General features: G+C 39.4%; 3 protein-coding genes and 1 pseudogene across 3 annotated transcripts; all 4 read left to right on the top strand.

Moving 5' to 3' along the window:
• Positions 1–12,393: 12,393 nt before the first annotated feature.
• On the top strand, positions 12,394–22,712 carry LOC128594716 (putative olfactory receptor 1F12P). Its single transcript, XM_053603619.1, has 2 exons — positions 12,394–13,315; positions 22,636–22,712. The coding sequence occupies exons 1-2, from the start codon at positions 12,394–12,396 to the stop codon at positions 22,710–22,712; spliced, it is 999 nt and encodes a 332-aa protein (XP_053459594.1).
• Positions 22,713–27,415: 4,703 nt separating this feature from the next.
• Positions 27,416–27,518, top strand: LOC128594967 (uncharacterized; annotated as a pseudogene).
• Positions 27,519–39,140: 11,622 nt separating this feature from the next.
• Positions 39,141–46,984, top strand: ZNF165 (zinc finger protein 165). The gene is given in 6 exon segments (XM_053603678.1): positions 39,141–39,255; positions 43,229–43,514; positions 43,516–43,714; positions 44,192–44,330; positions 45,980–46,657; positions 46,660–46,984. Coding segments are annotated over 6 exon segments (1,605 nt in total). The 5' UTR covers positions 39,141–39,185; the 3' UTR covers positions 46,893–46,984.
• Positions 46,985–62,943: 15,959 nt separating this feature from the next.
• ZSCAN16 (zinc finger and SCAN domain containing 16) lies at positions 62,944–71,563 on the top strand. Its single transcript, XM_053601905.1, is given in 3 exon segments — positions 62,944–63,341; positions 64,184–64,313; positions 70,906–71,563. Coding segments are annotated over 3 exon segments (1,038 nt in total). The 5' UTR covers positions 62,944–62,954; the 3' UTR covers positions 71,427–71,563.
• The last annotated feature ends 526 nt before the right edge of the window (positions 71,564–72,089 follow it).

Raw genomic sequence — 72,089 nt, 5'->3', positions numbered from 1 at the left:
AAGATTCCCTATTTAACAAATGGTGCTGGGTGAACTGGCTGGCAACCTGCAGAAGACTGAAATTAGACCCACACCTTTCACCATTAACTAAGATAGACTCTCACTGGATTAAAGATTTAAACTTAAGACATGAAACTATAAAAATACTAGAGGAGAATGCAGGGAAAACCCTTGAAGAAATTGGTCTGGGTGAGTATTTCATGAGGAGAACCCCCCGGGCAATTGAAGCAGCTTCAAAAATACACTACTGGGACTTGATCAAACTAAAAAGCTTCTGCACAGCTAAGAACACAGTAAGCAGAGCAAGCAGACAGCCCTCAGAATGGGAGAAGATATTTGCAGGGTATATCTCTGACAAAGGTTTAATAACCAGAATCCACAGAGAACTCAAACGCATCAGCAAGAAAAAAACAAGGGATCCCATTGCAGGCTGGGCAAGGGATTTGAAGAGAAACTTCTCTGAAGAAGACAGGCGCGTGGCCTTCAGACATATGAAAAAATGCTCATCATCTTTAATCATCAGAGAAATGCAAATCAAAACTACTTTGAGATATCATCTAACTCCAATGAGACTAGCCTATATCACAAAATCTCAAGACCAGAGATGTTGGCGTGGATGCGGAGAAAAGGGAACACTTCTGCACTGCTGGTGGGAATGCAAATTAATACATTCCTTTTGGAAAGATGTATGGAGAACACTCAGAGATCTAAAAATAGATCTGCCATTCAATCCTGTAATTCCTCTGCTGGGCATATACCCAGAAGACCAAAAATCACAACATAACAAAGATATTTGTACCAGAATGTTTATTGCAGCCCAATTCATAATACCTAAGTCATGGAAAAAGCCCAAGTGCCCATCGATCCACGAATGGATTAATAAATTGTGGTATATGTATACCATGGAATACTATGCAGCCTTAAAGAAAGATGGAGACTTTACCTCTTTCATGTTTACATGGATGGAACTGGAACATATTCTTCTTAGTAAAGTATCCCAAGAATGGAAGAAAAAATACCCAATGTACACAGCCCTACTATGAAACTAATTTGGGACTCTCACATGAAAGCTATAACCCAGCTACAACTTAACAATGGGGGAAGTGGGAAAGGGGGGGGTGGGTAGAGGGAGGGGAATCGGTGGGATCACACCTGTGGTGCATATTACAGGGGTATTTGCGAAACTTGGTAAATGTAGAATGTAAATGTTTTGGCACAGTAACTGAGATAACGCCGGAAAGGCTATGTTAACCACTGTGATAAAAATGTGTCAAATGGTCTATGAAGTGAGTGTATGATGCCCCATAATCATATCATTGTATACAGTTATGATTTAATAAAAAAAAAAAAAGAAGTAGAGGCTTATATGCACTCCTGTTTCACTTCCTCATCTTTGTGCTTAAATACAATAAACTGAGACCTCTTGGGATTATTCTGCTCATTCATTTGCAAGAACTTAGACAGCAGCTGGCACCTGCCAGCCCCAGGGTTGCCATTGACCTCATAAAGCAAATCTTGGCCAGATCTGGCCCTGTTAATTCATGGAGATGAGTATTAGATTATACAATCTGAGGTCCTTTTAATTCCTATTAGGGATTGTCTCAAATAGGTTATAATGTACACTTTTATAAGTGCAGCTAAAGTCTTTGGACCTGGTACGTATATAAAACAAACATAAGAACACTCCAAAAGTTGGAGAAAGAAAGTAGGCTGGCTAAAGATTGCAGAACAACACTATGGTGATTGCCTTGGGTTTTCTTTTTGCCTCTCATGTGACTTGACAGGATGTTGGATAAGTCAGCATGTAGGAAATGACAATAGCTGCAGATCAAAAAAACCACCAAGAAAAATTTCCTCTCTCTGGTCAAAAGGAATAGAAAGCAAAACTTTTAGACAGTAACCACTCTACTGTAGAGTGGCTCCATTCCCATCCATGCCAACTCTGTGCTGGGTAGTATCAGTGGAGATCTAAAAAGTGTTCACACATTTCACCACCATGCAGCAGTAATAAGGCCAATGCCCTCTGCTTTACTGCCTGGTGAGAGCCATGTGAAGAATAGGAAAGAGAACCCTATTCCCCTCATTGCTAGAGTAATGTTAACAGCGGCCTAGTGATGAGTCAGACTCCCACTCACACCCAACAGTAATGAGAAGTCCCTCTCCCCCTGCCTTTAACAGGGGAGGTCAAGTACAGAACCTGCACTTCCACACCTACCCAGCAGTAACAAAGTAACACCTTCCTTTTGTACTCTGGCCTGGTGTTCAAGGAGGCCTCCTAAAACAGAAGTTTGAGATAAAATTCAGAGCCTCTTTAAAAAATACCCAGAGTGTCCAGGTTTTACTTGACAGTCATTCATCATGCCAAGAACCAGTAAAATCTCAAGTTCAACTTAAAAAGACAATCAATAGACATCAATGCCAAGATGGCACAGATGTAAGACAAGAATTGTCTGACAAGATCATTATCTAAAAGGATTTTAAAGCAACTCTCATATAAATACTTCAATAAGTGTGGTGTTATATGTGGGTCACTATAAAAAATTTGAGACAGACTGTGTAGTGGTCCACTATTTCACTTCCAAGAAACACTGTCAGCAGTGTGTTTTCTGATTCACCCGTGCAAGTTTCAACTTACTCAGGTTATTGGTGTTGCTGAGAGGGCTTCACTGGTTTCCATCTGTGGAGATTCTGTATTTCTTGAATTCTGTGTATCTCAAAACTTTCATAATGACCCACATATATACTGGTTTTCATCCACAGCTCCTGGCTCATAACTACCATCATTCCTAATTCACTGTTAGGGTGCTGTAGGCCTAAGGAACAGTCCTCAGGAAACAGATTTCTCTCTCTGAACTTCTCCTGTCCTCCTTTCACCTGCTCAAGGCAGGACTCTAATATGATTGTGGATCCTAAGACCCTCATTCCAGACAGAGTCCTTCCCCATACGCTAAAACAGCAGTTCTGAACCTGTGGGTCACGACCCACAGGAACTTTATTAAAGGGTTGTGGCATTAGGAAGGTTGAGAAGCACTGCTCTAAGAGAAGGGACACTGCACAGAGAGGCCAGAAAGAATCTGGAAAGACAGGGCTTGTTGGGTTAGACCAGGTCCAACCATATTTTTACACAGTTGTCAATCATTCCTATGTAATGAAGCCTCCATGGAAACCCAAGAGGACTGGGTTCAGGGAGCTTCTCCATAACAGAGCCCATGGAGGTTCCTCAGGGGTGGTGCACCTTGGGAGGGCATGGAAGAGCTGCATGCCTATTCTTATACTTTGCCCTATGCATCTCTTTATCTCTTCCCTGAGTTCTGTGAGTCAAATCAAGGAAATTAACCAAAACCAAAGATCATAGGAACCCCAAGTTGAAACCAGTAGCCCAGAAGCTCCACAGGCCAGAATTTACCATTGGTGTGTGTTGGGAGGAACAATCTTGAAGACTGATCCCTGTGGGATATGACACTATCTCTCGCTAGACAGTATTGGAATTGAATTAGAGGGCACCCAGTTGGTGTCCACTGCTTGGTGTACGGGAGAAAACTCCACATTTGATCATAGAAGTCCTATTCTGTGTGGAGGGTGGTGGAGTTTAGAGGAAAGCAAGGTTTAAGGAATGTTTTTCCAAAGCAATAAGCAATTACAAACATTCTTTGAAAAATGAAAGAATAGAAAGTTGCAGCAAAGAAATAAAATATATAAAGAGGAACCAAATGGAAATTTTAGAACTAAAAAATGCAATAGTCGACATTAAAAAAAAAAAAACACCTTAATACATGGGTTCAACAACCTAATTATGGGAACAAAAAAGAATCTGTGAACTTGAGGATAGAAAAAATAGAAATCACCCATCTGAAAAGAGAGGTAAAATAGATTTTAAAAAACAAACAGTTTCAGGGACCTGTGGAACTATAACAAAATATCTAACATTCATGGCATCAGAGTCCCAGAAGAAAAGGAGAAAGAGGTCAGGCTAGAAAAATTATTTGAAAAAACAATGACTTAAAATTTCCCCAATTTGGCAAAAGATACAAATCTAAAAATTCAAGAAGCTGACAGAGACCTAAACAAACTCAACTCTCACAAATCCACACCAGACACATTAGAGCAAGAAATAGCACCTTCCCAACAGGTGAAAAAACAATTTGAATGACAACAGATTCCTCACCAAAAACCATGGCGAGAAGAAGGAAATAGCACAACATTTTAAAAGTGCTGAATAAAAGAAATTGTTACTTAGAATCCATACCCATCTAATATGCTTCAGGTAAAACCCCAAACAATGGGGATATGTCAGAGACATGAGAAATTTAGATACAAAATGTAAAACTATAAAACTTTTAGAAGAAAACAGGCAGAAATCTTTAGGACTGAGGAATTAGAGAAAAGTTTTTAGATATACTAAAAGTATAATTTATAAAAGAAAAAAATTAATAATTAGCATTCATCAAAATGTATAACTTATTCTGTAGAAGATATAATATAGACTAGGAGCTAATATCTGACAAGCTATCTATCTGACAAGAAACTCACATCTAGAATTGATCAAAAACTCTTAAACAATAATAAAAAGACAACCCAATTTTAAAAGATTGACAAAAGACTATACACACAGCTTAGATGTATTGTAAGAATTTTGTGCTGAATGAAAAAACCCAGTCTTAATAGGTCACATACAGTATGATTCCATTTATATGGCATTCTCTAAATGACAAAATTATAGGAGAGTAGAACAAATTAGTAGTTGGCAGGGGTCAGGGATGGTGTGCAGGAGGAGAGGAGGGAGTGTAGTAATGGGTGTGATTATAAATAGGTTTCACAAAGTAATAGATATATGTGGTGATAAATTTGTTGTGTGTCTTGATTATGGTGTTACCAGAATCCACACATGTAACAAAATGACATAGAAGTATACACACACACATTGTACCAATGTCAATTGATATTATGCTATAGTCATATAAGACGTAACCAGTGGGGAATACTGGGTGAAAGGTATCTGGGATTTCATTGTAATTATCTAATCTTATGTGTAGGAGCAATGCTAGATCTGCATGGTAACCAAGGTCAATTATCCTCCATCAATAATATAGTAACATGTTTTTTTCGCCTGCTGGTCTGCTGATAGGAGGAGCCTAGGATGGCTAGATAGTAGACACAGCTTCAAGATTGGCAAAAGTCTTACTGTGCTCCCAGTTATTAACATTCTCCTCCCTAGAATTAGGATATCAAATCTAGCAGAGGTTAAGTTTACAAGGTAAGAAGCACAAATTTCAAAAGCAGATCACCTAGCAACCTCAAACTCTTAGGTTTGAGCAATCCTTTTGCCTCAGCCTCCCAAGTAGCTGGGACTACAGGGAAGTTTCACAATGCCCAGCTAGTTTCTTCTGTTTTTAGTAGAGACAGGGGGGGTCTCACTCTTGCTTGGTCTTGAAATCCTGAGCTCAAGCAATCCACCCACCTCAGCCTCCCAGAGTGTTAGGATTGCAGGCCTGAGCCATCACACTCAGCCACCATAAAAGTTTCTAATGAAATCTCCTACTCCCATGATGTACCTGGCATGGAAACTTTCTGTTTGACCATATTTAGTCAAAAGGAGGACATCACCCTAATTCCAGGAAAACATATACTTTTTCCAAGAAATAACATGACTATTCCTCCCCTTTTCAGCCTATACTTAAGCTGTTGCTTAAAGAGAAGGATTAAAGGGACCATGGGGTCAGTTATCCTCCACAGGAAAAACTAGCCTCTACTCTTGTCTGTGGAGAGATTTTCCATATTTTCTAAATAAAAATTTCTTTCCCTTTATACTGTCAGTTGGCTCCTGAATTCTTTCTTGCAGGAAGCCAAGGACCCACTTAGACTTCAAGAGTTTCCCAGCACTGGGAGTCACTTCCCTATGTCAGAACATCCCCCACACTCCTGGGTGTTTTCCCCATGCCAACACATTAACTGAGCCTGTAAAGCATTGGTTCTCAACCTTCCTAATGCCGTAACCCTTTAATACAGTTCCTCATGTTGTGGTGACCCCCACCCCCCAATTATTTTGTTGCTAAGCAGTGAAACCCCCAACCACAAAATTATTTTCATTGCTTAGTAACAAAATAATTGTGGGTTGGGGTCACCACAATACAGGGACTATATTAAAGGGTCGTGGCATTAGGAAGGTTGAGAACTACTGCTATAAAGGATCATTCCATTGTTATAATAGGCTGATTGCTTCCAGGAGATGTAATATACAATAAAACTAGTAAAGTCTGATCCTGTGTTCCTTGTCTTATCTTCTTTGCCATAGAATGAGTTCTTTGATCACATGCAACACTGATAGATCAGGCATTTGTAAATCTGGAGATGCTGCTGCTAACAGAATGCTTTAGGCAGGGAAAGCAACCCCTATATTTAGAGAATAAGTCAATTCTATGGAAGAAATAATTCAAGTTGGAAAAGTTTGTTATTGGTGTAAGGTTGTAATGCTATTGTTTGGGAGCCTCTTAGTGGGTGGAGAGGCATGTCACAATCCTTTCTGGAAGTGTATGAACAAGTTCCAGATCACTGAAGTCCTTGAATCTCCCTGGGAGATTATTTACCAGGTACATTATCCCTACCATTGCAATTGGGAAAGCCACAAAGGGAATGAAATAATCATTACTGGAGTTGAGGGAGCTTGTCAAGATTGGATTCCCAGGGGCTGCAAAGAAGCTATGAATTTCAGTGTGAGGGAGTCCTTTGCTCATTCTGGCTGTCATGTCACCACATATACCTTGTCCAAGAATCATCCCATTCCTCATCCTGTACATCCGGGGAAAGGATAACGTTCTCCCTTTTTTATACCCACATATTTCCCATTACCTCAAAGGCTCTGATATGAACACCTGGTAAGTACAAGGGAAATGAACAAATTTGGAAAAACAGGAAGAAAGCATGTCCTTCCTTAGACAAGTTCAGGCTCCACTCAAGGTCACTGGGCATTACTAACACATAATAGGTGCCTAATAACTACTTGTGGAATAAATGAATGAATGAATTGATTAATTAATGGGAGCCTACCTGGTGAGACTGTGAAATTCTATGTGTAGTAGTGTCTTAGTGAAAGGTGGGTTAATTTAAATCAAAAAATCTTAATTCGGATTCTGGTTCTTCTAAAACTCAGTGTCTAACTAATGGAAATATGTGGTATGTATTATAGGATTATGAAGATTGACAAACTGAAATTACTTAGTGTCATATAAAGTACTTGATGTGGTAGCTCATTTTTTCTGCCTTGGTGAAAACTTTATGATTTTTTACACCATTATAGGATCTAGTCATCTCATTTTATTCATTTTTCTTTGTTTTATCATATTTCCAACAGTGAAAATGTTTGCCCTATGGAAAATTGAGAGAGATAATGTCTTTACTGTCGTCCAAACTGCTACCAAGGCATACACTGATGAGATCAATAAATATTCTTAATTCTGCAACAAAAATATTTCTACATGCCTATATTCCTTTATTTAATGTGTTCTATAAATTGTTGGAAAGCCCCTTTTCTTCCTTCCAGGACATTTGTTTGCTAAAATATTCCCTTTACAGTCTCTGTAAATGAATATTTCAATATCCAAATATGTTATTTTTTTTTCTTTTTTTTTTTTAAATTTGGCCGGGGCTGGGTTTGAACCCGCCACCTCCGGCATATGGGACCGGCGCCCTACCCGCTGAGCCACAGGTGCCGCCCCCAAATATGTTATTTAACAGAATCATACAAACAGGTTAGGATAACAGCATGGGTAAAAATAACAGAAAAAAACACTCGAAAAAATTTACCTGTAAAATGAAAAACTTGGGTAAACAAGGCCTGAAATGACAATGAGTATGAACTTGGCCCAAGCTTTGAACAAAAAAAAAAAAAAAAAAAGAAAGCTGGGTCTTCAGAACAGAGTTTATAAAGAATCCAATTTGGTAAGGCAGGAAAATTGTAGGTGCAAGGGTGAGAGGAAAAATGAGTAAAGGAAAATCAGTTTGGATGGTCACGTAGATTAAGAAATATAGGTTAGGTATAATGGCTCATGCACCTAGCAGTTTGGGAGGCCATGGCAAGAGGATTACTTGAGCACAGGAGTTTGAAGCCACAGTCATCTACCATTGTGCTACTGCACTCTAGCCTGAGCAGACAGAGTAAGACCCTGTCTCAAAAAAAGAGACTAAGAAGAGAGAGATTAAGAAATGAGCCATAATTGAAGGAGCACTCTGTGACTGTCTTATCTCTTTCTTTAAATCTACTTTACTCTTCCATTTCTGAAGGCAGATTTCCTCTATTATTCAATTCACACAGCATAAAGTGACCATAGCTCAAACCCTAAATTGTCACACTTCCTCTGTTCAAGAACAAATACCACTTTACCTGGTCATGCCCCGCCTCCCTCAAAGTCCCCTGTGTGAAAGAGCAGAGATTCTTATGAAAGAAGAGAGACTACAAGAGCTGGTTTTTTTCTTGGAAGTTTCTCTTTTAAGTATAAACAAAGGATCCACATACTAAAATTAGCTCTGTCAAGAGGAATTCTAGGAAGCACACGCAAGATGAAGAAAGGTGTTGGTACTTTGGACTCCAGAGAACACAGGGCTGCCTGTCAACAGCAGCTTGGAGATTATCAGTGCCCTGACATTACCATCACATCTGTCAAAGCAGACACTGGCAGAACAGTAGAGATAAGCAGCCTAGATCTAAAGAGGAAAAAATGGAATATTCTGTCCATCAGGCAGAGGACAGAGAACAGGTGTGGGAACTTTCTGGGGACTCTAAACAGAAATTGTAATAAGTGATAACAGCAGAGATTTCGGTTCGGCCAGCACAAGATGGGGAAGTGAAGGAAGACACAGTGAGAAGAAACCTTCCAAAAAAGACTTTTAATATTTTTACTTCTTCTGCTTCCTGCAAAGCTCATAGCTTACCCTCCCCTTCACCTATGCCCCCTTAGTATTTTATAGTGAAAAATCCTGTCTCCAGCGGTCTCCATAGCTGCTAGAGAACATTATCCCACTAACATTTTTAAGTGCATATTACCTGGCAGGAGCTGTGCCAAGAAATATGACACAGCTCTAACTTGTGTTTCCTAGAACCAGTCAGCCTGAAGACCTGATGTAAACTGGAGGCTGCTATTGTATCTACTATTATAAGTCCTGTAGCCTATGGAAAGCTGCTTTAATTATTTCTTGTAATTCCAAAAAAATTCTCACATGGGCTCTGTGTTATTAAAGTACAAAGTGCCAATGTTTTCCTCCATTTTGCATAGAAGTGTGTAGAATGTTTCTCTCTTTCATTTGGTTTCACACTTTATTATCTAATCAATGAAAAAGTTGTACCGCCAAGTCCTTCAATTTCCTTTAGTTTAGTCCTCCAGTCCTCTCCATGCCTTTGGCTAAAACAACAGGATAATGGGGCTGGATATAGAACCAATAATAGAATCATACACGGTGCTATCTTGTGTCCCCTGGCCTGCGGTTAATTCCACCAAAAAAATCTATCTGAATTCATAGGCAAATGTAAATCATTATTTATCAAACTGGATTTTTTGGCTGAGCACAGTGGCTCACACCTGCAATCCCAGCACTCTGGGAGGCCAAGGTGGGCAGATTGCCTGAGCTCAACAGTTTGAGATCAGCCTGAGCAAGAGTGAGGCCTCATCTCTACTAAAAATTTAAAAACTGAGTCAAGAGAATCACTTGAGCCAAAGAGTTTGAGGTTGCTGTGAGCTATGATGACACCATGGCACTCTACCCAAAATGACCGAATGAGACACTATCTCAAAAATAAATAAACAACAACAATAAAAACACCTGGATTTTTTTTTGGTTTTTGGCCGGGGCTAGGTTTGAACCCACCACCTCTGGCATATGGGACCGGCACCCTACTCCTTGAGCCACAGGCGCCACCAACACCTGGATTTTTTTACACAAAGATGAATAAGATTCATTCCCTGTGCTCTCCAAAAATCCTACAAGCAATGACTCATCAAAACAAAACAACTGCATATTACATGGCTCAGGATAAAAATCACTATAGAATGTACACTGAAGACAGATATTTCTATTTGATAATATCAGAAAAAGCTTCCTGACTTTTTAATAAGTATATTCATTCATTCAATCAACAAGTACATACTGAGTAGCTACTGTATGCCAGCACTATTCTATACATGCAGTAATTTAATTAAAAAAAAGACAAAGACAATTTTTCTGTTTTGATAGACTTTACATTTTACTGTTGGAGATTGGAAATATATAACAAATATGGGGAAGAGAACAAGAAAAGTTCAAATAACGGTAAGTGATGTAAAGACAAAAATGGATCAATGTTATGAGGGAAGTTTTATAATACATAGAGTGGTCAGAGAGTTCCAAAATGAGAAAAGCCATACATACATAACATTTCAGTGTATGTCAGAAAATTCTAATTGTAAGAAATTGATCATAACAAGACAAAGCTAGAGAGGTAAATTGTTCCATGAACATGCCATGTATGCAAAGTGACCCCCAAAATGCCCAAGAAGTGGAGAAACCAAAGAATGAGACAGACAAATCCAGTTTGTCAGTATGTGATGATTTATTAGGGGGGGGCTGCCAGACAGAAGCGGGGTCTCAGGCAGCTGCAAGACATCTCTGCACAGCACCCCTCTCCCCCCACCACAACCCAAGATTTGTATCTTGGGAGAAAAGTATACATGTTTTGGAAAGACTGTGTTCGTGGCTTACAAAATGCTGCTGGCATACCCTGTGATGTATGCAGCAACATTAAGGGTTGCTTTGAAGGAAAGATGAAACTTATAATGAACAGGTATTTTTACATGAAGAGCAATATATCAGCTAGATATTTTCGAGAGATTCTCAGACTCTGGGTTAGTCAGGTGGATTAGCATTTGAAAATAAAATCAGTCTTGAGCCCACAGAGGTAAAGTAGGGAAATTCTTGCTTCAGAAAGATAATTGTTTAGGAAGCACGAAAGAAGGATTGAAAGGGAGAAATCTATAGGAAGGAAGACCAATTAGAAGTTCGTTGAAATTATCCAGATGAAAGATGGTGAGCGTCTGACTTGATCATCCAGTCCATAAGTGATGGAGTCTGGTTTCAGTGTAGTCTAACTCCAGCATGCGCACTCTCCAGCACCTTTTCTCCTTTCTTCTAAAACTATCTCATCTGCCTATAAGAATGTCTTTTTTTCCATGATAATTTTTTTCCTCCACAACCTTATTCCAAGTTCCTCAGGGCAAGAATTCTGTCTTCTATTACTTTGTGTTTCATATACCTTGAAGAATATCAAGACCCAAAGTATTGAAAATTGGATATATTACTTACATACATGAACTCCTTCTGTTAGTTATTTTTAAAATATTATTAAAACATTAAAAGGGAATCTTTTAAATATGCCCTCCTGTTTTGACACACTTTTTTTTTGGTTCTCCTTTAGTATTTTATTTTTTTAGATAGATTCTCATTCTGTTGCTCTGGTTAGAATGCAGTGGCATTATCATAGCTCACAGCAATCTCAAACTCCTGCACTCAAGTGATCCTCCTGGCTCAGCCTCCCCAGAAGCTGGAAATACAGATGTGTGCCACCTTTCAGTAGAGAAGGGAGTCTTGCTCTTGCCAGGCTGGTCTCAAACTCCTGATTTCAAGCAATCCTTCTGCCTTATCCTCCCAGAGTGCTAATATTACAGGGATAATCCACCATACTTTGCCTCCTTTAGTCTTATCTACATGTATTATATAATTACATGTTATATAACTTTTAAATTATTTGCAAATATTTTCTTTTGTTCTTTGTTCATGCAAAATATTTTTGGTTATTTAACTTTTTACACTTATCAAGCAAATTAATGTATTTTTATTTTGAATCTTAAAGAATAACAATCATTTATCCATATTATATAAACTCCATATGGTAGCTGTCTGACTGGTTTTCAAGCAAGATGGTTCATAAGATGTTGGACAAATATTTGAAAAAATTTCCTCATTTAAATCACAGTGTTTGGCATGGAGCCATACAGGAGGTCAGATTCATGATTGCATTCCAAGACGCAGTAATCAGGCAACCACACACAATGCAGAACATGCAAGAGTTAGTATCAACATCACAAGTTGGAAAATAATCTCTGCCTACTAAGGGGAGATGTATACACATGCCATGGAAATCTTGGATCCAGTGAGGGTCCAGTAAGAGATGGTAGATGTAAAGACAACCAATGAAGTGGAAGGACATACCCAAGGCTCAGTGAGGCTTGAGAGGAAGCATCAGAAAGAAAGTAGAAGAGATTTTAGTAAGTGGGACTAACCCAGGTGAGTATGCAAAAAATAGCAAAGGAAAAGTTTTTTACTGGCAAAAATATTTCATTCTCTAATTCTTTGTACAGATATATTCCAGCAATGGAAAAGGAAAATCAAACCAATGTCTCTGAATTTCTCCTCCTGGGCTTCTCGAGTTGGCCAGGGCAGCAGGGTCTACTCTTTGCACTTTTCCTGTGTCTCTATCTAACAGGCATCTTTGGAAACTTACTCATCTTGCTGGCCATTGGCTCAGACCATCGCCTACACACACCCATGTATTTCTTCCTTGCCAATCTGTCTTTGGTAGACCTCTGCCTTCCTTCAGCTACAGTGCCCAAAATGCTACTGAACATCCAAACCCAGACTCAATCCATCTCCTATCCTAGTTGCCTGGCTCAGATGTATTTCTGTATGATGTTTGCCAACATGGATAATTTTCTTCTCACAGTGATGGCATATGACCGTTATGTGGCCATCTGTCACCCTTTGCATTACTCCACCATTATGACTCAGCGCCTCTGTACCTCTCTGGTGTCTGTACCTTGGGTCATTGCCTTTTTAAACCCTCTCTTGCACACTCTTATGATGGCCCGTCTGTACTTCTGCTCTGACAATATCATCCACCATTTCTTCTGTGATATCAACTCTCTCCTGCCTCTATCTTGTTCTGACACCAGTCTTAATCAGTTGATGGTTCTGGCTGTGGTAGGGCTGATTTTTGTGGTACCTTCAGTGTGTATCCTGGCATCCTATAGCCTCATTGTCTCTGCTGTTATGAAAGTCCCTTCTGCCCAAGGAAAACTTAAGACTTTCTCTACCTGTGGATCTCACCTTGCCTTGGTCATTCTTTTCTATGGAGCAATCACAGGGGTCTATATGAGCCCCTCATCTAATCACTCAACTGAAAAAGACTCAGCTGCATCAGTGATTTTCATGGTAATAGCCCCTGTGTTGAATCCCTTCATTTACAGCTTAAGGAACAATGAACTGAAGGGGGCTTTTAAAAAGATTCTAAGCCGAAGTAAAATCTTCTTCCAATGATTTATACTGGCTGAAAGGAGTTCAAGAGGCAAATCCTAATGAAATCACCATTTTCATTCTCTTGAGAGAACCAGACCGATGCCATCTTAGGGGTTCAGCCATTTTGTTCAAAACTGATGAGTCACCGGTTTCCACCTTGAGTCATTGGCTTCCAATCAGAAACCGCCTTCTGGATTGGGCCATATGGCAGGCCCAGTGGCAGCCAATCCAGAAGCAGTCCCTTTGTTTAAATTATATAGGCCCACTTTGCTGTACTACACTATAAAATACCCCTGTTACAGACCTCAGGGCTCCTGGCTTGGATCCCTTGTAGCTGAGTCACCAGGAGCCCAAGCTCGAGCTTGCAATAAAATGGCTCTTTTGCTTTTGCAGTGGAATCAGCTCCCTGGTAGTCTTTGGGGACTTCGTGATCTGGGCATAACACTCATCACAATTACAAATCTGTTTTTAGATGTCCAATTAAATTTTTTACTGACCTATGTTTGCTACAAACTCTCAGGCTAACATAGTCACAGTTCTTACACATTTGAGCTCCTTAAGATATTACTGATGTGGAAAAACTTTATGTGTGTGTGTGTGTGTATAGTCCCTGAAAACCACAATAAATATGAAACCAAAATTTGAATGTATCATTAAGACATCACATACAGCCCAGATTAATATGTGAATATGCCACAGGAAACACAAAATGGAGAATTTTCCCAGGCTTGTCTTCCTTCTAGGGTTACTTGAGTATGTAACCATATCATAGCAGCCCATATAGCCTATGGCTAGGAGTGAGAGTTATAAGAAATACCTGTATAGCTCAATAAGGGAATACCTTGGTGGAAAGTGCATGGAGAGGAATTTAGCTCTCCTAACAAGCATGAGAGCTTGCAAGATGAGAGCAGTGGTGAATTGGCAGTCTCTACACGTGTGGTGTTGGAAGGCATGAGATCAGCCTTATTTTAGGCTGAAGGAGAAGGCAGTCAGGAGCGTGCACATTCTATCACTGACCGGCTTACTCTGACTCTGTGTCCTCTTCTGCTTGCAGAACACCAGCTCGGCATCTCTCTGCTGAGGATTACTAAGCTCTGCTAAAGACTAAGATCTATCTATTCTAAGACTGCTTTACTCTCTCTAAGACACTCTCTCTCTCCAGCTAAAGTAGATAGCCCTCAGGCACCTAAGAGAAACTGTATCTGAGCAAAGTAACTTAGTGGTCCGCATCCAGAACCTAGTTAAGCTGGGCCAAGACCTGGCCAGTCTTGGGCCCTAGCAAGTGGTGTCAGGAATAAGATGTGACACCATATCCTTGTGCATGAGAAACATTAGAGAATAAAATTGCTATGTAGTAAAAGGTTCAAACCATAACTACAATGTGAGATCAAAGGAGAAGATATTGGGGAGCGCCAAAAAGGTCAAGCATAGCTTCAGGAAAAAGATGACTCTGGGTCTTGAACATGAGTGAGTTTTACAAAGGAATGATAGAATATTCAAAACACATGGTGAGGACTTGTAAGTGAGAAGGAGTATGGTGTGTTACTCAATATGAGTAAACTTTGAACAAATTAATCTGAATGTAGTAAACAAGCCATATTAGGGACTGATGAGAGTGAGAGATGGATAGTTATTTGTCACTCTGGATTTTTTGTACTTATTCACATTTTGTTATATTGTATACATTTCTTGTAACCTGTTTGTATCCTCTTGTGTAAGAAGTAAAATTTCTGTCTATGTCTATACCTATATAAACCTTCATGTTGGTCCACAAAGAATTGCCTGGAATTCTATTCATTATAATTTTAACATTAAAAACAATATATTTGTCATTTTCTATGGACTATGCATAGTTGCCTATGTGACAAGCAGACTATGCCTATACTGCAAGCTTATGCCTTCATGGCTTTTAATTTGGAGTTTATGCTACTGGTTGTTTTCAGTATCCACACTGTCCCCCAGACCCCTAAAAAATATGTTTTTCCATATGCCATATATCCATATTTTAACTCACACTATCCAAGATATCTCTCTCAACTTGGTAAAAATATGCTCAATATGTCATTTTCATGTGACATAATAATTGACAGGTAGAAAGAGATAAAAGAAATAGAGTTGGTAGTTCATAAAACTGCTGAAATGGCCAGAGAATAGGGTCCATAACAACACCACAGCCAAAACAACATACAAAACCATCTTAGGAGTCGATCAAGGTTATTGTCAATGAACACTGGGTGTTGCAATTGATGCTGTGGGCCTGGACACCGGATGCCTATGCTAGCTTGCTGCCATAGGTGCTCCATAAACCTGACATTTCTATCACTGACAATACCATCAGAGAGATTTTCCACTGCCTCTAGTTCTTCGTACCACCTATCCTGATTCAAATTACAGGAAGGCTGTATGATTAATCAAACACAGATTACAAGCCTTTGCCCTAAATACAAGGAATCCGGAGGAAGAGAATAGCTCAGATGTTCACCCATACTGAACACCATGCTATGTCTCATAGGACTGAAGGACTTATTCCCCCAGTTGCTGGGAGCACTGCTGGCTGATAGCCCTCTCTGACAGTTCTTACTCACTTGCAACGGACCGCCCTGTCGGTGGCCTTCAGTCCGAGGGGGTGCAGGGAGAAGGAACGAGGAAGGTCGAGAGATCGGCGCAGGAAAGACAGTCTGACACACTACGGGTTGGAGTATGCAGCTGTGTCTTTATTGGGTACACATGTTGGTATTTATACATTTTTACAGAGCTTACATAATGCAATTTTTTTGCTTACGTGTGCGGGTTATCTTTGCGTTTACAAGTGTGATTTATTATGCATTGTTATGTTTTAACGTTCCGCTTCCGGAGGGTGGCGGTTATTAGTCAACTCTGCCCGCTTTCTCCTATCTCAGTTTCTTATTATCTTTTTAGAACAGCTTGACATCTTCTTTATGTTAATGCTTGACTAATTTTACATTTACTATTTGATCTTATTGTTATTGATAATTATAATTTTGATTTAGAGTAAATTCCTTGACAAGTATTATTTTTCCTATTGATTTTTATTATGCGTGACAGTTGGTGAAACAAGATGTTCTGAACAGGACTTTATGGTGGGTGGATGTGTTTCAGTGACTTTGTAACTTATGTAGATAATTTGTATTTCATGTCCTTGGGCTTATCGTCTTAGCTCACTGGTGGGAAAACATCTTTATGTGTTCATTGTTGGTGCCACTGAGTTTAGCAGCTCACAAGGCTGTGCTCTATCTGGATTAGTAGTGTATTGTGCTCATTCTTAGGAAAGTACATATTGACAATTTATCAGAACAAACAGACTTCTGGTACAGGATGACAAACACATGAGTAGACGCCACAATCTTTAAACTTAAGTGGGTAACTGAGCATGCTAGGCAACATTTCTGATGCTGTGCATACTGGGGGCGCTGGGGGCAAAGCTCCGGGGAGCACAAACCACCTTCCCGTCGTTCTATAACGCAGACAGCACTGCCTCACTACGGCTATATGCCGTGGGCGCGGCACTCACTCTCAGCTCCTCTCCAGGAATTGCTCTCGGCTGTAAAGAACAGCCTGGCTTCACTAAGGCAACCTGCAACTAGAAACTGGTCTCTTGAGAGTATATAAAGGTCTAACCTTCCTCAGGACAACTCTGAAATTGGAGTAGCCAAAGTGTTTGTTGTGATTACATCACAACTGAACTTCTCCCTCCTGCCTTTGCTCTCTCACAGGTATTAATCCCAAGATCACCGGCAAACTCTGAATGTTATCTGTGTCTTAGAGCATACTTTTCTTGGAACCCAACCTGCAACGCTATCTACAATGAATTGGTTAAGACAACCTTTCTGTGAATATAATTCAATAACATTAAAAAGCCATAACACATTCAGCAATAGAGACGTTTTTAATTCTCTCTTAAGTAACTATTGATTCAGGGAGGAAATATAACCACTTGAGATTATCTGGAAAATGATGATAATCAAAACATTACAAAGGAAAGTATGAGAAGGGCCATACCAGTGTGCAAAGAAGAATTTTTAGCTATAAACACTTACACGAAATACATAAAAATCTGCTTAATTAATTAAGCATCCAACTGAGAGGTTAGGAAAATTCAACAAAATAAACTGAAGGGATGCAAAAGAAATTAAGAGAAAAGAAGAAATGAATAAATCAGAAAACAAAATTAATCTAAGAGATGAATCTTTTAAAAGATAAGAGATGAATCTTTTTTTTTTTTTTTTGTAGAGACAGAGTCTCACTGTACCGCCCTTGGGTAGAGTGCCGTGGCGTCACACGGCTCACAGCAACCTCCAACTCTTGGGCTTACGCGATTCTCTTGCCTCAGCCTCCCGAGCAGCTGGGACTACAGGCGCCCGCCACAACGCCCGGCTATTTTTTTGTTGCAGTTTGGCCGGGGCTGGGTTTGAACCCGCCACCCTCGGCATATGGGGCCAGCGCCCTACTCACTGAGCCACAGGCGCCGCCCAAGAGATGAATCTTTTAATAAAATAGAGATATAATCATCTAAACTAATTAATAAAAAGTGAGAAGAGGGCGGCGCCTGTGGCTCAGTGAGCAGGGTGCCGGCCCCATATGCCGAGGGTGGCGGGTTCAAACCCAGCCCCGGCCAAACTGCAACAAAAAAATAGCCGGGCGTTGTGGCGGGCGCCTGTAGTCCCAGCTACTTGGGAGGCTGAGGCAGGAGAATTGCCTAAGCCCAGGAGTTGGAGGTTGCTGTGAGCTGTGTGACGCCACGGCACTCTACCGAGGGCAATAAAGTGAAACACTGTCTCTACAAAAAAAAAAAAAAAGTGAGAAGAGCACAAATATACACAATAAAAAACAATTAAGTTACATGAGGAAGAAACAAGAGGAAGTATCTACAAAAGCAGAAAATTTGGAAGAACATAAAACTAGATTTAATTTAGTAAAATCTATGCAGTTTGGAAATCTACCAAACCTGACCATAGATACAAAATCTCAACAGATTGATTTCCATAGAGCTAATAAAATCCTCAAAGCATTAACATCCCAAAAGAACTAGACCTGAAGATTTCATAGGGGATTTCTACTAAACTTAAAATAATTGTCAAAACATGAAAAAACTTACAAAATGTATACAAAATGATTAATATTAATACCAAAAATTGGCAGAGATTAGACAAAATTGAGCTCAATAAATCTAATTATGATTACTGATTCAAAATATAAATAAAATATCAGTAAGAGGAATCCAGCAGCACTTCAAAAGAATAATAGATAAGAAAAATACATAATAGAAAAAAGACAAAAAATATTAGTATGCAAATGACTTCTGAGTAACACATGAGTAATTTATAACTAGCAAGGCAAATTAAAATTACATTGAAATTCCTATAAGATTGTTTTAACTTATGAATTTCATAATACTTTCTGTTAATGAGACATTTATTAACAGGGATATCATGCAATATCATCGGAGTCTAAACTGGCAATACAATCACTATTGTTGGCAAATTAGTATGTAAATAAATAAGTAGATAAAGGATAGATACTAAATAAAAATGAATATATCCTTTGATTCGGCAATTTCTCTTTTGAGAATTTACTCTTCAGCTATAATGAATATGTGTGGAATGTCACATATTCATGTATGTATTTGGAAGGTCACATATTCATGTATGTATTTGGAATAATCAAAGCAAAACCCATATGTTCATGAACAATGAAAACTATTAGGCTGGGTGCTTGTTTCTCAGTGGTTAGAGCACCAGCACTATGCATGGGGAGTGGCAGGTTTGAACTGGCCCAAGCTTACTTAAGAAAAAAATAAAAAAGAGGAAGAACCATTAATAGTTTAGAAAATTATGGTTTTACTTTTCATAGGGGATAACATATGAGATATGACAAATCCACAAACTCATCCTAGAAAAAGTGCTACATATCTCATTGCTAAATATCATTATGGTCACCTTTGAAGTATTCCTCTTAGGAAGCCATGCACCCATACCAGTGTCTGGTCCACCTTTCAAAGCAGTTTTGGAATTCTTTGTCTGTAATGACCATCAGAGCTGTTGTCATACAAGGTCTTACAATTAAGTTCTCAAACTTTCCACCTTGCACTGACATTGGCAGCACTGTACAAACAATTGGTAAGGTTTCATAACCTTGCTATATCAATGTCTTACAGCTTGTGTTGACAAGAGGCAGTATCTTGCTAAGTGACATTCATTATTATTGTTGCATGTTTTTGTGTGCTGTGGGATGTGCTGGTCATTCCAGAAAAAGAGCTACAAAATTGCTTTTAAGGGTGGGCAAGGCACTGGCATCAGTGCATAACCTCCCCAGGGAAGTACTCAAAAGTGAGCCTAGTGATATTCAGCAATGACATATGTAGCACTTTTTCTTGGATGAGTTCGTGAACTTATTATCAGACTTTGTACAATTTGTACAATGCAACTGTGCAGTTATAATGACGAATGAAGCAACTCTTTTTGTACTGACAGAAAGAAATTCAGAATATAATGAGGTGGGGGATAAGGTGAAAAACAGCATTTGCATACTATTTTTTTTTTTTTTTTGAGACAGAATCTCAAGCTGTCACCCTGGGTAGAGTGCTGTAGCGTTATAGCTCACAGCAACCTCCAACTCAGGCTCAAGTTATCCTCTTGCCTCAGTTTTTCTATTTTTAGTAGAGATGGGGTCTCGCTTTTTCTCAGGCTAGTCTGGAACCGGTGAGCTCAAGCAGTCCGCCGGCCTTGGCCTCCCAGAGTTGCTGGGATTACAGGCGTCAGCCACCAAGCCCAGCCCATTTGCATACTTTATTTGCCCTAAAACAAAAATATATCGTTAAACTTGCTTCTGTGTGCAAAAAATAACACTGGAGAGATATTTAACAAGCTAATAACAGTAACCTGGACAAAGATTGAGAATTGAGTGAAAGAAAGACAAAAAGAAAAAGAAAACATTTTAACTTCTGCCTTCTCATTTTATGAGCCATGTAAATATATTTACTTATACAATAAAAATTAATTAAAAATAAAATATCTTGTATAATAGCAACCAAAAAACAAGGTACCTAGAAATAAATATAATAAAACATTTATAAGTTTTTTTTTTAATTTTAGAGACAGAGTCTCATTTTGTCACCCTCAATAGTGTGCCTGGCGTCATAGCTCACAGCAACCTCCAGCTCTTGGGCTTAGGCGATTCTCTTGCCTCAGCCTCCCGAGTAGCTGGGACTACAGGTGCCTGCCACAACACCCGGCTATTTTTTTGTTGCAGTTCCAACCCACCACACTCGGTATATGGGGTTAATGCCCTACTCACTGAGCCACAGGCACCACCCCCATTTACAAGTTTTTAATGCTAAAGATTATAAAATTTCATCAAAGACCATGAAATAAAATACAAATAAATAAAAAGACTATACCATATTTTTTCAATTTGATACAAGAATTCAAAAACAGATTTCAAGTTTTCTGGGAAAATAATATTTTGGTGCATTTGTCACTTCGTTTTCAGTCAACATAAATGTTACCTGCCAATTTTCAAATGGAATGCACAAAGATTCAATCTAACATTTCAACTTAAAAAAGCATAGAGATTCAATCTAACATCAACTTAAAGGAGAATTTGATCATGTTTCTTTACTGGATTTTTTTAGGTCCTAACTTCCAGAGACAAATATCCCTCACTTCACAATCACACCTTATTCATATCATCACTTTTAAGAATTTCTTACATTCGCAAGCAACCATTTTTAAGAATGAAGTACATTAAGAGTAAAATTAGAACCAAAATATCTGATAAGGCCTTTGAGAACTCACTGAGTATTGCAACTACTTCCATAGAACCAAATATTGATGCATTAGTTTCTCAAATACAATGTGAAATATCTTACTAGTTTTGTTTCCCACTTTTATTTTAATAATAAAACATATCAAAAAAAGAAAGAATATACCATGTTCAAAAACAGAAAGAATCAATATTGAAAAGGTGTCCATTATTCTCAAATTAGCTCTGTGACTTCAGCATAATCCCAGCCAAAACCCACATACAGCTTTCCATTGAATTTGCAAAGCTAAATCTAAAATATAAGAGGGGTAAGCAAAAGACCAAGAATAGTTGAGGCAATGTTAAAGAAAAAACATGGAGGTAGGAGGGAGGAGCTTAGGGGTTGCTTCTTCTATTTTAGAAAGAAGTAGTATTGACTTGGTATTGACTTGAGGATAGTGGTATTGACTGTGGGATAGGCAAATTGGCCATGAAGCAAAGCAAAGACACAAACCAGACCTACATATATGTGAAATTTGATATAACTAAGGTGATTTTGTAGATAAGTAGGAAACATTGTCTATTCAATAACATGCACCTCGCCTTCATTCTACATGCAATGCACACACACACACAAATCTACTACAGACAGATTTAGGACCTAAATGTGAAAATCAAAAGGTCAACACTTTTTGTGAGAAAATACAAGAGAATATCTTTGTAAAAGCAGCCTACAGAAAGATTTATCAGACAATGCTATTTATACATAACCCATTAGGTGGCAAAAAATTAACAACACAAAATACCAACTATTGCTTAGGATATGAGGCAATTTTAACCGTTACATACGGCTAGTGGGAACATAAATTGATACAACTTTTGAAAACGGTTTGGCAATATCTAGCAAAGTTGAAGGTGTGCATACTCTAAAACCAAAAATCTAATAGCTAGGTGTGTAATCTAGAAAAATCCTCATATATAAGCACAAGGGAATATATAAGAAGCTTCAGTGCAGATGTTACCCCCAAATCAGAAACAGTTTATTGTCCTTTGTAAGTAGAAAAGGTTAATAAATGCTTGTATATAGGAATACTCTACAACAGTAAATACTGTTGTCCAACCTGTGGGCTTGCAAGCATGCAATCACATGCTGATTTTGTTGGGACTTCTTTTGCTTATTACGGTGTCCAACATCACAAAAAGTATATTGCTAATCAGTTTTTGTTAGTGTTTGTGTATTAAATGTGTGACCCAACATAGCCCTAATTCTTCCAATGCTCAACAGAGAAAAAAAAAAAAAAAAGATGGGACACCCCTGCTCTACAGATAATACTTCACAGCAGTGAAAATGATAAATTTTATAAGTGTGATGTTGACTAAGAAGTCTCTTTTCTACAAATATTCGATAGAAACATTCTCATATAAAAGCACAAGGAAACATCTGCAAAAATTGTTAAAGTATAATAAGGATAATATGAAACTTGCAAGATCTCCAAAAATTTAACTTTCATGGATTTTTTTCTTGGTAAACTTCTGTAGGATATTCTCCAGCAAAACCAGGGAAGTGGCCAGGTGTGGTGGCTCATGCTTGCAATCCTAGCATTTTGGAGGGCCCAAGCAGCAGGAGGTTCACTTGAGTCCAGAAGTTTGAGACCAGCCTAGGCAATAGAAGACCTCATATCTAAAAAAAAAAAAAAAAATTAGCCTAGTGTGTTCCTAGTAACAAGCTAGCCAGGAGGCTGAGCCAGAATAATCACTTGAGCCCAGGAGTTTGAGGCTACAGTGAGCTATGATGATACCTCTGCATTTTAGTCTGGGCAACAGAGTGAAACCCTATGTCAAAAACAAAAAACAAAACAAGACGAGAGAGAGAGAGAGAATAAACTAAGTTTATTGTCTTATTTTTAATCTTAAAAGGAAAATATCCAATTTTTCATTGTTAAGTATGAAATTAACTCTAGTTTTGTGTTCTTGTTTTTATTCTGTTGTTTTTTGCTTTTGTTCTCTACCAAGTTGAAGAAGTTCCCCTCTCTCTAGTTTGTTGTGAGTTTTTATCACAAATGCATTGTTGGATTTTATCAAATTACATAATTGTATCATTTTTCTTTTTTAGGCTATTGATGTAGTAGGATTATGTTGATTTTTCAATTTTATTTGTTTTATCGTTATTATTTTTTAAAGAGATAAGTTCTTACTCTGTGGCCCACCAGTGAGTGCAATGGTGCTATCATAACTCACTGTAGCCTTGAACTCCCAGGCTCAAATGATCCTCCCCACCTCAGCCTCTGGAGTAGCTGAGACTGCAGGCACACTGTTGATTTTTATTTTATTTTATTTTTTTGTAGAGACAGAGTCTCACTGTACCGCCCTCTGGTAGAGTGCCGTGGCGTCACACGGCTCACAGCAACCTCTAACTCTCGGGCTTACGCGATTCTCTTGCCTCAGCCTCCCGAGCAGCTGGGACTACAGGCGCCCGCCACAACGCCCGGCTATTTTTTTTGTTGCAGTTTGGCCGGAGCTGGGTTTGAACCCGCCACCCTCGGCATATGGGGCTGGCACCCTACTCACTGAGCCACAGGCGCCGCCCTGTTGATTTTTATTTCTTTATTTAAGACAGAAGTCTGACTTTGTTGCCCTCTGCAGAGTGTGGTGGCATCATAGCTCACAGCAACTTCAAACTCTTGGGCTCAAGCTAGCTTCTTACCTCAGCCTCCCAGGTAGCTGGGACAACAGGCAACTACCACAACTATTGGCTAGTTTCTCTTTCTTTCTTTTTTTTTTTAGTAGAGACAGGGTCTTGCTCTTGCTCAGACTTGTCTTGAACTCCTGCGCTCAAGCAACCCATTCTGCCTCTCAGAGTGCTAGGCTTATAAGCATGAGCCACTGCTCCCCACCTGTTTAAATGTTGAACCAATCTTGCTTATGTGGAATAAATCCCATTTGCTTCTTGTGTATAATTATTTTTATATACTCTTTGATTTGATTTGCTAATATTTTATAGATTTTTGCATCTGTGTTCATGAAAGATTTTGATCTGTTTTTTCTGTCTTGTAACATCTTTATCTAGCTTGGGTATTAGGGTATGTTAGGTGTCTTAGAGTAAGTTAGGAAGTGTTCTCTCTGCTTCTGTTTTCAGAAGGAAGCAGAAGGAGATTGTGGAGAATTGGTATTATTTCTTCCTGAAATGTTTAATACAAATAACCACTGAAACTATCTAGTGGTTCTGATACTTTCTTTTTCAGAAGGTTATTATTGTTTCAACTTCTTTAATAGACACAAGGATATTCAGTTATTTCTTATGAGTTTTGGTGGCTTGTCAAGGAATTTGCCCATATAGCTAAGTGATCAAATTTGTGAACACAGATTTGTTCATAGCCTTTATTATCTATTAAAATCTTAGATAAAAAGTGATGACCTTTTTAAAATTTCTGATTGTGCTAATGTGTGTTTGTGTGCATGTGTGCATTTTCTTGGTTAGATTGAGTAGAGATTTACCAATTTTATCAATCTTTGCAGATATCTGCTTTTCTATTTTTAGTTTTATTGATTTCTATTTTAGTTTTTATTGATTTAGTTTTATTTTGTATTACGTATTTCTTTTCTTTAGACTTAAATTGCTGCTTTTCTCTAGATTATATGCATTCTGTTTTTAACCTCTAATTTCATTCATTCATCTAAATAGCCTCTCAAACCAAGACAAAAATCAGAGATAAAAATGAGAGCGTATGGGTAAGAATCAAACCTGAGGTCATGGACATGAGCAGTAAGTGGAAAATTAAAGATGATTTTAGAGCACCTTCTTGTGGGAACTTCCCTGCTTCTAGTTTGGGGGTGATTCCAGCTCTCCTGGGCTACTGGCATAATCTGTAGGATTCCAAAGAAATGGGCTAAGAGAAAGAAGAACTGACTTGGGAGATTCTGGATGAAGGGAAGGATCTATGTGAGGCGGTTGGTGGCCTGCTTGCTTGGTGCTTGCAGACTGTCCCTGGAGTACTGAGATGACCCAAAAGCTCCAGCAGGTTTAAATAACCTGATGGAGGATTTGCAATTGAAAGCAGATAGAAAAGACGTTGGAGGACTGTGATAGGTTGGCCCAGTTGTGGGTAGACCACCTGGCAACAGAAGCTTAGCTAGAAACAGAAAGTAGGGTGCTCAAGTTGGTGGAGGAATTGACGGGAAAGAAGGGCATGGTTGTCTTTCTCTTAGTTATCCTGGAGGCTGGAAAAATGGATGGAGTGAGTTTCTGCGGAGAGGCCCTAGGGAACTCTCAAATTCATTCCTGCCTCCTGGGAATTTTTGAGCCACCCGGTGGCAGCAGTCCCACCACTGGCTGTGGAAAGACAGAGGGAAAGAAGAAAAAAACAAACAAAAAAAAAAAAGGAAAGACTGGACGCTACATTCACATTCTCAAACTCGATGGTGGCTTGGATCCCCAAGCCATTACCTCCCAGGTCCACACTGAATGCCATAGGGGAGGAATGTGTAGGACAATTGAAGTCAACAATTGCCCCTCAGAGAAAGGCAATCTGCCGAAAGGCAGGACTTAAGGTCAAAGTCATTTTGACCAAAGAGCAGGTCTGGAAGCATTTCCTAAACAGGGGTTAATCAGAAGTCAACAGGGTGGATTACAAGCCAAAATAGAGTTGCTATCGCCTCCACAGCTACATAAAAGGCTCCACAGCACCTGCAAACCAGAGGATGGACCATCAACCCTCAGAAAGTCCAGGGGCACCATAAAGTTCATGGGCACAGTCTGGTCAAGTACAACTTGGGTTTTGCCAGTAGCCATGGTTGACAAGCATAGCTGCAGCTCCAAGCAGTTAAAAAATTTCAAATCTTTTCCCCAATAATAAAAAAAAAAAATTTTTTTTTCAAATTTTGTAAGTCTGCTAGGATATTGAAGGACCTCCATTCCTGTGTTGGCTTAAAGTCTCAGGCCATTATACCACCTGATAAAGAAAAGGACACATTGGGACTGGGGATTAAAGAGAAAGTGTTTCTAAGGTCTTAGTGACAAAAGCACAAGCTTTACAAAAAAAAAAAAAAGTCACCACTGGGAAACGGTTTGAATTAGATGTTTCTGTGACTAAAGAAGAAATGGGTTGGGCGGCACCTGTGGCTCAGTGAGTAAGGCGCCGGCCCCATATGCCGAGGGTGGTGGGTTCAAGCCCAGCCCCGGCCAAACTGCAACAAAAATATAGCCGGGCGTTGTGGCGGGTGCCTGTAGTCCCAGCTGCTCGGGAGGCTGAGGCAAGAGAATCGCCTAAGCCCAAGAGTTAGAGGTTGCTGTGAGCTGTGTGATGCCACGGCACTCTACCGAGGGTGATAAAGTGAGACTCTGTCTCTACAAAAAAAAAAAATTAAAAAAAAAAAAAAAAAAAGAAGAAATGGGTTGAGCTCTCTGGCAGAGGGAGAGTAACCAACACATGCTCATTGACCTCCAGTCAGAATTGTTCAGGGAGTGAGGGGACCAGCAATGCTATAACCTGTTGGAAAAATATTTCCTTGTAGTTTACCAGGTCCTCTTTCAAACAGAGAACCTAACTGTAAATACAACAGTGGAAGTAAAATCAGCTTACCTAATTGAGGGTTGGGTAGACAGCTTATTTACCACATCCACATCAGCCGTATCACAAAACAGTACTCTGGTTAGGTGGCATTCATATCTCCAGCAGAGAAGTCACCTTATATGCAACCCTCTGTCTACAGAACTATGGTCCCTGCTGAAACCTGTACAGCATATTGTAGATTTAAAATCACCCCCAATGCAACCCCAGTGAAACCCCATCAAATAAAGGAGATGGGAACCTATCCAAGGATGGTTGGTATATAGATGGCTTGAGTGTGGGTCAGCCTTCAGGTAAACGACTATGGCTATTCAACCAGCCACCAAGCCCATATGGGTAGAATCTAGAACAAGGTATAGCAGCCAATGAGCAGAACTATGAGCTTCCTGGTTAGTGATTGTGGAAGAGCCACACTCAGTAACGTGTACTGATTCCTAAGCAGTCATGAAAGGGTTGATACTGTGGATAACTCATTGGAAAAAATATATCAATGGCCCATAAATGGAAGGCATTCTGGGAGACAGAACAATGGCAGACATTTCAGACCAATTACAACAACCAGGAGCTGTTGTTCCACATAGCACCTCACCAACAATTATTCCCTAAATATAGAAGCGGATACTCTGGCCTAAGCCTGGTTAGAAATCACCTCTGAAGAAGTGGATTGTACATTTGGTACATAGCAACAGAGGTCATACGGGGCTGCATGCTACTTGAAAACTGGCCCAACAAGCTGGTTTACCAGTGTTCAAACAAGAAATAGGAAAAAAAAAAACCCTGTACTTTCAGGGATCATTTCTATAGTTCATTACTAGAGAAATTTCTCTGAATATGTAAAATGATAACAATAACAATAATAAGAAGAAGAAGAAATGGAAAAGACAATACAAAATTATCTTGTCTGTTGCTAGACCCATCCTTGGCAAGTGCAAGGGGCCACTGAAAACATAAAAAGAGGAGAGGAAGCCACTGATACCTGGCAAAAAGAGTAAATTGGTGCACTCCCTAAGAGTAAGGATAATTAGCATAGACAGTTTTGAGTGGCCTTTTGCAAGCTTTTCCTGGTCAAAAAGAAAATCAGAGTCTGCAGCACTTGCAACTAAAGCATGGTACCAGAGGAACAATTACCAGTGATCAAGGTACACATTTCACAGGCTCCCTAATCCAAGATTTGATAGAAAAGGAGGGCATTACATGGCAATTTCATCTTCCCTATAATCCACAAGGAGCAGGACTTATAGGGAGAACAAAAATGGTCTATTAAAGAAACAAATTAAGCTCTTGAGAGGACTTCTCTCATTAAGAAATTGGGCTTTTTTTTTTATTAGATCATAACTGTGTACATTACTGCATTTATGGGGTACGATGTGCTGACCCTATATACAATCTAGAATGTTCACATCAAACTGGTCAACACACAATTCACCTCACTTATTCAATTGTTGTGTTTAGACATTTATAGTCTACTGTTAGTATATTTGACATGTACGCTTGCAATATACCCAGTAGGTAAGGTCCCACCAATTACCCTCCCTCCACCTGTCTTCCCCCTCCCCTCCTCTCTCCTTCTGGGCTATAATTGTGTTTCATCTTTTGTATGAAAATGTGGGTTGTTATATATTGATTTCATAATAGTATTGAGTACATCAGGTATTCTTTTTTCCATTCTTGAGATACTTTACTAAGAAGAATATAATCCAGCTCCATCCATGTGAACATAAAAGAGATAAAGTCTCCATCTTTTTTTTTTTTTTTTTTTTGTTGGGGATTTGTTGAGGGTACAATAAGCCAGGTTACACTGATTGCAATTGTTAGGTAAAGTCCCTCTTGCAATCATGTCTCGCCCCCATAAAGTGTGACACACACCAAGGCCCCACCCCCCTCCCTCCTTCCCTCTTTCTGTTTCCCCCCCATAACCATAATTGTCATTAATTGTCCTCATATCAAAATTGAGTACATAGGATTCATGCTTCTCCATTCTTGTGATGCTTTACTAAGAATAATGTCTTCCACTTCCATCCAGGTTAATACGAAGGATGTAAAGTCTCCATTTTTTTTAATGGCTGAGTAGTATTCCATGGTATACGTATACCACAGCTTGTTAATCCATTCCTGGGTTGGTGGGCATTTAGGCTGTTTCCACATTTTGGCGATTGTAAATTGAGCTGCAATAAACAGTCTAGTACAAGTGTCCTTATGATAAAAGGGTTTTTGTCATTCTGGGTAGATGCCCAGTAATGGGATTGCAGGATCAAATGGGAGGTCTAGCTTGAGTGCTTTGAGGTTTCTCCATACTTCCTTCCAGAAAGGTTGTACTAGTTTGCAGTCCCACCAGCAGTGTAAAAGTGTTCCCTTCTCTCCACGTCCACGCCAGCATCTGCAGTTTTGAGATTTTGTGATGTGGGCCATTCTCACTGGGGTTAGATGATATCTCAGGGTTGTTTTGATTTGCATTTCTCTAATATATAGAGATGATGAACATTTTTTTCATGTGTTTGTTAGCCATTCGTCTGTCGTCTATAGAGAAAGTTCTATTTGTGTCTCTTGCCCATTGATATATGGGATTGTTGGCTTTTTTCATGTGGATTAACTTGAGTTCTCTATAGATCCTAGTTATAAAGCTTTTGTCTGATTGAAAATATGCAAATATCCTTTCCCATTGTGTAGGTTGTCTCTTTGCTTTGGTTATTGTCTCCTTAGCTGTACAGAAGCTTTTCAGTTTAATGAAGTCCCATTTGTTTATTTTTGTTGTTGTTGCAATTGCCATGGCAGTCTTCTTCATGAAGTCTTTCCCCAGGCCAATATCTTCCAGTGTTTTTCCTATGCTTTCTTGAAGGATTTTTATTGTTTCATGCCTTAAATTTAAGTCTTTATCCATCTTGAATCAATTTTTGTGAGTGGGGAAAGGTGTGGGTCCAGTTTCAGTCTTTTACATGTAGACATCCAGTTCTCCCAACACCATTTATTGAATAGGGAGTCTTTCCCCCAAGGTAAGTTCTTGTTTGGTTTATCAAAGATTAGGTGGTTGTAAAATGTTAGTTTCATTTCTTGGTTTTCAATTCGATTCCAAGTGTCTATGTCTCTGTTTTTGTGCCAGTACCATGCTGTCTTGAGCACTATGGCTTTGTAGTACAGACTAAAATCTGGTATGCTGATGCCCGCAGCTTTATTTTTGTTACTAAGAACTGCCTTAGCTATACGGGGTTTTTTCCGGTTCCATACAAAATGCAGAATCATTTTTTCCAAATCTTGAAAGTACGATGTTGGTATTTTGATAGGAATGGCATTGAATAGGTAGATTGCTTTGGGAAGTATAGACATTTTAACAATGTTGATTCTTCCCATCCATGAGCATGGTATGTTCTTCCATTTGTTAATATCCTCTGCTATTTCCTTTCTGAGGATGTCATAGTTTTCTTTATAGAGGTCCTTCACCTCCTTCGTTAGGTATACTCCTAGGTATTTCATTTTCTTTGAAACTATGGTGAAGGGAGTTGTGTCCTTAATTAGCTTCTCATCTTGACTGTTATTGGTGTACACAAAGGCTACTGACTTGTGGACATTGATTTTATATCCTGAAACATTACTGTATTTTTTGATGACTTCTAGGAGTCTTGTAGTTGAGTCTTTGGGGTTCTCTAAATATAAGATCATGTCGTCAGCAAAGAGGAAGAGTTTGACCTCCTCTGCTCCCATTTGGATTCCCTTTATTTCCTTGTCTTGCCTAATTGTATTGGCTAGAACTTCCAGCACTACATTGAACAGTAAAGGTGACGGAGGACAACCTTGTCTGGTTCCAGTTCTAAGAGGAAAAGCTTTCAGTTTTACTCCATTCAGTAAAATATTGGCTGTGGGTTTGTCATAGATAGCTTCAATCAGTTTTAGAAATGTGCCACCTATGCCTATACTCTTCAGTGTTCTAATTAGAAAAGGATGCTGGATTTTATCAAATGCTTTTTCTGCATCTATTGAGAGGATCATGTGATCTTTATTTTTGCCTCTGTTAATATGGTGGATAACGTTTATAGACTTGCGTATGTTAAACCAGCCTTGCATCCCTGGGATGAAGCCTACTTGATCATGATGAATGACTTTTTTGATGATAAGCTGTAATCTATTGGCTAGGATTTTGTTGAGAATTTTTGCATCTATATTCATGAGTAAGATTGATCTGAAATTCTCCTTTTTGTTTGGGTCTTTTCCTGGTTTTGGTATCAGGGTGATGTTTACTTCATAGAATGTGTTGGGGAAGATTCCTTCTTCCTCAATTTTTTGGAATAATTTCTGCAGTACAGGAATAAGCTCTTCCTTGAAGGTTTGATAGAATTCTGGAGTGAAGCCATCTGGACCAGGGCATTTTTTGGTTGGAAGTTTTTTATTGTTTCTTTGATGTCAGTGCTTGAAATTGGTCTGTTCAGGAGCTCTATTTCTTCCTGGCTGAGTCTAGGGAGAGGGTGTGATTCCAAATATTGATCCATTTCTTTCACATTGTCAAATTTCTGGGCATAGAGTTTCTGGTAGTATTCAGAGATGATCTCTTGTATCTCTGTGTGGTCAGTTGTTATTTCCCCTTTATCATTTCTGATTGAGGTTACTAGAGATTTTACTTTTCTATTCCTCATTAGTCTGGCCAATGGTTTATCTATTTTATTTATTTTTTCAAAAAACCAACTCCTTGTTGCATTAATTTTCTGAATGATTCTTTTGTTTTCAATTTCATTGATCTCTGATTTGATTTTGGATATTTCTTTTCTTCTACTGAGTTTAGGCTTAGATTGTTCTTCTTTTTCCAATTCCATAAGATCTCTTGTGAGATTGTTGATGTGCTCTCTTTCTGTTTTTCGAATGTAGGCATCTAAAGCGATGAATTTTCCTCTCAAAACTGCTTTTGCAGTATCCCAGAGGTTTTGGTAGCTTGTGTCTTCATTGTTGTTATGCTCAAGGAAGTTAATGATTTCCTGTTTTATTTCTTCCTGCACCCATCTGTTATTCAACAGAAGATTGTTTAATTTCCATGCCTTTGGGTGGGGTCGAGCATTTTTGTTAGAGTTGAGTTCCACCTTTAGTGCCTTATGGTCTGAGAAGATACAAGGTAAAATTTCAATTCTTTTTATTATGTTGATATTTGTTTTGTGTCCCAGGATATGATCAATTTTGGAGAATGTTCCATGGGGTGATGAGAAGAATGTATATTCTTTATCTTTGGGATGGAGTGTTCTATATGCGTCTATCAAGCACAGTTGTTCTAGGGTCTCATTTAAATCTCTTATATCTTTGTTTAATTTCTGTTTAGAGGATCTGTCCAGCTCTGTAAGAGGAGTGTTAAGGTCCCCTGTTATTATGGTATTATCAGATATCATATTGCTCAGACTGAGTAAGGTCTGTTTCAAGAATCTGGGAGCATTTAAATTGGGTGCTAGATATTTAGAATTGAAATGTCTTCTTGTTGTAGTTTTCCCTTGACCATTATAAAGTGACCATCTTTGTCTTTTTTGACTTTAGTTGCTTTAAATCCACATGCATCTGAAAATAAGATCGCAACTCCTCTTTTCTTCTGAATTCCATTTGCCTGAGAAATTGTCTTCCAACCCTTGACTCGGAGCTTTAGTTTGTCTTTTGAAGCCAGGTGTGTTTCTTGCAGACAGCAAATGGATGGCTTGTGTTTTTTAATCCAGTCAACCAATCTATGTCTCTTCAGTGGGGAATTCAAGCCATTAACATTTATTGAGATAATTGATAAGTGTGGTAGTATTCTATTCGTCTTATTTTGTGACAGTCCATTGCTTAGTTTTATCTTGTGCATCAGTGTGGAGGTTAGGTTCTGTCCTTTGATTTCTGAGTTCTTACTTTGCTGCTGATCCATTGTGGTGGTCAGTGTGCAGAACAGGTTGAAGTATTTCCTGAAGAGCTGGTCTTGTTGTGGCGAATTTCCTCAATGTTTGTATATCTGTAAATGATTTGATTTCTCTGTCAATTTTGAAGCTTAGCTTAGCAGGCTACAGAATTCTGGGCTGGAAATTGTTCTGTTTAAGTAGATTAAAGGTAGATGACCATTGTCTTCTTGCTTGGCAAGTTTCATTAGAGAAGTCTGCGGTCGCTCTGATGGATTTGCCCCTGTAGGTCAACTGGCGCTTATTCCTGGCAGCTTGCAGAATCTTTTTGTTTTGTCTTGACTTTGGACAGGTTCATCACAATGTGTCTTGGAGAAGCTCGGTTAGAGTTGAGGCGACCTGGGGTCCGATAGCCCTCTGAAAGCAGTGTGTCAGAATCTTTGGTGATATTTGGGAAATTTTCTTTTATAATATTCTCTAGTATGGCTTCCATTCCTCTGGGGCATTCTTCTTCCCCTTCTGGAATTCCTATAATTCGTATGTTGGAACGCTTCATAAAGTCCCATAATTCTGACAGTGAACGTTCTGCTTTCTCTCTCTTCTTTTCTGCCTCTTTTACTATCTGAGTTATCTCAAAAACTTTGTCTTCTACCTCTGAAATTCTTTCTTCTGCATGGTCTAAACTGTTGCTGATACTTTCCATTGCATCTTTAAGTTCCCTGATTGACTGTTTCATTTCCTTCAGCTCTGCTGTATCCTTTTTATATTCTTCATATCATTCATCTCTTATTTGATTCTGTTTTTGAATTTCCTTTTGGTTAATTTCCACTTTATTAGCAGTTTCCTTCATTGTTTCCATCATTTCTTTCGTTGTTTTCAACATGTGTATTCTAAATTCCCTTTCTGTCATTCCTAACATTTCTGTATAGGTGGAATCCTCTGCAGTAGCTACCTCATGGTCCCTTGGCGGGGTTGTTCTGGACTGGTTCTTCATGTTGCCTGGAGTTTTCTGCTGATTCTTCCTCATGGGTGATTTCTTTTATCTGTTTCCTTGCCCTAATTTTCCTTTCACTTCCTCTTGCTCTTTAAGTTCTCATGCCTGTGGACTAAGGGTTACAGGACTAGAAGGGTGAGAAGGTTGAAGAGCAAAAAAGGGATGAAAGAAAGGAGGACCGAGTGATAAGAAAAAAAAAGAAATATAGAGAAAGGAGAGGGGTTGGGTAAAAGGAATATTGACAAAAAGAAGAGAGGCACACAAAGAGGGAGACAGAGCAGTATAGGTGTACAGTAGGGTACTTTGATACAACCTTAAAAAAAAAAACCACCTTCTGGGGGTGCCCAGTTGGGTGGTTCCCTTGAGGTCAGCAGCTCTTTGCTAACCTGATCAGACACAGTACCCCACCTCCACCAAGTAGAGAGGAAAGACAAAAATGCTATAAATCAAACCAAAACAAGCAAACAGAAAACTTTACGGGATAAAATTGGCTGGAAAAACCAAATAATAGCAGTAGAAACACTAACAAAAATGAAGTTCTAATTATTGAAATAGGCAACAATGGGAAATTATAATTGAACTAGAAAAATTGAGAAAGAAAAAGGATCTGTATGGAAAAGGTTGAACTTAAAAAACAAAACAACAATCAACATCAAAATAAACAAACAAACAAAAAAAACAAAACAAAACAAAAAAAACACAACCAAAAACAAAGCAGTATGTGTATGTTATTGAATATTGTCTGGGCAACACGTGGTCTTCTGGGGTATGAGATTTTAATCACAGTTCTGATATGACTGGAGGCTGCTAATTTCTCAAACCCCAGCAGGTAGACACCCTAAATCTCTCTTCAGCCCACTTAAAAGGCACTTTGAGCTTGTTCACTTGCTGAGCAGAAGCTTTCCCAGGGAAGTGCTTGTCGCTGGAATCACTGCTAAAGTGGCTGTCCACTTACCCTGTGTGCCAAAACTGGTCTCCCTCTGCCCCCGAGGGTTAGGGCTGCAAGGCGGCTCAGACCCCACCCTTAGGCTACTTGGTCGCTGGGTTACCAGCTCCCACCCAATTCTAGCTCTGCGACCCTGAGGGCGGAGCTTGCCGGGGCAGATCGCTCACAATGGCTGCCTGTGACCCAGAGCCAAACACTATTAGCTCCGTCTGGCTCAGCGGCTCAGACTGGGGCCCTAGACAAAGGCCAAAGTTCTCCGCACTCCCGCTCAGGCTCTCCCCAAGGCAGTTCAGCTGAGTGCCAAGTCCAAAGACACCAAAACAGTTCACAGGTAAGGCCTTTCTGGTTTGCAGTCTCGCTGCTACTGAACTTACAGTTGCGGGCGGGTTTAGACGGATTGAACACATGCGACCACTTGCCGGTTTTCCACTGTTTTAGTCCTACTCTTGGGGTCCAGAAGTCTCTCGCTGACTCCCTGTATCCTCTCAGGGGTGATGATAGGCAGATCCCACCAGCCAGAGATGCCTGGAGTCCTATCTCCCCAGACTCACGGTGCCCAGATGCAAGGAAGCTGTTACTTGGCTGCCATCTTGCTCTGCCCCCTCTCCATCATTTTTGTGGTTGCATAGTATTCCATGGTATACATATACCACAGTTTGTTAATACATTCATGGATCAATGAACACCTGGGCTGCTTCCAAGATTTGGCAATTATGAATTGGGCTGCAATAAACATTCTTATGCAAATGTATTTGTTGTAGAGTGATTTTTGGTCATGTGGATATATACCTAGTAGAGGAATTGCAGGATCAAACAGCAGGTCTACTTTTAGTTCCCTAAGTGTTCTCCAAACTTCTTTCCAGAAGGGATGTATTAGTTTGCAATCCCACCAGCAGTGTAGAAGTGTTCCCTTCTCTCCACATCCCTGCCGACATCTGTAGTTTTGGGATTTTGTTACATGGGCTATTCTTACTGGAGTTAGATGATATTTCAAAGTGTTTTTGATTTGCATGTCTCTGATGATTAAAGATGAAGAGCATTTTTTCATGTGTCTGTAGGCCGTATGCCTGTCTTCTGCAGAGAAGCTTCTGTTCAAGTCTCTTGCCCACAATGAAACGGGATCACTTGTACTTTTCTTGCTAATAAATTTAAGTACTCTGTGAATTCTGGTTATCAAACCTTTGTTGGAAACATAACCTGCAAATATCTTCCCCCATTCTGAGGGATGTCTGCTTGTTTTACTTACTGTGTTCTTCCTGTGGGCTGTGGTTTTAGGATTACAGGAGTGAGCCACTGCGCCCCGCCATGGGCTGTGGTTTTAATGGAAGCAGTATGTGCTTGAATGAGGCCCCCATTATGGGAGGAAAGTTGGGTTATGAACTTCTAGTAGACATGAAGAGCCTGGTATGAGCCACACAGGTATGGAAAAAAAATCAGATGCCTTCTTACCTTGAATTCGGTTCCACATGGAATGCCCTTGATTCTCCGCTCACCTTGTCCCATAAAGCCTGGTCAGGGAATCTCAAAATGGAACCGGAGGTGAAAAGTGCCATTGGCTGGATTGGTATCCTTCTTTCCCTGTAGCATAAAACTACTGCCACCCTGAACCTGACCCCTCTCTCCTTTTCCATGAAGGATCCAAAGAGACACAATATCACTGGGCAGGCAGTGCCCCCATACTGATGGGCACCAAAGTGGCACTAGTACAAACGATTTCACCCAGTCCTATCATCATGGAGTTGACAACTCCTGGGAACATTACTGTGGGAGGGAAGGGTCTAATACTACTTTTATTAAATAGGAGAGACAGGACACCCCATATGTGTTTCTAACAAATTTTTATCTTTTCACTGTTGGCTTGAGCTGTCTTCTTGTTTGCTATTATATCATTCTTACTAGCACTTAGATATCCTCACCAAATATTTTCCTGGTCTGGGCCCATCACACAGCCCATATGAAAGGCTGATGTAAGTGCTGGGTGTGTGTTTTATACCCCTGAATAACCAAGTAGGAACTCCACAGTCTCCACTGAGCCACTATTGGGTGAAGACTAAATATCTTTACAAACCTAGGTAACAGAACAATGAATGGAAATGGGTACCTCAGATACCTCTGATGTCACACAAACACAAGTGATTGGGATGTAATGTTGAGCAACCCCAGACACAATGTAAGTTTTTCTCTAAACATATCCCAGAGGGTGGCAGCCATTAAAACCAGAGCTTCTCTGAAGAGCACCACATCCTGGCAATGGGGATCAGACTGGCAAATGTGGGATGGCTTTGTGTGGTTTATTCCTACAGGAGGGATGCTCTCCTGGGTTACAAAGATCTGTTAGGAACAAAATAATCACTGTAAAGACATTCAGGTAAACAATACTAGGTATCTAGGGTTCCTCCAAAATGCCCAATGCCAACATGACATTATACATAAGGACATATATTGGTTTGTCACAGACTGGTCTCATAGTCCAGCAATGTATTGCTCCAAATGGCAACCAGTGGCTCTGTGGTACTAACCTCTGGCCCCAGCTTCCCCTGACATGGCTTCCCTTGGCTTCCCATGGGTGCACTCCAAAATCTCTGACACTACCCCCTCAATGTGCCCATCTGGAGAGGTCTGTGGAGTAGGTGTTTTTTCTTGGTGGCATGATTACTTATTGACTATATTTTTGCCTCCAGGAAGTTCTATTGATATCAGGTATAGAAGGTTCAAAGATTCGTCTCCATAGCTTTGAATGACATCAAGCATGGTTCCAAGGCCTTGAAAAATGAAACAGCTGCCATGGGGAAAGTGGTCCCATAGAACCAAATGGCTCTAGACATGTTGAAGGGTAGGCAAGGGAGAACCTGTGCACTTTTAAAAACGGAATGTTGAGAATATATCTCAGACAAAAAAACTGAAGACTGTAAATCCTTCCTTTATTCACAAAAGCAACTGCAGCTAATTGACCACATGGGGTGGGGGTGACTCCTGATAGTCTACAATAAAATTATGGTTTCCAGGATAGAATCCTTGGTGGAAAGCTCTGCTAGTAAGCTTTTTGGGAACTGCTATTTTTAGGTGTTGCCACACAAATCTTTACTGTTGGTGTGGGTTTTGTTTGTGATGTTTCATAAATTTTGGGAAAAGGGCCTTGAGGTAAGTCCACACTCTTCTGCAGCTCAGGGAACATCTCAGAAGAAGTGGTTGTAAGATTGTAAGAGCCAGTGGGGGGCGGAGGAGTGGATTGTAGGGTCTGCCAGTTTGCTCTACTTTCTTTCTGTATCCTGACAAAAAATCACCCTGATACAGCCCACTGCTGGTTTTTCCCAGCAGGCTTGAACTCAAACCAGGGCCTTCAACATTCCCAGGCCCTGATAAAGATATCTAGATTGTTGCCCCAAACACTGAAAGAAACTAGCTCTGGCTCTGAAACAAATTGCCCAAGCCCTGATATAAACTCCATACCCTGATTCTATTCTGGAGACGTAACTAGGCAGAACACCTTTTTTTTTTCTCTGTTTAGGGCTGGAGGTGGATGAGTGAGGGCCCGCAGCAACACTCTGTTAAGTTTCCTCAATACATGCCTTGGACTGATCACCCTGGTGTGCTTCTTTCTTTGGAAGCCCAAGCAGTGAGATGAAACAAAATGTATCTGATAGAACTATCTTTAAATTTTTTTCTTTTTAAAGTGTATGCCCGGGATGAGAAAAAGTAGGAAGAGGGACTAGAAAGAGCACTAGTGACAAATGTAAACTAACGTCAGTTCATATAAGTAAGTCAGATAATGGATTAAAAAATGTTTGTGCTTTAGAGCCACACATCGACCAATGACAGCCAGGGGTTATAATTAATACCATTTTGTATATGTAAGTTCCATTGGAGTGGAAACGTGACTCAAGGACTTTAAAAAGACTGTACGCTAATACAGGAAGGTTTTGCAGAAGAGGTGAAGTTTGAGCTGCACCCCTGCCACGTGTGCTTCAATTTCTCCGCGTGAGATTGAAATAGTGGTGAGGCCGCAAGGACAAAGTAGAGCCAAGTTTACTATACCATGAAAGTTGTCGAAATCAAAATAGATATTACACACACACACACTCCTCCTGACTGAGCCAAGGATGGCTATAGAGAATTTTCAGGCTCGTAGACCTGATTTAAAAAAATAATAACCACAAAACACTGCAAAAACTACAACCCGACACAAAGGCCATTTGCAACCTTACCCAAAAAAATACTCCTGCAAGGACTGTCCAACCTCAGACCGGTGTCACCCTTATTATTAATCTTTGTAGTCAAGGAAAATTATTGCCAAACAATTATGTAATCCTCTTCGTTTTTCCTTTAAAAACCTTCGTCTTCCTTTATCTCCCTCAATACAGACATAGTTTTGCTACAGCATGGGTATTCCCGCTGCGATGTCCTATTCCCGAATAATCATGTTTTTGTAGAAAGTCTCTCTGTTCGTTATTTAGGTTGACACTATACTACAATGGAGAAAAAACAAACCTGCTCCTTCAAGCCCACAGAATTTGAGGACTTGGGGCGAAAACGCGTAGTGAACAAAGTCTGAATACCTAAAGTGACCCACGATTCTGGGAATCGTAGTCCAAACCCAGCCTTGTCTTCTGCGCAGACTCACAAGTCCCTGTGGCCGGAGTCCTTGTAGGGTGGAGCCGCTCGGTCCTTCCACCAGAAGTGTCCGGTCGGAACCAGGCTTAGGGAAGAGGTGAGTCCGGGTTTGGGGACCAAGTTCCGGACCTGTGTCCTCCCCTGGATATCCAGTCCCTCTCATGTTCCTTTTGGGATTACAGCAGCCTCAGGAAGACCAGACCCTAGACCTCAGAGGATTCCTGGAGAAAGGTGGAGCTAGCTTGGACGTCGGGAAAACTTGGGCGCTCGCGTATTTCGTGAGCGTTTGGCGGTCTCCATAGTTACCTCCGCCGCGCGTGACGTCATAGTGGAGGATTGAGAGCGCGTGATGCCGGAGGTTGGTGGTGGAATCTGTCCTGCTGACCTTGAATTTGGGGTAACTGGTAAAGCAAGAGTGGCCAGGTCTAGCCGGGTGGAGCGGGGAAAGATGGCAGAAGTCTATGATCTGCTGCTGTGTGCCACAAGAAACTGTGGGGGAGCAACTCCCGATCGCCTGGGTCGCTCGGGAGGAATAACCGCCCTATTACAGGAAAAGTGGGGACAACCCTGGGCTCTTGAAATTTATTCACATAGTAGTTAGTATTTCTTGTTTACCGGGGATGCAGTGACTCCTGATATCCTTCTAGAACTAGAAACAGCAAAGTAGGCAGTTATAAGAATGTGGGAAGTGCCTCAATGAGAGAAACACAGGTACTGTGGGAGGCTTCTCCAACATGGACTTCGAAGCTCTGCTCTGCTCTGTAGTCTCTACTGGAGTTCCTCTGCCTCCCCTTCCTCCACCAACATAACTCGCTCCCATCTTCCCCACCCGTAATGTGCACACCAAGACCTCATTCATCAGAATCCCTGTTCTTTAACCTCCACCTTTCTCATCATGATTAATTACTCCTTCTTCTCTGTTCTCATAGGGTTTGTATACACATCAGATTAGCCATTTTTGTAAGTCTCCCCCAACAAAATAATTGTAAAGTAGTAGATGCTAAACTATTTATTAGCTAAGCTTGACGTTAATAAGGCTTCAGGAGGGATATATCAAATCCTGATAACTAGATATTCCATCTGGAGTTGCATACTCAGTTTTAAATGGATGAGAGGTGTTGAAACAAGGAGATAGGACAATCAGCCATCTGAGGAGATAGTTGTAGAATCAGCTACTTAGAATGATGATTAAAGTTTTTGTATTATATAGGTTACTTTACTGTCCATCTTCCTATGCTAAATGAGGTAATGCTCATAAGTATTAGGACACTACTTGGTAAGCACTCGATTAGCACATCTAGGGAACATAACAGGAGGTGAAAGTAGACCACTACATCAAAGTGGTCCAGTAAATATTAGGGATTGAGACTATGGTTAATATACCATAGAACTAACCTCTTTTTCCCCCTTTATCATTGCTTAATTTTGTTCTCACTTATACTTTCAAACTGTATGTTTTCCATGGTTTAGTCTTGAGCCCATGATCTTTCATTTCCATGCTCTTGGAGAACTAATCCTGATATGTATCTTCAACTGCCCTTTTCATGGATCTTGTCTAGATCTGTGTTCCCGTCTGAGCTTCTTTCCGTTATTAAAATCTTATACTATCTGTTGGAAATGTTTTTCCAAATAGATGTCTTATAATCATATTAAATACAGAATATCCAAAACAGAGGTCATATCAAACTTTACTAACTTACCCTTTCATTCAGTTAACCAACAAATATGGAGGCTTCAGAACATATATTAATGATGCATGGTCCTTAACCTAATGGAACAGCAGTCAATTGTTTAAAAAAAACAGGCTAGCAAAATAATACAAGGTAGTATGTATTGTACTAACAGATGTATGTATTAAGAATTGTGGGAACTCAAGACTAGTGTTAAGGAATTTCTTTTTTTTTTTTTTTTTTTTCTTTTTTTGTAGAGACAGAGTCTCACTTTATGGCCCTCAGCAGAGTGCCGTGGCCTCACACAGCTCACAGCAACCTCCAACTCCCGGGCCTAAGCGATTCTCTTGCCTCAGCCTCCCGAGTAGCTGGGACTACAGGCGCCCGCCACAACACCCAGCTATTTTTTGGTTGCAGTTTGGCCGGGGCCGGGTTTGAACCCGCCACCCTCGGTATATGGGGCCGGCGCCCTACCAACTGAGCCACAGGCACCGCCCGTTAAGGAATTTCTTATCAGAGGTTATTACAATTCTTAATCACTCCAGTTATCATACCCTGCAAGCTGATTTCACCATCAATCTACTGTTCATTCCCACTTCCTCAACTCTTTTCCTGCCCTCTCCTTTCTGAATCTTTCTTTCTTTATTGTCCAATTTAAGCCACATCACCTCTAAGAAGTACTTGCTACCACTCACAGTCTCTACCTCAGAACTATTAGGACATTCAGTCTGTCCATAATACATCTCATTTAGTACTTCATTCAATATTTACTAAGCACTTACAATGTATGTGTCATGTGAAACATGTTTTTTTATTTAAATGCTTTATGTCCATATGTGTTTTATGTCATTTCTTCCCAACTAGTTTGCAAACTCAAACACATTTTTTTAATCCCTCAAGCTATGTATCAGAATTTAGATTTTTCCAGGAATATGCCATATTGACCAAGTTCTCATTTCCAGAAGCAGGGCCCAAGAATCTATTTCTAACAAAGTTTTCATATGATCATGCAGCAAGTCCAGTCTTGCACTCAGACTGTCTTGTAAAGTACTGCTGTACAACTTCTATCCCAATACTTTGCATGTGATAAGAGTCTTAATAAAGTATGTCAGTGCATTAGTCAGTAGTCGCCTTAGTGAAATATTTAGTAAAAGAACCTGAAAGATAGATATTTGCATTTTGCTTTTGTTCAGTAAGCCTTCACCTATAAATCCTTTATTTTTATTTTCAGATCCAAAACAGACTGACCATTCCCACAGACTGATAATGTCTGACAAACATTAACTGATAAATTCAATAACAGGACTCACAGAAGGCTAATAAGCAAATTATGGTACAGCTTGATTGTACAATAGAACCTTTGTAAGTTGACCACCCAAAGAACTGAAACAAACTGGTCAACATACAGAGGTTGTCAACATCAGGAACTAGACCTACTAAACTGCTACATACATGTGGTGCATGTCCAGTCTATGAAAATTAGGTCAACTGAAGGAGATGATCTGTGTAGGGAGATGATCAGCTATGTAGACTCTACTATATTTCATTTTATTAGTGAGATAAGGCCACAACATGGACTGAACCACGAAACTAGAAAGGAAGAGAAGGAACAGATGGGATAAGAGGAAACCTACTGAGACTTTTGAGGAAAGAGCCAGTCTAATTACACTGCTTGAAATTAACCTCTGGCTCTCAAGAAAAGTTGCCCTCTCTAATATATAAGAGATTTATAAGTAATCCTGTTTCCAAATCAAGTATATAACAACCCAAGCCTGTGTTTTCCCCACATTTGTATGAGTACAGTGCCCTCTGTGTTTTTATATTGCAGTCCACCCTAGAAATGAAGAACATAATCATCTCCACAGTATTCAGCAGGTCATTCTGCTCAGAATTGGCTCCCCAGTGCCTAAAAGATAAACTCTAAACTCATGAACTTGACATTTGATACTTTTCTACAGTATGGGTCCAACGTTTGCCTCTATAATTTTCATATGTCATACATAACTATGAAGTTAGGTCATACAGATAACCTACTAAACTTTTTGCTTTCCTACTTCTATATTCCTACCCTTAACTAATTGTTCAAACTGTTTCCCCATTTGTAATTTCCCATTTTTTCTCCCTCCTCCTAATCAAATCTAATCCATTCTTCAGAATTTTGTTTTAGAATTTTTGTTTTTTTATTAAGTTCCCCTGACCATTGCAATCAATTGTATTTTCCCCATCTCCTATTTTATAAAGCATGTCTATCATTTTTCTCTTTTGAGAAATAGATTTTACTTATAAAATACCACATACAGCTTGTTAATATTTAGTACTATGTTTAAGTTTAATATTTCTAATTTAAATTGTTTTATTTTTAAATTTTAGTTGTGTTGAAATAGAAATCACATAGTAGTTGTATTCCACGGGCATGAATGAGTGTTGTTACATACAATAAATGCCTAATACATTTTTGTGTAATGGGGAATAATGCTTTCTATGATGTGGTCTTTCATCTTCCTAGATAGTAATAATCATTTTTGATCCTTTAGGTAGGAGAGCTCTTGAAGCTAAAGAAGACCCTTCCCAAAGCAGAAGTGAGTTTTCTGATAATATAATCTATCCGGAGATGGCTACAGAATCAAAGAAAGCGGCAGCTCAGAACTTTCCAGAGGACAAAGGACTTCTGATAGTGAAGATAGAAGAGGAAGAGATTATCTGGAGGCAGGGCACTTATGTACAGAGAATTGATCCCCTCAGGCAGGAACTCTGCCGGCAACTATTTAGGCAGTTCTGCTACCAGGATTCCCGTGGACCCTGTGAGGCCCTGAGATCTCTGGGATCTCTGTTGTCAGTGGCTGAAGCCAGAAATCCATACCAAGGAGCAGATCCTGGAACTGCTGGTGCTGGAGCAGTTCCTGAGCATCCTTCCAGGGAATCTACAGGCCTGGGTGTGTGAACATTACCCAGAGAGTGGAGAGGAGGCAGTGACCATACTGGAAAATTTAGAGAGGGGCACTGGTGAAGCAATACTTAAGGTAGGTAGTGGATGGGCTATCTAAGATGTCCATAATGGATGGAGTCCCACAGTGGGAGGAGAGGGCCTGAGATTGAGTAATGAAACTTGCAGTGACTCTGTGTTTAGTGTGGATTTATGTCTCCTTTCCTGTATGTTTTGTACAACTCTACATGATTTACTCAGCTGATTTAGACATGATTCTTCTTTCCCCAGTTTTATATTCCTACAGGAGGTTCTCTTTGTTGTTAGGAGATGTTTTACTCCAACAAGGATTTTTTCATATGCCCAAATTCAGTTGAACCTCCCTAGCTGACCACCTGCCTATATTCACTACCTCGTTAAGTTGACCTAATTTTCATAGACCGGACATGCTCTATATGTACATGTCAATGCAGTAGGTCTGGTTCTTTACATTGACCACCTCCGTATGTTCACCAGTTTGTACTGTCCCTTGGGTGGTATACAGAAGTTCTCCTGTATACTTTATTTTTCTCAGGTTCCAGTCCATGGACATGGACAAGAAATATTCAGGAAAGTGGTGTTACCTCCTGGACCAGCATTTAGTGTCCATTTCCAGCCAGTGGAGACCAAGGTCCGTTATGGTTCTTCTGAACCCCACTTCCTACTGGACTGTGGTAAGGGGTAGAATGCTATGTGGTGCATGTCACTGAAGAAGCATAGTCAATCTGCCTCATCGAACTAGTCTTGGTAACTGTAGGTGATCCTTTCCTTTATTACCCAATGAAAAGTAGAGAACATGTTTTCCTATGAGTCTTTGACCAACAGGAGGGAAAAGATAATTCTGTTCCTTATCCAGAATATTTCCAAAACATGGGATATTATTATGAGGTGACCAAATTAACGGAAATAAAAATGAAGTAATTGATAAAATGTCATAGAAAGACAAAAGAAGCAAAGAGGAAGAAACATATGGACAAAAATAAAAATAAAATCTTTCACAGAGAAATACATATAATGATAGAGAAAGGGACAAATATATGATGATATACTTAGAAGTACAATATAATTTGCAGGTACGTAGAGTATGATGATATTTGCCTTTTATATTGCACTCTTGATCTTATAAAGCTGTTTTATGTTTTGATGGAAAATTACCCATACTTGCAGAGACAACCTCCGTTAATTTCTATTCTAAAACTCATCCATCTGTTTAAAAGGTTCATAGATATATTATCACTTTAGGTATGAATGGTCCTAATAATAAACACAAGAATAAGTTTCTCTTAATTTTTAATAAATTACCACATATTCCACCTTCAGGTTTATTCTGGAAACATCTCCATATAAAATTGTAAATTTCCCTTACCCCAAGGCCAGCACTCCCTAACCCCCTTTTCTACCCTAGCATGTTCTAGACAAAGGAAACTCTCTAACAAAGAGGAGCTACTTGACTCCAGCACAATATAAAGTCATGAGAACAGTATAGAGTCATGAGCTAGAAGGTAAGATTTGTGGAAACCAGATCATAAATCGTCCTAGAAACCAGGCTTGTGAGTTTAGAATTGTTGTAGAAGAAAAGAGATGAAAAGTTTCTCAGTAGGGTGTGAAAGGATGACAGTAATGACAATTAGTATGAAAAGTGTATTTAGGGTAACTAGGAAGACAAAAGCACAGAGTCAATAACAGCAAGGCAGCAGTTATGGTCATCTGGACAGGAAGTGATGAGGTTCCACACTGTGTTGATGATAACAGAAATGTAACAGTAGGGGTGTATACAAGGGACATTTAGCAGAAAGTGATGATAGAGACTAGAAGATTGATTAACCATGAAATATGAAGAAACATGGATGATGGATGGAGGTTTCCTCACACATACCTCAGAGTTATTTATAGCTCTACTTTTCTCTCCTAAGTCCTCATCTGCTTTTCTTTGAGGTGATGCTTCATTTTTTCCCTCTAAGCCTAATACCAGAAATGTGTCATAGACCCAAAGTTCTCAAGGTCCTCCTTGGTCACACTGTATAGTTCTTTCTCTTTACTTTGTCTTCCCTCCCCAATTCTTGCTGCTGATGATCCTTCTAATCCTTCCTCTTTTATATATTAATCTTTAGATGTCTGTTTCCTCTCTCTGCCAACCACTTCATATATTACTTGCTTTTTCTAAATGTTTTTTGTTTCTTTTGTCTATCTCTCCTCTCACATGAAAGCCATATAATTAAAGTGGCCATGTGAAGTATCAATATGTAACTATCTTGAGCATGCCCCCGAATTTTCTTTGCTTCTAGCAGGTAATATTTACTTCCTTCTTTTTTCATTACTTTAGATGATGAGAGTGAAAATAACAGATGCAGGCCTAAGCTGGACATTCACAAAAAAACAGAGTCACAGAGAATTCTATCAGGAAGAATCTCAGGATACATGTCGGAAGGATCTGGGGAGCTGCAAGATATCTGTAAATCTACAGGCAGGATAAAGAAGCAATGGGAAAAAATACCTGGGGAGTCTCAGAGACCATCACCTGATGTCCAAGATGGAGGTTTTGGTAAAATCCTCACGCATAAAAATATACTCACAGGTGAAATGGTAAGCCATGATGGATGTGAGAGGAGCTTAAATCTGAACTCAAATGAATTTACATACCAGAAACCTTGTAAACATAGTACCTATGAACAGAGCTTCAAATGGAATTCAGGTTTTATTAACCATCAAAGAATACATGCTGGAGAAAAAATTCACCAATATGGAAAATGTTTCAAGAGCCCAATACTTAGTAAACATGCAGCTATTTTCAGTGAAGAGAAAACTCATCAGTGTAATGTGTGTGGGAAAACTTTCAGGCACAGCTCGAAGCTTGTTAGGCATCGAAGAATCCACACTAGAGAGAGCCCCTATGAATGTAATGAGTGTGGGAAAGGCTTTGCAGGGAGCTCAGATCTTATTAGACATCAGCGAATTCACACTGGAGAAAGACCCTTTGGATGCAAAGAATGTGGGAGAGCATTCAGCTGAATTCACATCTTATGTTGCATCAGAGAATTCACACCAGAGAGAAACCCTATGAATGTAGTGAATGTGGGAAAACCTTTCGAGTGAGTTCACACCTTATTCGACATCTGAGAATCCACACTGGAGAGAAGCCTTATGAATGCAGTGAGTGTGGAAGAGCCTTCAGTCAGAGCTCACACCTTAGTCAACATCAGAGAATTCATATGAGGGAAAACCTATTAATAATGTAAGGAACTTTAGTCATATGGAGATAATGAGGAAATAGCAAAACATGAAAACTGTTAAATAAAAAATAAATATTGGGTGAGAGGAAAGACTGAAATACTGGTATCTTTTTTCTCATTCTCAGTGTTGCTTTTTTTACATCGTCTTCATTTCTGTGTATGTGCTTCCTGTGATACTGGAGATGTGCCTCTTATTTTGTTGACTGCTAAAGTCAAATCAAAAGAGCAGCATTTGGGGAGACTAATAAATTGGTTAGTCTGTGAAAGTGGGTGTAGAGAAACAGACTGGGGAAATAACTATAATTAACTGTGTGAGAAGAGAGAGGTTTAGGTAGAGACCAAACTCTATTTAATTTTCCACAAGAGGAGGTAGTTTAAACCCAGGAGTGGAATGGTTTGCACAAGGCATTGCAGAACCATGTTTTCAGAACATTAAGAACTGAAGGCCACAAAACTAAATTAAATGGGCATGTTAAGTTGGAGAGTCATGTCAAACAAGAAGGCATATGTAATGGTAGCATTCAATATGAGTCCAAAATCTGTATCCAGAGGTCATGCCAGGAAGTAAATGACCAGAAGAGCATTCAAGTCAAGAGGCCATAATCCATCCAGAGATTGAAGTAAGACAGGAAGGAAATAAAAGTGAATTGGACAAAAGTTGGGTTGAGGGAAGGATTCCAACTGAACAAACCTCAGAGGTTGGAGGATAGATAGACACAGTAGTATAACTAGGCTTTTACTGTTTTTTGGCTCCTTTCTTGGGTGGGTTGATAGGAACTGTAGTTTGGGGAGCTCTCATGGGTGACCTTGACAGGATTCTCTGGGTACTGGCAGTTGTGGAAAAAGGATAGAGAATTAGTATGGAAAATAATGGTCCTGAAACTTTCTTTCATTGCTGCTAACTTCTCCCCAGAAAAGAGTTAGAAGAGAGCATAAGGAGTGATAGAGCATAAGGAGTGATAGTATCTTGGAGAACGTAGAGAAGGATGGTATCTGCAACAAGTTGGAGTATCACCAATGTTTTTAGGATATAAAGGTAAATTCTCTACTGCTTTTTTCCTGTTTCATGAGGTACATCTTTCTTTGCTAATGTGAAAATTAAAAGCAATTATATAAGGCTTAAATAGTCCAGAGTATGTAATGTTTTTTCATTATAAAATGTAAACAAGAACCTTGATATTAGAAGTATGCTAATGTGAAATGTACAAAATATTTGATTAAGAGGATTTTTTTTTGGTTGTTTTTCTTTTTCTTGAGACAGAGTCTTGTTTTGTTGCCCTGATGAGAGTACAGTGGCATCATCATAGCTCATTGGAACCTCAAACTCCTGGGCTTAAGGGATCGTCCTACTGCAGTCTCCTCACTAGCTGAGCCTACAGGCATATGCCACCACTCTAATTTTTCAGAGAGGTGGGGGTCTGGCTTTTGCCCAGGCTGGTCTCAACTCCTGAATTCTTGACCTCAAGCCATCCTCCCCACTTTGCTTCTCAAAGTGGTAGGATTAAAGGCATGAGCCACCACATCAGGACAGCACTAAGAGGCTTTAAAGAAATATCTCGGTACTTATTTTCTATAACCTTGAACTAAAAATGTCCTGACAGAATCTAAATGTCCTGACAGGATCAAATCATAATATTTGATTTGTTTTTTAAGGTAATGAACCCACAGTTTTTTACAGGCACAGTGCTAAAACATCCTGTTTCATGATTCTGTAAGTGGTATTATTTTTATCATTTTATAGATGAGTAAACTGTTCTGTAGCAAAGTTAAGTATCTGCTCAAGACCATAGATAGCAAGTGGTAAAACCAGGATTTAAATTCACATTTTGTTCCAGGGCTGTAGTCCTTAACCCTAATTATGTCACAGTATCACCACAGGATGTAACATCAGAAAACAGCATTTGTATACCCCAGCTTTGAAGTTGAGAGGAAAGAGTGAGGCATAGCACCCCTTTAGGAAGCTAATTAGCCAACATCTCAAAATCATGGGAGGAGCCTTGTCCTGCTATACTTGGAGGCTTCTCGAGGCCATCACAGAGAGCATCTTCCTAAAGAACCAGAAGCAGCCGTGAGCCAGCAGAGGACTCTGGGTTGTGGAGCTCCAGTGAGCAACAGACCTGTCCTGTGGTGCAGGGCTGGGGATGTAGCTGAGGGCTATGTGCATACTTCCCGCCTCTAACTTCTCTCTGGGTTCATAATGAGGAACAGGATTCTGGGGACGAAGGCAGCAGCTACAAGAGGAGGCTGTAACTGAGGATCACCAGATCCACTCCTCCCCATCACACAGAACACTGAGACAGGCCTTGGAAGGACGCAGGAGAGAGGACTCTTCCTTGCCTCTCCTCTCCTCACCCAGCACTGACAGTACCAAGCTTTAGCAGTAGAGCCCTATGGCAAGAATAGTGTATATCACACGTGCTCAGATCCGTTTATGTTGTTGAACCTCTGGACACAATTTGTTACTAAGTATTATCTGTAGAATATTTGTAATGAGAAACACCTGCATAATTACTTTGGTTTCTTAATTTTATTTGTAGACAAGCTTTGCTTTGTTTCCATTGAAATTATCTCCAAATATGTTGAGTTTACTTGGGAATAAGAAATGAGGACTACAACCCAGAATGCACAGAATGGCAAGCTACTAGTACATTTGGGTAAAGAAAGGGTAAAGGAAAGTTTTATTAGCAAAAAGGGAGAGGCTCACCTAAGCTGCTTAGAAACAGAATTCATTGGTTCTAGAAGCTCAAAGCCAGAGTTGTCAGTGCATTGTTGGATATGCCATTATGATTTTATTTTTGTTTTTTAGATTAATATCGGGGTATATACAATTAGGTTACATAGTTTGCTTTTGTAAGGTTAAAGTCTGGGTTGCAGTTGTGCCCTTCACCCAGGAAGTGTGCAATAATGCCCATGCAATGTACCCCTTGGGTGGGAATTTACCCAATCCATTTCCCACCCCTTACTTGAAAATATAGGTGGGCTAGAAAGTAATGACATGAATAAGGTATGATTATGAAGCAAGGGATATTTGTCTCTGTGAAGACAGGACATATAAAAGTCCAGTAAAGAGACATGATCAATTTTTTTTTTTTTTGGCCAGGGTTAGGTTTGAACCCACCACCTCCGGCATATGGGACCGGCGCCCTACTCCTTGAGCCACAGGCGCCGCCCATAGACATGATCAAATTTTTAAGTTGAATGTCAGATTGAAGCTCTGTGCATTCCTTTTGAAAATTGGCAGGTAACATGTCAACTGAAAATGGAGTTGCAGATATGCCCAATATTAATTTTCCAGAAAACTCGAAATCTGTTTTCAAATTCTTGTATCAAATAGAAAACCAAGGCTGCATATTTCTCACTGTTCATAGGACTATGTTTAACCAGTTCCATGTGTGGAACTGCATAAAATTGTTTGCCTTAATTTGAGTTTGCCATAATTTTAGTTTCACTTGAATTGCTGTAATGGTTTGAAACATTGTTGATAAGTTGTTTTTCACCTGAAGACAAATGTTCAACTCATTTAAATGATCACTTAAATCCACTAAAAATGCTAAATCTGTAAGTCAGTTTTCATCGTCAAGTTCTGCCACAAATTTGGGTTTTGATACCATAAACGACTAGGCAACATGTGGCAAATCATAAACTCTTTTCAATATTTGCCCACAACTTAGCCATCTTCTGAAAATAAATGATGTCACCATGGCATCAATACTTTTAAACAATTTCTAGAATTGGCGATGATCACTCCCTTGGCCCTTATGAAATTCATAGTCTTAATGTTTTACATGATGTTATCCATAGTTAAAGCTTTTGCATATAAATTTTCTTGATGTATTATCCAATAATACTTCATTTTTGACAACAACTGTATCATCTTCTATTAAGTTCAAAAGTCCCTTTCTTTTACCTATTGTCACTGGGACACCAACTATGCCAAATATGTTGACAATGGACAAAGAATATCACTTTAACGTATTTTTTACTGCTTCATATAAATCTGAAAATGGTAGGTTGAGGCGTATGTGTAACATGAGCGCTGTCATCCATTGCCAAAGCATAAAATTTTAAATTAGCAGCTTTAGTCTCCCAACTTTTTTATATAAATTTCCCACTTTAATTCACCTGGCTATAGTCTGGTGAGACAAACTGATTTTAGAAATATCCCCCTTTTCAAACCCGGCCCCAGCCAAAAAAAGGAAAAAAAAAGAAATATCCTCCTTTTTTTCAGGGAAAATTATATTTGCCATGCTTTCCATACACTGCTTAATAAACTCACCATTAGTAAATCATTTTGATTTTTTTTATTAAATGTTCCCACATAACTAGCTCTAACAATAGAATCTGTTATAACTGTCAAAATAAGTTTTTGTCAAGAAAATAGACTTTTTTTCAGTTCCATTATTGTCCTTAGGACACAATCGTTCATACATATTGAATTCCCTTCCCTTCTCTTTCCTTCCCTTCCCTTTCCTTTCCTTGCCAGGCGTTGTGGCAGGTGCTGGTAGTCCCAGCTATTTGGGAGCTGAGGCAGGAGAATCTCTTAACCCCAAGAGTTACAGGTTGCTGTGAGCTGTAACGCTCACTCTACTGAGGGCAACATAGTGAGAATCTGTCTCAAACAAGGAAAAAAATAGAGGCTTTTGTTGGTCACTGTTAGCCTGAGATGTCTCAAATGACTCACCGAGTACAGCATCAGGATTGACAGATTACCAATGTTCTCCTTTGCAAAGTAATGAGTCTTTAGAGGCCAAAGCAATTTCTGTTTGTCCTCATATAATAACACCCAGTTTGTCCAAGTTGTCTAGACTTCAATCTCATTGTTCTGCACATTTGGAAACGTGATACTTCTTTATGCTCTGATTCCTCATTTTTTCAGTATGCCTAGAGGCCCTCAGGGTAACCTGCACAGAAATCTCTAATGGTTCCAACCAGGTACCTGCCACTGAGCTCACATCTGATACATCAGAGTTCATACTGGATAGAAAACATGCCAGTGAAGTCAGTGTGGGAAAAGATTTAGCCAATGCTCAGGCTTCTTCCATCCACAGTGGAGAGAAACCATATGAATATGATGAGTGTGGAAAAGCTTTCAGTTATAGTTTAGCTCTTGTGGGACACCAGCAACTCCACAGTGGAGAAAATTCCTTCTGTTACAGCTCACATCTTCTGGTACACTGAAAAGCCCATACTGGAAAGAAGCCCTGCAAATGTGATGTATATGGGGAAGCTTTCTGGTGGACCTCACACCTCATTTTACATCAGCAAATCCACGCTGGTGATATCAGAAGTGGTGTAGCATTGTTCATCTACACTTATTCCTGTGAAACACCAGAGAAGCAGGCAGGGTGTGGTCGCTCATGGCTATAATTCTAGCACTCTGGGAGGCTGAGGTGGGTGGACTGCTTGAGCTCACAAGTTTAAGACCAACTTCAGTGAGAGCAAGACTCTCTACTAAAAATAGCTAGGTGTTTTGGAGGGTACCTGTAGTCCCAGCTACTTGGGAGGCTGAGGCAAGAGTTCTTGAGCCCAAGAGTTTGAGGTTGCTGTGAGCTATGATGCCATAGCACTCTAGAATACCAGGGCAATAGAGTGATACTTTGTCTCAAGAACAAAACAAAAAACAAACCAGCAGAAAAGCACTAGAAATGGATACCACCAATACAATGACATAAGGAACTGTGCAGTCGCTATTGCAATTTCAGCAGTCATTTGTAAATTTGTATGGAGGATGAGACAGGTAACTATCTCAAAGCTTAAATAAACAAAGCTTTTGATTGTCTGCTACTAGGCACATCATCTGATAAACTAGGACTTTACAGGGAGCGCATTTCATTGTCAAACATTTCTTTTTTTTTTTTGTAGAGACAGAGTCTCACTTTATGGCCCTCGGTAGAGTGCTGTGGCCTCACACAGCTCACAGCAACCTCCAACCCCTGGGCTAAGCGATTCTCTTGCCTCAGCCTCCCAAGTAGCTGGGACTACAGGCGCCCACCACAACGCCCGTCTATTTTTTGGTTGCAGTTTGGCCGGGGCTGGGTTTGAACCCACCACCCTCGGTATATGGGGCCAGCGCCTTACCGACTGAGCCACAGGTGCCGCCTCCAAACATTTCTTTTTTAAGACAAGTGGCTCAGGAAATCCAAAAGTTCTACTAGATATATAAATGCTACAGGTGGCTTGGCGCCTGTATCTCAAGCGGGTAAGGCACCAGCCACATACACTGGAGCTGGCGGGTTCGAATCCAGCCCAGGCCCACCAAACAACAATGACAACTACAACCAAAAAACAGCCAAGTTTTGTGGTGGGTACCTGTAGTTGTAGTTCCAGCTACTTGGGAGGCTGAGGCAAGAGAATCGCTTAAGCCCAAGAGTTGGAGGTTGCTGTGAGCTGTGCCACAACGGCACTCTACCCAAAGGGACAACTTGAGACTCTGTCTCAAAAAAATAAATAAAAATAAATCAATAAATGCTACATTTGGGGGGCAAGACAAGATTGTAAGAGGGACTTTACCTAAAAAATGCAATCAGTGTAACCTGGTTTCTTGTACCCTCAATGAATTCTCAACAATTAAAAACAAAAATTGGACCATATGCAAATAAATAAATAAAATAAATGCTACAGGCTTAAATTACTGCTATTTACTTTTCTTTTTTCTCCTCTTTTATTTATTTTCTTTGGAGTTGGAGTAATAGTCTTGTTTAGGGTGTGAATTTAGAATTAAACCCTGATCCTCATAAAAAAAAAAAGTCCTGAATTTTTGGTTAACTTGATGAAATACAGTAAACTTTCATAATTACCCTAAATAGTGAAATATTAATGTCATTTTGTACTATTAGTATTAATTATTACTCAGGTAGGATGGAACAAGATTTATCACACAAATTTCCAGTGACCTTTCACAACTTAAACCACAGACAATTTGGCCAAATGGGCTGTGTTTGGCCTACACAGGAATTTTTCCCTTATATACAGAATTTTCTTTATACTTAAAATTATTGCCACTATTTAAGAATATGGAGATTTCACATAAAATCTGACTTTCCAGATTCTCTTACAAAAGTACGTGAGATGGCAACATGGGCATATGCCACATGACAATAGTTGACTGGAGCTGATTATCCCTACTTTCCAATTGGACGTGGTCTCCAGTGCCACAGCTTCCTATTGTCTTACATGTGTAACTTTCCTCAATATTCATCCATTTAACCCGTGTGCTATAGGGGTTTCTTAGAGGGGCTTCAGGGGCTCTAGGTCCTTTACCATCCAAACAGCTTCACTTTCATTAGTTACCATATATTTACCTTCCAATTAGAATCTTCTACGAGGAATGGGCTTTCTGCTATAAGGTTTGAAGATTTAGATAAAAAATAAGTTTTAAATGTATTCTTTGATTCTTAGAAGGTAGAGGAAAGCCACTTTAAAATTTTGTAAGTAGTCTATTATCGGTAATCTATGGTAATAGCTAATCCTTGGAGACTGGTTCTTTGGGTGAGATAAAAAAACACACATGAAGGTAGTCAACATTAAGTATAACAGTGAGAAAACCTACAGCCAACAGCAGGAACTCAGTCTGAAGCATTTAGTACTCGGTGCCTGCTGTGGGCACCCTGTTGCCATGTGAATAAAAACAGCTGGGACCACGGATGGAAGGTACAAATGTCTGCAAGGTATGGACTTTCCATATCTCTAGGGAGAGCCCTGAGCAATCTCTGCCTTGGCCTTTTATTGAAGCATTATACAACAGGTGTGGGGGGCTCACATACTGGAGCTACATGCTTAATGATCACTATGTGCTTTTTCTCCCTGGGCTCGACTCTCACCCTGCTGCACCACGAATGTCCAATGTATAACACCTGCTTGCTAATGAGCAACCGATCTTAACTTGTTAACGCATGCAGCTGCTTGAGGGCTTGTCTTCGGGCAGTAAACCATCTTCATGCCCTCGAGGAGATTGTCTCGCTCCCAGCGCCTTCTTCAAGAACTGGTGACCCCTTCCACAAGCCTGATGCCTGGTCTCCTACATTTAGTAATATAAGAAGTTGTGGGAAAGCAATAGGATAAGGCCAGAATGGGAGAGTGAGAAATACCAAAACAAAAAACAGCTAAGAATAAAAGGACGGGAACAAACTCTATGAACAAAGGAGTGAAGAGAAATTAGGGGTGAAAAGGGAAAACAGGTAAAAAGGGACAAGGGCACCACAAAAACAAACTGCTAAGAGGAAATGGAAGCAAAGTTAATGAAAGTATAGTAGGTGAAAAAGTAGCAACTTGGAAGAAATCTGAGGTGGAGGTAGAAGATTTGTAGAGGAGCATTTGATCTTCTTTTTATCATTGACTATGCAGTAATTTCAGAGTAATAATCAACCCATGTAGACTAAATGCCTTATATGAAAGATCTCTATCCAAATCTAAATGCACTACTATTTCCTGGGGCCACTTAGGATCCTGCCTTCTGTGGATCTCTGAGTGTTCTGACATAGGACACTTCTCTTTACTGCTCTAAACCCTGGTTGAACCCTGTTCAGTCTGGAGTCTACCTTCTCAGTAAAACTAACAAAGCATAAGGATTTTCCTAAGGAGCAAAAATATATTCTTGGCTTCTCTCTGAGAGGCATCCAGGATGCTCCTTTGTGAGAAGCTTGTCCATTCCTCCTAAAGCAGGATCAGTATTTTGTGAGGTAACAATAAACTCATTACAAATTAAACATGTAATGATACATGTAAAAGGAAAAGCCCTTTAGAAACTATAACAATAATAGCTGCCATTTGTTGAGCATCTACTGTGGCTCAGACATTGTAAGAAGCACCTTATAAATTCATGTAAACTTTTCAATCCTATTAGATAGGTATTATACATTTTCTCAATGTATAAAAAATACCTAATAAAAGGAAAAGTTTTTATTAAAGTGTAAAGCAGTAATTAAAGTGTTTCTAGAATATAATCACAACTACGTAAAACACTTAAAATATTGAACATTGGAAGAAAATGTCAACAGGACTGCATTTAAGAAATGAAAGAAAAAATAGAATGATGGATTTTTTCCTTTTCTCTATATTCCAAATATAAAAGTTAGAAAGAATTCATCATATGCATGTAAATACCTCTATTTTTAAAACTTAAAATACTACAGTATTACCTAAGTTTTTCTAGAAATGATTCTTTGATAACTTTTATTAATGGTTTTCTTTAGAGTTGGTTTATTCAGATTTTTCTACTTGAATAAAATTTTAAACTAATGGTTTTTCCCCTAGAAAACCACCAATTTTACAGAGATTTTCAAAAATTGTTGTAGTATACTTTCTTTTTCATCTGCTATTACTTAATTATAATTTTTTTTTTTTTTTTGAGACAGAGCCTCAAGCTGTCACCCTGGGTAGAGTACCGTGGCATCACAGCTCAAAGCAACCTCCAACTCCTGGGCTGAAGCAATTCTCCTGCCTCCGCCTCCCAAGTAGTTGAGACTACAGGCGCCCGCCACAACACCTGGCTATTTTTTGGTTGCAGCTGTCATTGTTCTTTGGTGGGCCCGGGCTGGATTCAAACCCGCCAGCTCACGTGTATGTGGCTGACACCTTAGCTGCTTGAGCCACAGGCGTGGAGCCTACTTATTTATAATTTTTAAATTCATCATACACATGTAAATATGTTTACTTTTATTTATTTTTATTGTTTCAGGTTGAGGGTACAAAGAATTAGGTTACAATTGCATTTGTTAGGTAGAGTCCCCCTTGTAATTATGTCCTGCCCCCAAGATATACCCTAACATTGTGCCCATTAAGTGACAGCACACCCATACCCCTCCCCCTGCTCTCCTTGAATTGATTTGAGTTTTTCTCTTATGTGGGTGCATATTAGATAATTTATTGGCTTCATATTAGTATTGAGTACATTAGAGTCTTATTCCTCTATTCTTGTGATATTTTACTAAGACAAACATGTTTCAGCTCCATCCAGGTTAATACAAAAGATGTAACGTCTCCATCTTTTTTATGGCAAAATAATATTCCATGAATACCTTTACTTTTAAAAAATTAAAATGCTACGAAATTACCTGAGTCTTTCTAGAATGATTTTTTGATAACATTTGCAATTATTTATTAAGACTGGTTTATTTAAAATTTTCTACTTGAATGAATTTTGAAACTAATGTTTCCCCCCCCAAATCACTAATTTTATTGAGATTTTCAAAAATTTTTGTAGCATGCTTTCTTTTTCATCTTTTATAATTTTTTTTTTTTGTAGAGACAGTCTCACTTTACCACCCTTGGCAGAGTGCCATGACGTCACAAGACTCACAGCAACCTCCAGCTCTTGGGCTTTCACGATTCTCCTGCCTCAGCTTCCCGAGCAGCTGGGACTACAGGTGCCCACCACAAGCCCGGTTATTTTTTGGTTGCAGTTCAGCCAGGGCTGGGTTTGAACCCGCCACCCTCGGTATATGGGACCGGCGCCCTACTCACTGAGCCACAGGTGCCACCCCATCTTTTATAATTTTTAATATTTTTCTCTCAATTAGATTTGCCATAGGTTTTTCTTTTACAAAATCTAAGCTCTAAATTCTTAGATTTATTAATACCATTATTTTTCTATTATTTCTTTCATAACCTTTTCCTTGGGGGCAGAGCAGTCTTTCTTCTTTCTCTGATTTCTTTAGTTGAACATTCAGTTCATTCATTTTCTTTCTTTTTAAATAATGAAAGCAAGTGAGAATATATATATACATATATATGCCAAGTACACTTTTATTAAATAGACCATGAACAGTTATTTTGTGGGTTTGAGGGTTTTTTTATTTTGTTTTGTTTTTGTAGTTTTGGAAGATAGGGAGAAGATGAAGGTCTTATTTGTCATATATAGACGGTATAAGTATGCCTTAATGAAGAGGTCAAAGAGAAGGCTTCATTCTACTAAAGGAAGGATATACCTAAGCCATGGGCAGACCCAGGATCTTAAGATCTGTGACAGTGGTTTGAAGCCTCTTTTTGTCAGGTGTTCATCCACTCAAGTTACCACATTCTGGTGCGCCAAGGTGCTGCAAGTTGATTCTCTGAAGCTGATGATAACCCAGGGGCACAAGTGAAGAATATTCTGGGCTATTCAAGAAGTTCAGGACCTGAAGCAAAAGTGTCATCCAGAAAACAGGCTGGGTTTGTGCTTAAAAACCTGATAAGAGAATTTGACATGATAGGATATAGATAAAGAGGAAGAAATAGAAAAGTTAGAAAGAATGCATCATACACATGTAAATACTTTTAAAAAATTAAATGCTATAGAGTTATCTGAGTCTTTTGAGAAATGATTCTTTGATAACTTTTGCAATAACTGTGCACTAAAGTGGAAGCAGAAAATATTTAAGCATTGTCTAGATTTTTATTTGTTGTTAGCTCCAAGGGACATGTTATACAAAGATAAAGAAGAGCAGAGGTTATCTTTTTCATGAATTTTTTTCCCCCAGAGAGTATTCTAAAGCTTAATTAGAAATTACTGATGTCTACGCTTTCTAAATGGTCCACCTAAGTTTATTTGATCATAAATATTTTCCTTTTAGAAGCACAGAGAGCTTGGATCTGATTTTTATCTTAAAGGAGTTACAACCTTGTACAGGATGACTTGCTGGGGAAAGAATTTCAGGAAAGAAAAAGGAATACTGGGCTCAGCGCTCATAGCACAGTGGTTACGGCACCAACCACATACACCGAGGGAGCCAGGTTCGAACCCGGCCCAGGCTAGCTAAACAACAATGACAACTGCAACAAAATATAGCTGAGTGTTGTGGCAGACACCTGTAGTCCCAGCTACCTGGAAGGCTGAGGCAAGAGAATTGCTTAAGCCCAAGAGTTTGATGTTGCTGTGAGCTATGACACCACAGCACTCTACCAAGGGCGACATAGTGAGACTCTATCTCAAAAAAAAAAAAAAAGAAAGAAAGAAAGAAAAAGGAATATTGATGAAATTCACTAAATAAGAAATTTTTTTGTAAGTTGTAAAGAATAGGGATTTAAAAACAATTATTGTTACGTGTTTATACCAGTAGCAAATTTTTATTAAAAACTGAAACTGTCCAGAAATGTATACTGTATAAAATACAAGTTTTCTGTGAACATATGTAAGATAATTATTTAAAAAAACAATCATAATACTGTTTTGTAAAATTTTTTTTTTTGAGGCAGAGTCTCACTATGTCACCCTCAGTAGAGTGCTGTAGCATCACAGCTCACAGCAACCTCAAACTCTTGGGCTTAAGTGATTCTCTTGCCTCAGCCTCCCAAGCAGCTGGCGCCTGCCACAATGCTGGGCTATTTTTTGTTGCAGTTGTTTAGCTGACCCGGGCCGCGTTCCAACCTGCCACCCTTAGTGTATGTGGCTGGTGCTGTAACCACTGTGCTACGGGCGCCCAGCCTGTTTTGTAACTTTTTTATTCACTATACCTTTGACATCTTTTAGTGAATAGACAAATGGAAATTTAAATTCCCAAATATTGGGCACTTGGATTTCCCCATTTAAATAAAGTGTTTATTTGTACATATGTCCAAACATTTCTGTAAGCATTTCTATATGGGTAATTCCAAGAAGATAAGCTGTTGGATTAGGGGTAAGGACATATTAATTTTAATAGGTCTTGCCTTCTAAAAATGTACAACTAAGTGTGCCCGTATCTCCACAGATGTTCCAACATCAAATATTATCATTTTGTCTTGAGGTAGACAAATCTCTAAAAGATTTTTTTTAAGTAATCATTCTTGTTTTATTTAAACTCCTTAAACATTAGTGAAGCTTTTCGTGTTCATTATTATCCTCAATATTTGTGTTTTCAAAATACCCACTGAGGTCTTTTGCCAATTTTTTTATTGGGTTAGCCACTTTTTTATATAAGAGGTCTTTGTGTATTAGGAAAATCAGCCCTGTGTCTTTTAGATGTGTGCCATATTTTACTTTTAGTTTATATTTTCACTTTCAGTTTTTTTCATTCAAAAATTTTACATTTTTTAGAACACCTGTTTAATTTATCCTCTCCTTCACGGCTTTTTGGTTTTACCTCTTTAGGATTTTGTGCCACTCTCAAAAATGCCCTCCCCACTTCAAGGCAGCAGTAACTTCCAACTTGTCTCCCTGCTTCAGCCCTTGCTCAATCCATTTCACATACAAGTCTACTTTTAACACACTAGTCTAAATAATATCTTCAATATCTAAGTCTGATGTTACTCCTCTACTCAGAACCTTGAATGGCTTCTCAAAGTAAAAATATCTTTGCACTCACTCAAGGCCCTCAATATTCCCCTCTGTACTCCCAGCACTCTTTCTTACTGAGCTCCAGTCACACATGCATCCTTCTTGTTCCCAGAATATTTCAAGCATGCCCCACACCAGGCGTTTGAATTTGCTATTCCTCTCCGTGAAACATCTTTGCTAAAATGTCTGTTTTTTTAATGTGCCTTTCCTTTTGATATGCTATCTACTTTCTTTCATGGTGGAAAGGGTTGTGTGACAGATGACTTCATTTTGTGAGCCTAAATATACGAGGTCTGACAATTAAGTTCATAAACTCACTCAAAAAAAGTACTGCATACCTCATTGCTGAATATCACTATGGTCACTTTTGAAGTACTTCCCTTGAGAAGCTATGCACTGATGCCAGTGCCTTGTCTACTTTCAAAGCACTTTTTCTAGGATGAGTTCACCAACTCAACTGTCAGACCTCAAAACGATAGCTCTGATGCCCATTCCAGAAAGAGTTCCAAAATTTCCCAGTGCTGAGATAAAAATACTAGTAGCTTACAGGGACTGCCTTTTGAAAATTTGTGACCTAAGAGACAAGACATACAAACTATTTTTGAAGTTAATCTAAGAAATGCCATAAAAGAGGCAGTTTGTGGCTTGGCACAATGGCTTATACTTGTAATCTCAGGGCTCTGGGAGGCTTGAGGCAGGAGGATCTATTTGGGCCAGGAATTTGAGACCAGCCTGGGCAACATAGCAAGACTTTGTCTCTAAAACAAATGTTAAAAACTAGCCAGGCTAGTTTCAAGCATGCCCCACACCAGGCCTTTGCATTTGCTATCTCTCTCCCTGAAACGTCTTTGCTAAAATGTCTATTTATTACAGTGAGGTCTCTGTGAGCATCCTATTTAAACTGCATTAACTTCATTCTCACTCCCAAATCCTTATTTCCTTTATTTTCTCCTTAGCAATAACATACACCATCAAATACGGTATGTATTGTATTTTTTCAGGTTTACTGCCTATATCCCCACCTCACACACATACACTACACCATGAAAGCAAGGGCATTATTTTGCTCAAAACTGCAGTTCCAGGGTGGTGCCTGTGGCTCAAGGAGTAGGGCACTGGCCTCATATACCAGAGGTGGTGGGTTCAAACCCAGATGCGGCCAAAAAAACAAACAAACAAAAAAAAAAACTGCAGTTCCGGATTCCAGAACAATACCTGGCATACAAGATAAGGAATCATGATTTGTGGAAGGAAGGGAAAGACAAAGGAAAAAACAACATTTTATACCCATCAGACTGGCAAAGATCAAAATAGTGTCTAACACTGTGTTGGTAAGCATAGGTAATCAATAACATGGCCAGTGGGTTCTGAGACTGCTAATTTGGCAAAAGTACAAATGTCGCTCCAGTAATTCCCTTTCTAGGAATATAGACTATGCATATATCCTTGCACATCAAAAATGATGTATGTTCACAATAACTTATTGCAGCAGTGGGGAAAAAAACTGGAAACAAATTCATGACTATCAATTGGGTAGTTAATAAATTATGGCACATTTGCACAACTGAATACTGTGCAGTTTTGAAAAAAAAATAAGAGCAAGATCAAGGAAACTCCCGGTAGTCTCCAATATCAACTGGCAAAAGAAAAAATACAGTACAAAAATGCAGTAATTTGTGTAACAGGACAAAAACAAAGGTAATACATATTTATCTGTAGTATATCTATTGTAAGGGTTTATGTCACAAAAAACATTGTCAAATAAGATGCTGGGGGACATTGTTCTTTTTAATGTATGTGCATGCATTACTTATCTACATTACTTATTTAATAATTAAACCAAAACAATCTTCACTAGGAAGGAAATTTTTTAGAAAACGCTAAGACGTGTCCGCAATTTCATCAACAAAAGACACACAAACCTGGTCCCCCACCGGCTAGGGAGGGAGAGGCAAGCCCCGCTGCTGCCACCAAGGTGAAGCTTCCTAGAGCGGCCCGGAAGCGCCTGATCTGCAGCAGCTGGGCGCCGATTGGTCTCTTTGACTCTAGCCTTTGTTCGAGGCTGCCCGAAGGACGCTAGCTGTAGCACCGGTTCCTCTCTCCGCATAAAGTGAGTATCTTCCGCTCCCAAGTGGAGAAGAGGATGGGACAGGACACAGAAGTGGTTACCAGCAGCCCCCTCCTCTTTGCGGGCACAGTGTAACACTCCTTCCTGTCCCTCCTCCCATCCCCTAACAAATCTACAAGAGAGAACTTGGCCCGACATTCCTGGAGAGGACAGGGTGGAAAGGGGGTGTTGTTGAGGGTTCCTCTGCGGAGGCATCCATCTGACCCACTTCGTAGGTTGGCACACATACCGTATAACTACTGAATCCTGTGGACACAAACCAACCCATGCATCTCAGGATGTGGAATGAGCTTTTTAACAAAGCTTTTTAATACGTACGACTTATTTAGTGCTTACTAGTGCCAGCTGCCATGCCAGGGAAGTTGCATATGTTCTCACTTTGTCTATACATCAACCTTCCAAGAAACTTGAGTATTTTACACAAGGATTTGTAGTTCTAATCTTGATAAATTAACTTGCTCTAAATTACACAGATTCAGTCATGTCTTTATGCCACTGTTCTTTTTTACAGCCTCCTATAAGCTGTTTTCTCTGTCTTAGCTCTGGTGGCTTGGCTTTAGTGAGTGTTTATGTTTGCAGCAGCTTTTGTCCTTTCTCTAGTCTAACCGTTAACTTCTTATGCCTTAGGAGTGTCTCTGGTGCAAGATCCTAAGAGATTCTTCTTGAATCTATCCCAGACAGAAAATTAAATCTCGTAACAAAGGCTAGAATGTCCACAGCCCTGGAACCTGAGGAGCAAAAAGGACTATTGATTGTTAAGGCAGAGGGCCACTACTGGGGACAGGACTCCATCTCACAAAAGTACAGTCCCCAGAGGAGAGAACTCTTCAGACAGCACTTCAGGGACCTCTGCTATCAGGATGCACCTGGACCCCGTGAAGCTCTTACCCAGCTCTGGGAGCTTTGCCCGCAGTGGCTGAGGCCAGAATGTCATACCAAGGAGCAGATTTTAGACCTGCTGGTGCTAGAACAGTTCCTGAGCATTCTTCCTGGGGACCTGAAAGAATGGGTGCAGGCACACCATCCAGAGACTGGAGAGGAGGCAGTGACTGTGCTGGAAGATCTGGAGAAAGAGCTTGATGAACCTGGAAAGCAGGTAGGTATGAAGGGGCAATCATTTGGCTGCAAGTGGTCAGGGTATATGGATTATGCCAAAGCAAAAGGCATGTGAAAAAACAATGAAAGTGCTTAACACACATACTCTAGAGAACAAGGCTTAGGGAGGGACCTGACTATGTCAAATAACTAAAGTGTGACTAAGTAAAGAAAGAAGAAACACTAGACTGATTTTATGCCATTTTGGAAAGCCAGGATCAGTGGGAAATTACAAGCAAGCAAACAGGTATCAAAGGAAAACAAAGAATTTTCCAACATTCATAGCTACCCATAAATAAAATGGCTACCTCATAAGGAACTCCCTCTCCATAGAAGTAGTTTAGAGGGGAGGTTCAAATAGATACCAAGGATATTGCAGAATATAACTATCCAATAGGAATAGATAAGTTATAAAATTTAAATTTTCTAGTAGCAAGGTGAAATTCCAAAATAAAAACAGGTGAAATCAAGTACGTACTTAGTAACCACATTTTGCTAGTTATGACCATTTTAGACAGCATGGTTTTAGAAGAAATAGCCCCATTTATTAGAATTGGATTGGATGATTTTTAAGGTACCTTCCAAATCTCAGGACTCTGATCTTGAACCTCTGCAGATCAATGAGAGAAGAGACACTGAATTTCACTCTCTAGTGTTCTCAACAGCAGAGATTAACCTCTGTCTCTTTTTCCCAGTCGTTATTGCCATTTACAGTTGAATGTGAATTTGTCCATTTTTCTTTGTCCTGGTCCCTGGCAGATGCTGCTTATGATTTTTTTTAAATCTACAGTTCTTTCACTTTCCATAAAATCTACAAATCCAATCATACCTCATTATTCCCAGGTCACAGCCAATTCAGAAAGACAGGACATACTCTTGGCCCCCTTGTGAAGGTCATATGAGTCACTGACTATCCAGCTCCATCCCAAGAAGACCCAGCAGGAGCCGGAATCTGGGAAGTCCCAAAAGAATGGTAAGGAGCCAGAGTTATCTGTATATGAAGGAAAAGTGTTTCCTTTGGTTAGACTATAACTTTCTCACTTGCTTTTTCTGTTTTTGCAGTTTTTGGCTGGGGCTGGGTTTGAACCCACCACCTCCGGCATATGGGGCCGGCGCCCTACTCCATTGAGCCATGGGTGCCACCCAACTTTCTCACTTTCATTTTCTCCTTTTAAAGATCTCCTGCTTGTCTTCCACTTCACTATGGATAATTTTATCCTCTTTTTACCTTTGCTCCATCAAAAGAGTAATTCAAGTTAATAATACCTTTTCTTTGGTTTTGTTTTTTAGGACATAACTCAAAGTAAGTTAGTATTACCTAATACTTCTGTTGTATAATGACTCTAGTTCCAAATTCCTTTAAATTTCCATTTTGAGACAGAATTTATGGCCTGTGTTATCCAGCTAGGCTGCCATAGAGAATACCATAGATGTGGTGGTTTAACAGAAATTTATTTTCTCATAGTTCTGAAGACTAGAAGTTCAAGATAAAGGTGATAACAGGGTTAGTTTCTTGTGAGGCCTCTCTCCTTGGCTTGCAGACTTCTTTCTGTGTCTTCACATAGCCTTTTCTCTGGTACTTACACTCCTGGTATCTCTTCTTCAGCTTATAAGGACACCAGTAGGTCCTACCCTTATGACCTCATTTAACCCTAGCAACCTCATTAAAGGCCCTATCTTCATAGTCACGTTAGGGGGTTAGGGCTTCAACATAGGAATTTGGGTTGGGGGAGGACACAAGTCAGTCTATAACACACTCCCATACTGACAGAAGTAGGGAAGGGAGAACACTGCAAAGATCAGTCAAAACTGCAAGATTTTTGCTTAATCTGCATATCAAGTTGACTAGGTTTGATCCCCTATTCCAGCTCATTAATTGTAAACTGGAGTGTCTAGTATATACTCAGGCTACATTAAAAAGCAGGCAAATTCCAGTTGCCCAAATCTTACCCTTTTCAGTGCTCCCTGCCCTTTCGTTAATGCCGCGACCCTGTAATACAGTTCATGACCCACAGGTTCAGAACCACTGTTTTAGGGAATGGGGTAGGACTCTGTCTGGAATGAGGGTCTTAAGATGCACAATCATATTAGAGTCCTGCCTTGAGCAGGTGAAAGGAGGACAGGAGAAGTTTAGGACAGTGGTTCTCAACCTTCCTAATGCCGTGGCACTTTAATACAGTTTTCCTGTGGGTCACAACCCACAGCTTGAGAATTGTTGCTCTACAGGCTCTTGTATCCCTAATGCATCTCCTGCACTATACCTTAAACTCTGGACTATTTTGTATTTGTACTACTTAAATTTTAGCAATAGAGTTTTCTCACTCTCTAGGATCCCTACCAGGTGATTTGTCTAATCTGAAAAATTATTTTGAACTAAAATGTATCTTAGCAATAGCTGTGATATGTGTTATCTAGCTGGTCTGTAAAGGGTAACATTCAATTATATATAATTTAAAGTACTTTAACTACGTACTTTAACTCTAGGGGTGGAGTGCTAGTTATTGTTTGGCTTTAGAGGTGAGGTTGACAACCCTGTCTGTTCATTCATTCCTCTTTTGTTGAACAATTATTGAGCAGGAGCTACATGCCAGGTACTAAGGTAGATGTGAGGAATCCAAAGATAACAGACTTCTCTTTAAGAAGGAAGAGGATTTTATGGAGACAGAGCAGGGACTGTCAGAGAGGTAAGAGAAACAGAAGAGAGTGGTGTCAATGAAGCCAAAGGAGGAGTTTCAACCAAGAGGGATCAGCAGTAGCCAGTGCTAGTAATAGAACACAGGGTTAAGACTGATACAAGTCCACTGAATTTGGCATTTAGAAGTTAATGATGTAGTCTTAGCAAGAGTAGTTTGGGGGAAGACACTAATATATGCAGGTCATTTTAATAAGATTTAGTAAGCATAGCTATATGGAGACTTCACCTCTTTCCTATGAGGAGGCATATAATTTGGGAGGAGACACGACATACACTCATGAAACAGGTTACAGTAATAATTTAACATGTCAAAATTAAACATGCTAAATTAATTTCACTCTGTTTAACACAGAATTATTGTGACTACTGGCTTACCTATTCAAAACTTTAAATTCTACATGGTCCTTCTGTTTCTTTAAGTACTTCTGGACTACTACTGTTCTGCTTCTGGTTAGCATAAGTCAAAAAAAATACATACCACTAATACTTAATATTGTAGAGGCCTATATACATGCTGCTATTAAAATAACCTTTCAAGGGAATACTATATAGTTAAAATATGATGTTTCAGGAAACCTAGCTATCCAGTGAAGGCTAAGAATTCTTAGTGAGGTCCATTTTGTCTATGTTGAACGGTATAGGTATGATTCTTCTTCCCAAAGTACACCACCAGCAACCTGTGGTGATTTTTATCTGTATTCACCACCACCACTACCACCACACTTGTAGGATAATATTTAGAAATAAACATATCCTGGGCGGGGCCTGTGGCTCAAGGAGTAGGGTGACGGTCCCATATGCCGGAGGTGGTGGGTTCAAACCCAGCCCTGACCAAAAATCACAAAAAAAAAAAAAAAAAGAAATAAACATATCCTACATCAAGCACACAAAGTGAACTCAGTGTGAGTTTAAAACGACTTGCTATTCTTCCAGAGGCTTAAGGGACCTGGGCCCCCCTGGGACACGTGCAGAGTTAGCTTGCCTGGAGTTAAAATTCCACAAGCCAATTCTCTGAAACTGTGCGCCCTGTGAAGCCTGAGGCTAAAGGGCATGCCACCCCTCCTCAGAGGCTAAAGGGCATGCCTCCCCTCCTCAGAGATACGGGCCAGAGGGTTGACGTATGTTAAAAACATATTGTCAGAGGTCTATAGGTGCTCTGCCCTGAGGAAAGACACAGTCGTTACTTCATACTGAGTAAACTGAGTGAAGGCTTGAAGGTACTCTTCCATTAACTCTTTTCCCCTGTGGCTGCTTTCTTCTTTGTGATCTTTATAGTGTCTAGAAGAAGATGTTTACTGCAGAAGTGATTGTGTTGATACGGTAACAGGATAATTCCTTACAAGTTAATTTCAGATAGGTAAAATGAGGTAATGGTGAAACTAGCAGATGATAGATTTAAGTGTGTTCATGACTAGAAAGGTATAAAATCAAAACCCTGAATAAAGAACTTTGCTACACACCATCCCATACTGTGTAGTCTGTTTCTTGACTTAATAATTCCAGGAGCAAGTTTATACCCACAGCAAAGCTGCTGTTCCTTTGCATCTCCAGTCATGCAACAACACTCCCTGCTGAAAAGACTATGCAAAAAGCAAAACAATACCTACAAAAGTCACAGCACATACATTTCAAGAAGTACCTTTCAACTTTCTTATAAGCATGTAGTATCTTATTTTACAGTTAAAGAACTATACCCACAGTATGGTGATATGTCCAAGTGAACATAAGGAATCAAAGGAAGAACTGAGATTAGAATCAGAACCTGGGGCTCCTGCCTGCTAGCTCAGAACAAGTTTTTTAAATTATCATGATAATTTTAATTTTAATTTAATTTAATAGCTAGTATCTTTTTAAAATAAATGTACTGTTGAGACTGACAGTGGTTTTTATGCAATATTTCTTATTTTTAAAAATTCATTATATGCATACCAACAAGATAGTATTAATATTAGCTGTTGGCTAAGGTAATGGGGCTTATTTCCATATACATATAAATGGGAACTGTAAGTAGTCACTTAATACAAATTATTTATGACAGAAGAACTCGGACAGCTGAATCTTAGAATTCTTTGTAACACATTTAAATATATTTCAAAAGTAAATGAAGTCTTTCTGGATATGCAACAACCCGTGACATTGACTTTTTCCATTAGTAATAAAGTTCCCCTAGTCTGTCTCCTTAATTGTGTTCCAGTTTCACTTCACTCAGCATCCAAACTTGTCCTTTTTCCCCTTGACCATCAAGCAGCTAGTACACATGGTTATCAAATGATCTTTGTGAATTTATACTCATCTCAGCGCTTGACCCTATCTGGAATTGTAACTGATAAGGACTTTTGTTATTATGTGTGCCAAAATAAAACTGGAAGAATGACCTTGGTAGAAGATGCTAAAATCAAATATTCCTAATTTTGTCAGTTCTGAAACGAAGTCTCCTGGAATCCTATTAGGCTGGCACTTGAAAGAGATACATACTTAAGACCCTAAAACTTGGCTGGCTTAGAAACAGACTGCAGGTCCCTGAGATAAGTTCACATTTAACATTTTCCATACATTTTTACATTGTTCACTTGCAGATCTAAGGGAAAAGGTTATAACTGGAATGGCTGACCAAAGAAAACTGTTCCTATATTTAAAAAATATTGGAAGTCTCAGGGAGAGATTTTTTTCTCTAGCTTTCTCTTAAAGTTGTGGAGACAGACTCATCCTGAAGACTGGTGAATTACTCTGAAGACAATGAGCTGACCATTGGTGCTGATTCTCTGTGTCACTTTTTTAAAAATATTCATCTTTAAAAAATATACATATATTCATCTTCATCAATAACTTACCAATCAGCAATGACTATGGTACGTAAAAGAAGACATTAAATCAGTATGTTGATATTTGAGAACATTCCTCGTAGTATGGGGTATCTATGATTTCCAGGATTTGCTTGATAATTACGACCCTACTAACTTTGTGATATCTGTCAACACGGCATATACTTTATCTTACATTCTTTCACTTATCTGATCATCCAAACAATAGGTAAGGAGGAAGGCACAGGTGATAAGAAAACCAAAGTGGTTAACTGCCCAAACTTAGATAGTTATTAGCAGAACCAGAATTGGAATCTGGAGCCAGAATTGGCTCTAATCTAGTCCTCTTATTATAATTTTTTTGCCAGAAATGGGGTGGCATTTGGATTCCAAAACAATGTTATCTTAGAGCAAATAGCCAAACTTTGTGAAAGCTACCTGATAAAATGATTGCAAGGAAGAAGGTAAGATTTGAAGGGAAGGAGCTATGGTGATGACAACAAGGATTAAAATTCACGGTACTCAGCTAGGCCAGACCCAGTGCTTTCCATATCAAGCCCTGGCATTAAAATGTTCTGGTACTCTTGCAGCTTCTGTTATGCCCAGGGAACTACTAAAAACTATCTATAATCAGTTGGTATTCCTAGACCTTTTTTTTTTTAAGAGACAGAGTCTCACTTTATTGCCCTCAGTAGAGTGCTGTGGTGTCACAGCCTCACAGCAACCTCCAACTCCTGGGCTTAGGCAATTCTCTTGCCTCAGCCTCCCAAGTAGCTGGAACTACAGGTGCCTACCACAAGGCCCGGCTATTTTTTTTTTTTTCGCAGTTTGGTCAGGGCTGGGTTTGAACCTGCCACCCTGGGTAGGGCCAGCGCCCTACCCACTGAGTCACAGGCACACCCAGATATTCCTGGATCTTGAGATGGTTGTTTTATCATGAAGCATAACCAAATAGGTGGTAATTTTTACTCTCTCCAAATCATCAAAATGATGTTGATGAGTATTTTCTTACAGAATTCAATTCAAACATTTATTGGATACTTATTACCAAGTTCTGTGCTAAGCCTGGTGTTGTGAACATAAAAATTAATAAGAGGAAACAAGCACATCTAGTTTGGGCGATTAGGGACGACTTCCTGGAGAAGATTGCATTTGAAATGGACCTTGAATAAGGGCAAGGCCAGTGGTTCTCAAGTGTGGTTCCTGGATCAGCCGTATCTATTTCATTAGGAAAGTTACTAGAAATGCTAATTCTTAGGCTCTATCCCAGCCCTACCAAATCAGAAGCTCGAAAGATAAAGGAGAGGAGCCCAGTGATCTGTTTTAATAAGCCATTCAGATTATTCTTATGTACAATAAAATTAGAAATCATTGAGCAAGTATTTAGATGAGAGATGCCAGCAAGGACGTCAGTTTCAGAAAAAAAGATTCAACCCAGCACATACACTGACCATCCATTGTCATTTCCTGCTCCTTTCCCTTCCTATACTTACCCTAATCTGCATGCTATCACTCTGCTTCTAGCTAATTAGTACCCTACATGCATGCTCCCCTCTTTGGATGGTTCTTATTCACTATATTCCTCTTGGACCCCGAATCCTATCATCTTCTCCAGTCACTTTTACTTGATTTTACTACCACTTACCACCTATGTTTCAGGCCCTTGCATGTTTCTACCAAACTTTTACCTCCCTCCCCATCTTTGTTCTCTAGTTTGTAGGCCTATCTCTTAATTATCCTTAGCCTGTCTACAGTCAGTCCCCCCATTTATCATTCTGCCTTTGCACATGATTGTCAGGTAATCTCTTGATCTCCATTTTTGCCTTTTCCTCTCTTTACCCACTTTCAAATAACTTATCTTATTGCCATTTTCATTACTGGGCTCTCCTTAATTTCTTCCCTATATTGTAACTACATGATGTGACGGTACCAAATACCAGATAAGTGCGTTGTATATAACGTCTTCTCATTATTTGTAACACACTTATAAAACTTACATGTTCTTTGTTCCATAGGCTTTTTGCATCTCAAACCTAGAATATGACCTGTTTGTGCACTATTTATTACAGGTGATAAAATCAGGACTAAAAATGAAGAGTTTTCCCAGAAGGAGTATGTGCCCAAAGACATGGAATTCCTTGGGGAGATAAATGACAGACTCAACAAAGATATCCCTCAGCATCCTGAGCTGAAAGATGATGTTGAAAATGAGAGCAGGTTTGAATGGCAGAAAAGGGAAAGAAGACGATATAAATGTGATGAATGTGGAAAATGTTTCAGTCATAGCTCAGACCTTAGTAAACACAGAAGAACTCACACTGGAGAGAAGCCCTACAAATGTGATGAGTGTGGAAAAGCCTTCATTCAACGTTCACATGTCATTGGACATTATAGAGTACACACTGGAGTAAAACCTTATAAATGTAAAGAATGCGGGAAAGATTTCAGTGGGCGCACAGGTCTTATTCAGCATCAGAGAATCCACACAGGTGAAAAACCCTATGAGTGTGATGATTGTGGAAAGCCTTTCAGGGTAAGTTCAGCTCTAATTAGACATCAAAGAATTCATACAGCAAATAAACTCTACTAATATAGGGGAAGTAACAAAAGTTCTTTAGATGCTCAGGCCTAACTAGTTATCAGAAAGACTACTTTGGACAGCTTATGAGTTTCCTGAATGTGGGCAAAGCATCAATAATCATCTTTAAAAACTTCTCTGGCACCAAATAAAATTTCTTTTTAGTTCAAATTAGTTCAGTTTTTTGGGAGGAATCAAAAGTTATCTCTGAAAGCCTTGTCTACTCACAGTATTGCTTACTTGCAGCCCAAGAACAATGTTTCCTAGTCTGAAAGACAGAGAATTATATGAAGCTAGAGCAGGGGTCCTCAAACTTTTTAAACAGGGGGCCAGTTCACTGTCCCTCAGATAGTTGGAGGGCTGGACTATAGTTTAAAAAAAAAAACTATGAACAAATTCCTATGTACACTGCACACATCTTATTTTGAAGTAAAAAAACAAAATGGGAACAAATACAATTACACCGCCTCATGTGGCCCGCAGGCTGTAGTTTGAAGACCTCTGAGCTACAGTCTAGCTCCTTTTTACTTGACTATTCAGTGTATGAGTTTAGACAAAACATTAAAATTTTTCTCTGCCTTCATTTTTTTTTTTTGAGACAGATTTTCACTATGTCGCCCTAGGTAGAGTACCATGGCATCACAGCTCACAGCAACCTCAAACTCTTGGGCTTAA

This window comes from Nycticebus coucang, chromosome 9, assembly GCF_027406575.1.
Source record: "Nycticebus coucang isolate mNycCou1 chromosome 9, mNycCou1.pri, whole genome shotgun sequence".
NCBI lineage: Eukaryota > Metazoa > Chordata > Mammalia > Primates > Lorisidae > Nycticebus > Nycticebus coucang.
This window is presented reverse-complemented; position numbering and strand designations above follow the sequence as displayed.

What these genes read in the sequence shown, in the direction of transcription:
- LOC128594716 (XM_053603619.1), top strand. Translation starts at nt 12,394, where the DNA reads ATGGAAAAGGAAAATCAAACCAATGTCTCTGAATTTCTCCTCCTGGGC. An exon ending in TAAAAAGATTCTAAGCCGAA is followed by an intron (nt 13,316 to 22,635) that starts GTAAAATCTTCT and finishes CAGCAAAACCAG; the next exon opens with GGAAGTGGCCAGGTGTGGTG.